The sequence below is a fragment of the Physcomitrium patens genome, chromosome 23, assembly GCF_059467195.1.
Source record: "Physcomitrium patens ecotype Gransden chromosome 23, ASM5946719v1, whole genome shotgun sequence".
Classification (NCBI taxonomy): Eukaryota; Viridiplantae; Streptophyta; class Bryopsida; order Funariales; family Funariaceae; genus Physcomitrium; species Physcomitrium patens.
Genome location: NC_143432.1, coordinates 5,723,173 through 5,780,369, shown reverse-complemented (window position 1 = coordinate 5,780,369; position 57,197 = coordinate 5,723,173). Strand labels below are relative to the sequence as shown.

Sequence of the window (57,197 nt, the reverse complement as noted above, 5' to 3'; positions counted from 1 at the left end):
TAATTTTTCTAAATTTAATAATATTTTAAATTTTAAATTAAAAAATAATATTTTATATTTTTTAAAAAACTTATATATTCCAAAAGATGAACCATATCTATGTGATGTTTAGGCTCGTTACAATTTTTTAACTAAAAAACATTTAGATACAATAAGATATTAGATTTTTAATGGATTTAAATATGTAAATAAATTAAAGACTTGTACAATTATGTAAAGATTGTTATAGATTAAAAGCTCCTTGTCATTGACCTTATAAACTTTTTCAACCACTACATATACTAGAACAATCATAGTTCTTTATTTTCATAGATTTTATGACAAATCTTTTAATCTCAAGTACATATGATTCTATATTTATGATAATAGATTTTTTTTTACTAAGATGAGATATTTTGTACATAGTACAAAAACTATCATATATAAAAAAATAACTAAATATTTTTTTAACAATATTTATTGCTATCATAGATTATCAAATAATATTATATCAAATAGATTAAATCTATTTCTATAAAAGTTTTAAAGAATTTTCATCAAGATATTGAAGATAGAAATAAAACTATCTTTAGCTTTTTATTCTTAAACTAATAAATAAACAAAACAAATGAATCAAATTTTGAAGCAATATTTAAGATATACTATCAAGATGGTTGGATAATATTTTTATTATTAGTAGAATTTGCCTATAATAATACAATATATTTTTCTACTTAATCAAAATATTGGTCTGATAATTATAATTATCATCCACAACTTAATACTTTTGACTTTTTAAAAGTTGATAACTTTGCAATAGAAGTTTTAGCAAATTGTTTGATAGAGTTACATGTCATAATATAGGTACAATTAAAAGAAGCATAATAACAACAAAAGATGAATGCAAATATCTATTGCAAAGAATAACCTTAATTCCACATTGGCAAGAAGATATGATCACTTTGTTTTATTATTAAGACTAGTTGTCTTTTTGACAAGTTCAATTATTATAGATTTAGATCTTTTTATATTTATAAAAAAATTAATCTAATTGAATTTTGAATACACATTTTGGAATCTATTAAGATCCATTCCATCTTCCATTTGTCCTTTTTTGAACCATTCAAGACAATGGATATATTGAAAAGAAAACAAATACCACATATTTCTATAAAAATAGATAATAATCAATAATTTGAAGTCAAAGAAGTCTTAGACTAAAGGTGGCACTTCAATAGGTTGAAATATCTTGTACATTGGCATGAAATTGATATAAATGAATACAAATGTGAGCCAACAAAGAAGATTAATACTTTTATTAATAAGACCTATTAAGATAAAAATGAAGAATCAAGATGTGATCGTCACTTCTTATAGAACTTGTCCTTAGAATGGAAGATAATATCACAAACATAATTGACACTTGTAATTATTTAAATAAAAAGGATTAAATAGAATTAAGAAAAAATAAGTAAATTTAATGATATTTTGTGGAAAAGCTTCTTAGAAGCAAATAGATGTGAATTTGACTTTATATGTATTTGTAGGCAATTAATAGGTTGCAAACTTGGCCAACAAGTTAGCTACATATTGCACATGTTGAAAACTTATGGTACAAACTAGCCATATGGTGTACTTATAGAAAACTTATCTTAGAAATTAGACATGTATTCTATAAGTTTGACATGTGTTGGAGATCCTATAGAAAGTTGCTACATAGCTTCTAGTTAGATAGTATATAAATGGTGGCAAGAATAAAGCCTTCTTTACTCTAGTCAATATCTTTCATATTTTTTGTCTTATTTTAGGTATCTCTATTCTTCTTGTCTTTGAAAATAGCCATTCCAATTTTAATATTATACCACATTTGAGTAATAATATATTCTTTCCTAGTGACATAAGAATATGTTGATTCTTTGATTCTCTATAATTCATGTCTTTGACAAGTTTTCATTATTTTTATGTAATATTATAATAATATAAGAATAAATTTTAATTTTTTTTATTTATGAATAATAATAGAAATGACAAATAAAAATATTACAAATTAAGTAAAAAATTAAACTTGAAATATTATAATTTAAATAAAATAAGATATAATAATATTATATATATATATATATATATATTTGTATTAGTATTTAATATTTTGTTACTAATTAATTTTAAAAAATTATTATAATTTTTATTTTAAAATTATTTATAGTTTACATGAATTTAAATTAAATTCTTTCAAAAAATATTTTAAATTATTTATAAAAATAAATTTATATAAATTAGATAGTAGTAAGATTTTTTTATTTATAATTTACTTTATTATTAGTTTAAAATAATGTTAAAGCATTCTTCATTTATTTAGAGCTTACTCAAATATTAAATAAATGCATTGAACATGAAATTAAAAAACTAAACAAACACATGCACACACACACACAAATGTACAATAAGAATTTCAACATGAAACTATGAAAACAAGTGGAGATGTTTCCTTGAAATTGAAACGTTGCATTACGAAAGAATATTGCGTGGATAACTGTACGGATTAATGAGGATTTCCAAAAGCTTCAACCGAGCTTCGCCGCCAAGCGAGAAGGCGGACCTGTCGCCGCGATTGGGTACGTGGGGGGATACTGTAGACGGCAGCAGACGCTAACGCGAACGCAGAATGACGCAAACACAGACTATCTCGGACGACAAGAAACGCAGACTAACCCTACCGAACGCGGACGCGAACGCCCGCAGACGTAGCACAAACAGAAGTCGATAGATGTAGAGAGGAAGCGGGATCGATGGCGAATCACTTCGCCTCGCCTCAACCTTGCTTGGCTTTGCCTGCGCTGCTGACGCACTCCCGCACACGACGACGAATGAAGACCAGGAAGGGCAAGGAAGGAAAGGAAGAAAGGAAAGGAAATGAAAGGGAAGCGAAGGGAAGGAAAGGGGGGATGCGTTGGTAGAGAAGGCGTCACGAATACCAGTGTCGCAGCATTGGTGAAGTTATTGGAGGAGTACCACCCACCTCCCCCCCTCCCACCCCTCCCCACCTGGGAGAACGAGAGAGAGAGAGAGAAAAAGAGAGACAGCTTGCCTGCTGTTGCTGCTGCTCGCACTCCTCGCAGCAACCCCTCTCTGCTCGCCCCAGCGCCACTTTGGCACTCAGGGCCCAACACTTTGAAGCCCCAACCCCCTACAGTGCTGCTTTCTCCAGATTCGTTGTTGCTACTCTACTCATCCACACTAACTCATGGACTCCATTCCTCGTGGAGGTCCTTGCTGCCATTCCGCTGCGGTGCGTTTTTCTGTTTGTGGGTCCTCCCTCGTCTTGCTGTATCTGACCATATTGCTTTGCTTGCTTTCGTGGCCTTGTTCGTCCTCCCGCCTTCTCCTAGATACCCTTCGTAGGAGACGACGGTTTGGTTTTTGATTCGTGAGCGTCCGTGCGGAGATTGTGGCATACGTGACGGTACTGTACATCGCTGCAGTGGGAATGTTTCACCGAGTGGGTTTCTAGGGAGGAGAAGTGGTTTAGAACGATTGGTTTAGAAGGGGAAGAAGAGATTGACCTCTCGTGGGGTTGCCCTAGAATCAGTACAAGAGTTAATCCGAGTTGGGGGTGTATGTTGTTGTTTTAGGTGCACGACCCATTTTTGAGTTGCTGGGTATGTAGTTTTGTGTAATGTTGAAGTGATGCGCACACCAGATGGTCGTCTTTGTTGGCATTGGTTAGTGTTGAGGAGGGCCGCTTGCGAATGACGGGGTTCCGTGGACTTACCCCTTGCAGTTTTGTTCATTGCATTCAAGGGTTACTCATCTTTTATGCCTGATCTGCTTCCGTGTCTCAAAATAGGGTTGTAGTTGAGAAGCTTGAATACTCCAGGCTTGGTGCCCGGGTATCCGCCGCTTATCTTCTGGGAGTCTGTATGTTTGTGAACATTAGCACTCCGCATTGCAATCTGCAATATGGATTTGCTTCTTCGTTCCCGCCTTGTGTGTTCTTTGCGATTGTTTGTTATAGTGTAGTTATCATTAGCATTATGATGCGTGTAGTTTCGCGGTTGTTTCCTGCACTTACATGGTACCAAGGTATGGACCACTTAGATGCAGACAACCTACATTGCGATTTTCTCTTAATTTGTAGTTCCGTGGCAATCTTGATAGATTTGGCTTCTGCAGCGACGTCTGTTCCGTAACATTTAGTTCCTCATTCAGCCAATTCCGACTGCGGGAAGCTTCATCACCATCAGCTCGGTGGAGCTTAGCGTATGTAGCTCATGCTATTGATGTTTGCTACCCTTGGAAAATTCTAGATTGTTCGAGATTTTTGACCTTCTAAACTTCAAATTTCTGGTTGCAATGTATTTTGCAAGAACACGCAGTGAGTGTTACTTTTGATGGTCAGTAACATATGAAGTATCACTTCAGTCGTGGAGAAGATGTTTTAGGTTGTTTCAGAAGATTGAACTATGCGTTTGATTTTTATTATATCTTTTCTTTAAGTTACTCGTCATCAACATGAGGTGCAAGAGGATGAAGTGACTTTGGTGGCTTATGAAGTTGCGGGGGCAGTTTTCCTCAGTTACTGTTTAATCAATTTACGAATTCTGAAAGAAACAGGTCGAATAGTGGCACTTGAGGACCGAAATATGTTGTACAGAATCGTGAAAGAAAGAGAGAGGTGACTAAATATTTGCGGTGTTATTTCCGTGTGCAGATCGTTCATCTATGGTGTTTCAACTTGGTTGGAACCGTGCTGAATGAAATGGAGTCAGGTAGCTACCAATTCACGTGATTGAAGAGCAACAGCTTTAAAACATGCGGATGAAGTTTTTGTTCCCGGTTGCTGTTTATTTATGTCTTCTGCATCCGAGTAGTGGAGCCTAGTATGCACGAGCTGGTGTTAAACTTCTGGAGTGATTGTCGACTATGGCATGCTTTCTTTTGAGGCCATGCACCGACCTACTTGCACTGGAGGAGTTTGTTTCTTGGGGAAGGCCATTGCAGCAGTTTTGAGCTGGTTACTAGTGTATGGCTTCCGCATCTACTCAAATATACGTGTATGTGGCTGGTTTTTGTGGAGCATTACAAGGTCAATTCCCCTTCAACATTCGGGCAGAGTTGCGTGATTCCCAGCATCTGAATTCGTGAACTGCATATGAGAGTCGGGGTCGAGACTGTTGGGGGCGCTCTTCTGTTTAGGCTCGTGACCCGGAGGTGCCGGACTTGTTACTGGTTAGAGAAATCCTGAACTGGATTTTGAATCCAATCTATTTCCTCCGCTGATTTTTTTTTGTGTGCCATTTCGAAATGTGGGCTCGTTATTTTGATAAAGAAGTTATAATATCTCTACGATGCACCTGTGGCCAGACTCTGTTACACCTATTTAAGAAAGACTAGAAGAGGGCATAACCAACATTGATATTCTTTGCTCAATCACAGCATGTAGTGGAGGTGAGAGATTTTGAACGTCTAGATTAAGCTGAGCCTTCTCACTTAGCAATCACTGCGGCTTTTAAGATGCCCTGGTGGCCCATGTCCAAGGATGGTAAGAAGGGGAAGAAATCAACCACTAGTGGTTCATCTGATGGAGGTTCGGGACAGTCCCAGAGGCCTAGGCCACGCGCGAGGGAAGACAACGGAAGTAGTAAGTACAGTTCCCGCCACAGTTTAGATTTGGTTTCGGAGGCAGGCTCTGGATCTGGTGTGGGATCGCGGTCGCCGTCTCCCTCATCACCTAGGAACAACAGCAGAAGACGGCATTCCTATGGACAGCCTCTTCCGTTACCATGTGCACCTCCCATTAAATCCGTGGAACGGACGTACTCAGAGGGACAGTTGTCTAATGCCCAAAATCAGTCGACCCCTGGGTTGCATCATGCAACGTCCATGCCTTTGCCCTCACCAGCTCAGGTCGGACGGATGGAGCCTACCACTGAAGGGGATTATCCATCCGGGTCGGTCTCTAGTACAAGCTCGTTGGGGAGTGTTGAAGTAGATCCTCGTCAACAAGGACGAGTCTCGCATCTCCGACCGTTGCAGGAGCCCGAACCCACTGACCTGCTTCGACCAATTACGCAGTAAGTGCTAGTTTTGTCAAATTTTGTATGTAAGCAATGGAGTTCATTGAGCGCTTCCCGCGCTTCTTGATGAATCAGCATACTACTGCATTCTTATTGCTTGGCTTCCGATTTCTATTTTTGCCAGATTCATTCAAGCCTCAACAGCACTGCGTGGTAGAATGTCTAGGGCTGAGCCAGTGCGTCTAGAGACCCCCCGTTCTATGAGTCCTCTTCCTGGCAATCACCCGCCTGTCATCTCTCCCACATCACGGGTTTGGTCTCCAATGTGGCCTTCACCTCTGAAGATTCCTCAATCTCAACCTGACAGTTCAATGTCGAGTCCTGCCCCGAGCCCCCACTCCGTTTCGCAGAACCAGCCGGCAGTGTCAGGATCTGTCACTGGCAGTCCTCACTCAGGCAACACATCTGGGTATAATTCTTGGCAAGGAGATCCCGCGCCCTTATGGGCACCGCAGCACCACGAAGACAGGTCCCCAAGTCCAAGATTACGAAGTCCTGGACCTAGTCGTACTGCAAGTGCTACTGTTTCTCCTAGGCATCCACGGGCTATCACTCGCACTTGTGGTGGACCTGACTCGCCCAAAACTTGGCACGAAGATGGTCAAGGTCGCTCTCAGTACGCACCGAAGCCCTTGCCGTTGCCGTTGCCTCCTTCGACCACGGGCAATAGTAGCCCTTACACTTCTCCCCCTATTACCTCAGGACCGAGCACGCCTACAATGTCTCGTCATACGTCCGCTAGTATGGAACGTTCCAGGTCTGTAGAACCACCTGTATCTGGGACCTCAACGAAATGGCGGAAGGGAAAGCTTCTTGGAAGCGGAACATTTGGAAATGTATACGTGGGTTTCAACAGGTAATTCTCTCCTCTGACAATAATTCCTTGCAACAGAATGGTTCTTGTGTGCTCTTCTTATTATGGTGATCTCAAGTTTTAATTGGTGATTTTTTTATGTCAAGTCGTAGCTCTTGCAAAATCAAAGCCAGTGTGAAGTTTATGTGTTGAATGACAGACCTTTTGTGTATTTTGCAGTGATAATGGGGGTTTTTGTGCCATGAAAGAAGTTCTCTTGGTTTTGGATGATCACAAATCAAAGGAAAGTGTCAAGCAGTTAGGACAGGTGTGTTCAGACATTCTTTTTACGACAGATAAACTCTTGTATGCAGCTGATTTGTTCTTTCGACATTAAATCCGGTTGTTGGACTTCTTTGTCGTTTGTGTTAGTATGTCTCAACGGTTGTTTCAACCGATTTTAATAGTTCTTACTAGTGGTATGCTATCATTGCTATTCTCTTTCTTTCCTTGACTACTCTTTATCAGCTCTGACTAGCTGAGATTATCAAGAATCGCATGACTTTGTGTTCTATATTTTACTGGAGATCTCTGATGAATGACACCTTGTGATCCCACCTCCGTAGCCCCTAGGTGAACGTACAGAAAGCAATGTGTCCTGGTGATGTCGTGAGTTTTGATGAACTTATGCTGTGGTTGTGAACCAGGAAATAAGTTTGTTGAGTAAATTGAGACATGAGAACATTGTACAGTACATTGGCACCGAAACGGTACGATACAAACCTTTCACGGCTTTTAATTTTCACCATGAAGTGTGACACATCTTAATGCCATCATTCTTCCTGGTGTGTGGGTGACATGTCCAGGTCTAATCACATGGTTGCGAACTTTGCAGTTGGAGGACAGGTTGTATATATATTTAGAGTATGTTTCAGGTGGGTCAATCCATAAACTACTCCAAGAGTACGGTGCTTTCAAAGAGCCTGTCGTACGCAACTACACTCGTCAGATCCTTTCTGGGTTAGCATACCTGCATAATCAAAATACTGTGCATAGGTACGTTTTTACTAATCCATCTTCTGAAGCTTTGAATTTTGGATGGCTTCTGTTGCTTATACCAGTAATTATTGTATGAGCTTAAATTATTTGGTTTTTGTACAGTTTCCACTGATCAAAGTTGATATTGTTTTTTTCAGAGATATTAAAGGAGCGAACATTCTTGTAGACACTAACGGAATGGTGAAACTTGCTGACTTCGGCATGGCTAAGCATGTACGTATCGTCAATTGTTTCAGTACCACATCTGTACTCGGTTTTGTGCACCATTTTGCAGCTAGAGATTAGAAATTCTTAGTTCATAAGCGCTTTTGTTCCTGGTTGCTTTAAACAAAAAGTGTAAGGTATTTTTCCAGTCCTTGGTTTTTGAAATGCTGCTTTTCGATTCTCTCTTGTTAGAAGGTACTCTTTGTTCCTCATGTATCCTGAGACATTGTGATGCAGATTTCTGCTCAATCCTTTCTCCAGTCTTTCAAGGGAAGCCCTTACTGGATGGCTCCTGAGGTATGTGTCAAACGTATAATTGATTATGCTGACTGTTTACATCTTACAAACATACTCATCCAAATCGTCTGCATTTAGCCGGTATTACTTAAATGCAGTGATGGAGCTGTTAGAGATTCCCCTCCTCAATTACGATTTAACATGATTCTTAATTGGCAGGTAATCAAGAATTCAGGAGGGTATGATTTGGCTGTGGATATATGGAGTCTAGGTTGTACTGTGCTTGAGATGTTGACTACCAAACCTCCATGGAACCAATATGAAGGAGTGAGCAACCCGCACTCTGATTCCTTTCTTTTGCAACCCTCTATATTTTATGCCATTCTCTATAAAACCTTGCATTACAATCCTAGAGAAGTATTGCTGGGCCTATTCGTTTTTGAAATAGAGTAAACTTGACTTTATTGTGATGAAGTTGAGTATTAAATGTTCGATTGTGTGGCAGGTTGCAGCAATGTTTAAAATCGGGAACAGCAAAGAATTGCCCTCCATACCAGACACATTGTCCAGAGAGGGTAAAGCGTTTGTACGTTTGTGCTTGCAACGTGACCCTGCACAACGGCCAACAGCTGCTCAGTTGCTGGAACACCCTTTTGTTCAGGACGTCCCTCGCATCTGCAGGCCAGATGACAACCTTACTGGAGCTGATTTACAACCCAGTACCATTCCTGCAATCAGACCTGTGGTCAGCTTTGTCATTTAACCTTCCCGGGCTGATTCTTGCATTCAATCTGAATTATAGTTTGTCCACGTTCTTCTTGGATCCGATTGAGGTTTTTAGCTCATTCTTCTTACTTGGTTTGTGCGAACTGCCATGGTGCTTTACCTTTGAAAGATAAATGTGGTGCTTGAGTCACGACTCTGTTCTTAGTTTCCATCTAGACTCACCCACGTTAACAGTCTGCCAAGTGTTCTTCGTTTTGGTCTGGATTGCTGTAGTCTCCATCATGATGTTATCTTATATGCCTTTTTCATGGTGGTGCTTGTAGAATGTGACGCCGCACGTGGGGCACAGGCACGCTACTGCGCAAGAGAATGACGGAGCGTATCGTCCGCTAACCAGAGGAAGGCTACCTCATTCTCCAACAAGGTTCCACGCCCATCCTAGTCATCAGCTGTTTATGTTTTATCTATAATTCTACCAGTCTTTGGATGCATTACTTTTGCAAGTCATTTTCTTTAAAGTGCAGAATGTGCATGAAGGTGCTGCTGTATCAGATTCCCGAAGATCGTTATCTCTAATATAGCTCTTTTATGTTCTTTACTTTTTTGCAGTGACCTTTCACCACGAGGCCATGGACCGTTTGTACTTCCGTCTATCAGGTCTCCACGAGCAGTCCATCAGGTCTACAGTGGAATGTCCACTCCAGGGATGATGAGCTCAGGATCATCAACTCCGCCTGGTGGAGGCTATGGCTGCTCACCTTTACTTCCAAATCAGTTGTGTGGCGCCTTCTCTGCCTATCCCAACGAGGGGTATGAGAACAGCTCAAGGACACAGAGTGGACGATACGCAAGCCCGTCCATGATAAATGGAGGAGCTTACTTTGAACCTCGCAGAGACTCCCATTGGAATACACCTCCCCAACGTACACCAGATGGTAGCCCAACTAGAAGAAACCATTTAAATGTAGATAATAACATATTAGACTTTGCATTGAGAAGAATGACCCTAGAAGATGATCTCCAAATGCAGTATCATGGCAACGGAACTTTTGGCGAGCGTTTGACTCAGCAACTTCACTATAGGCCAGGGTCTCCTTTCGCTTAGTCTCATCAACAGCCATGAATTTGGACGCCAGTGGCGACCATGCGTGCCGGCGCTACAGTGGGGCCGGAGGTCGCCATGCAGGTGTTGTGATGAAATCGAAACCACAATTGTAGATCGTAATGGTATTAACCTTAGATGATCCTAGTTTGACATCATACATTTATGAGGTCTAAAGCAAGTCCTCATCACCTAACATTACATGCCCTGAATCATTTCTGACTTTGCTTCTACAGTTCAAATACGTTCTTAAACAGTATCATCTCATATTTGAGTGGCATTGTTTGTTGGATGGCAGGCATGATCGTTTCAGGCTCTCACTTCATTCCAGAAGCCTGCTCATTCTCAGTGCTGAATCTATCGTTTCTGGATGAGAGTGGTGTATTGTAGCTTCAGGATCAGTTTGTTGGGAAGAGTTTCATATTTGATACGATAAAGTCGATACAAATTTTAAACTGCACATGGCTATTGGTTAAGTCACTTTGCTGGGCAGCCAATTTCTATTTATGATGTAGCTATTGCTTGTATTTCTACCTGCATAATATAGCTCTTCAATCCTTCTTTTTTATTGCACTAAAGTGCTCAAAGATTGAATTTGCAAGCTCGATGAAATATTTGAGGCGATTTTCAATTTTGTTCTGGAATATGATTTGTGATGAATGATTGTAGTGAGTCTGCAGATTTTCATTTGGATTTCAGAGTTAGTGGTTCTCACATAACAATGGAGGTGTTGAAAATCGTCCTCATTGTTATTTTTATGGAAAATGCAACATTAATGACTACTTCAAATAAACTCCCACACTTGATACTTATTGCATAGTTCCCAATCCAACTCACATCCTAAAACGGAGGAGCACAATACACAAGACGGCAGCTACATCTGTCACTTCTAATTGATGAGTGGTGCATCAAATGACCTGACTTTGCAAAAACAATTAAACGAAAAGTAGATATGGAGAGGAAACTGTTGCAAATTTCATTGTGATGTTGTATTAGTGAGCAAAGGTGTCGATACAGTTGATAGTGTTATTTGTGTTTGGAATAGGAACGTGGGATTGTGAAGTAAATTTCATTGGTGACGTCAAAAATGTATCTTTTAAGACTAAAGAATCTGAATTATAGCAATAAATAAGATATTTGAAGATAATCCAAAGGTCTAAATGTGTTTTTATGATAAATGTGTCATATAAATGTAGGAGTTAAAGTGATATTTTTAATAAGTTGTATTATTAATCCATAATTGTTGTGAAAATTCAAAGGTGATGTAAGATACGGAATAAGTAATAGTTATATTGTATTTTTTGTTTTTCTTCTTCATCTTCTATTTATTTATAAATGATAATTTAGATGAAAAATAAAATAAAAATGTTACTAAAAAGTTGCATTGAATCAAAAACATAAATCAAAGTAAGATTCAATTCTGCGCTCAATTTTTTAATTTTTTGATTTGATTTTTTTCCTAAATTATAAAACTTAATGGAGTATATGCAAATACCATCTGTAATTTATTGTTATAAATTATGAAAAATATCGTACAAATATCGAATTAACAACACAAGCTAAAAGCAATGTATGTTGGAAAATAAATTATTTAATATTAGTATTAAATCAACTAAAATTTATAAAATACATGTTATGTTTTTAGAAATTAAAATTAAAATATTTGGTTGGTATGAGAAATAAAACAAACTATTAAGAGGTAGTCAAGAGGAAATTAAATTATGAGACATAGATTCAAAAGTAACACTTTTCTATTTCAGTCTTATTTAGCAATATTAGATGCTTAATTTGTTTTCAAGGACTAGAAAAAATGTATTATTTTACAATAATTACAATTATGAGATTTTTTTTCCAAATCAATTATTTTTTCTTCTTCCAAGTGTTTTTAATAAAGTGTATTGGTAGTAAGATTAATTTAATCTTACAATTTTTTTATTTTTTTATAATACAATTTTATGTATTTTTTAATTTTCACTTGGATGATGTAATCCATAAATTCTACATATTTTGTGTCTGTACACTTATATAAAAATCAAAACATTTTTCTAAATAAACACCTAAAAAAAATAAAATTTAATAACATTCTATAGAAATAATCATTTAAAATAAAACATCAATTGTAAGGATCTTACAAATGTTGTAAAGTTTTATGTTTTCTTAATTTTTCTTTTTGATGAGATGTTTTCAAATAATAAATATAGTTTGTAATTTTTTGAATGTTATCATCCATACACGATTGTAATTTTTTGAATGTTATCATCCATACACGATTGTAATATAGATGAATGTTATCATCCATACACGATCCGTCAGTCATCCACCCGTCATCCTTCCACCATCCATCCACCCATCCACCCATCCACTCCACTTACCGTACATCCATCCATCTACCACCCGTCGGTGCCACGTCGGAGCGACAGCGATTGGCGCAAACCCCTAAAAAAGGACGCGGCAGCTGGCAGGCTGGAGGGAAGGGAGTGAGAGTGGTAAATATGAAGAGGAGGGACATGTCAACAGCATCCTTCAACGCTGGCCAAGACCAGAGGAGAGCGAGACAGAGAGACAGAGAGAGAGTGAGAGCCAGAGGTGGATCTCGTGACCCTTGCTTGCTTGCTTGCTTCTCCAGGCCTTCACATCGCCGCCGCGTTGTGCTCCTCCTCCTCGGCTGCTTCCTGGGGCCACATTTCCCCTCGCCTTGCACCAGATCCCACTCTGCTCCGCTCCCGCACTGCCCTAGGGCTTCGCCACCATGCCTGCCATCAATGGCGACCGTCTCTTCACCTTCGAAGAAGGTGAACAGGAGAGCGAGTATGGATACGTTCGCAAGGTCATCCTCCTTCACCGATCCCTCAATTTCGCATGTCTGGTGTTCTTTCCCTCATTGTATTGCTGCGTGCGCGATGAGTGCCCGGATCGATTGAGATTTTCTGCACTTTTTCGTGGCGTGATCGAGGAGAGTGGAATGTTGGAGTGGAGGGAATGGGCGGGGTAGTGCTAGAGGTCAGGACGTGGTACAGTGTCCGCCTGCGCTTATTTTGCTGTGATGGAGATTTTTTTTGGTTTGATGTGTCACTCTTAGTAGTGAATCCAGTTTGGGTATGGTTTTGTATTTAGCACTGTCAATGTGATGTGTCCGAGCCATTTTATCGGACTGCCGATCTTGAATCGGTATTAAATGCATCTCGATTTTGAACCCGTGCTCCACACTCTTGGTTCGTGTTGCATTAGAAGCACGGAGGTTGCTGGTTAGGATGTAATACGGTGATTTTACAGTATTGCGAGCACTAGATTCTAGTTGAGAGATTGTAAGATCCAGTCCACAAGTTGAGATAAAATGTATAGTTTACTGAGATTGAATTTGGGATTTCGGCAGGTGTTGGTCTCGGATTTCAAAATTAGGTTTTAGGCGTGCAGTGCCCGAGTTCACCTTTTTCTTTGTCTTGTCCGTGGAAACGATTGAGATCCTATTCTTGCGATACTACTTGATTTATCACTTCACAATCAGTTACCTGGCTGAACAATTGCAACGCGGATCGTTCTCTTGATTGAAATGTATTGCGCTATTTATGGTACCAGCTGAAATGAAACTCACTTAGAATTATTGTTTCGCTTCAATTAAAAACCTGCAATATTATTCCTATTTTTCTATGTTCGAGAATCCTTGTCTTGCGTCGCAAAGATATAGAGAAACCTTGTAATCAATACCTCATGGTTGTACCTGGTTCCTTCACCTCTGTTATCCTGAGGGAAAGAGGGGTTATGGTAATGTAGAGACGTAACTGATGCGTTGGAATACTTAAGGCTCTTCATTTGTGCCGCTCTATGACCTGGGCTGTTTTCTACAGAGTCACTTCACAGAATTAGGGCTTAGTACATGATTCCTCTGATGTTAAGTAAACATCATCTTTATGGTTACTGATTGATGTATTTAATTCTTGTCAGGTCTCCGGGCCAGTGGTGGTAGCTGATGGAATGGGAGGAGCAGCTATGTATGAGTTAGTTCGTGTGGGACATGATAAGTTGATTGGAGAGATAATTCGACTTGAGGGTGATTCAGCCACTATCCAAGGTATGCGAGTTCTTTTGGTAAAGGGATTTGTGAAATTAGCTAGTCTGTCTGAGCACATATGCCTTATTTTCCCTCTCACTAACTTTTTAACAGGGTGCTTATGTGTTGTCTGCAATTGATATGATCGTTTCAGGCTTAGAGCTACCGAAGTGAGGCATCGAAAGTTATGTAAGTTGTTGTTGAAAAAGCTTAAGTTTGTAATTTGTGCAGTTTATGAAGAGACAGCGGGATTGATGGTCAACGATCCTGTTCTGCGGACACACAAGGTAACTTGTTTGATCAAATTTGTTGAACTGTTCATCATCCACCTCTTTGCTTCGGGAATGCGAATCTTCTTACGATTTCGTCCTGAGCATGACATCGCACCACTCATGCTCATTATGTTTAACATGTCGGGTATCGTTACGGAACCTTTTAATTCGAGATAATGTGATGTCTGTATCGCAGCCCCTGTCAGTCGAGCTTGGTCCTGGTATTCTGGAGAATATCTTTGATGGTATTCAGGTATAGTTTCAGCCCTAATGCGAAGTGACGCTTTTTTAGTTGCTTCACTAACGACATGTCTTTGGAATAAATTGTGTTTCTTTAGTGAAATTCTATGTTTACTTATGTGATCCGAGCAAGTTCTGTACTCTTCTTGAAATTGTTAACTCATCGCTTGGACTCAGGATTGTTCAATGCAGCACCCGTCTGCTTGCTTTAGTATTGTTAATATAGGAATTACAAGTTACATATTTTCTTGACATTGTTTCGCTATTGTGCGCTTCTCTGTATCAGCGACCTTTGAAGGCCATTGCGCTTCAGTGTCAAGATGTGTATATCCCCCGTGGAGTTGCAGTCCCTGCTCTTGATAGGAAGAGGCAGTGGGAATTCAAACCTAAAGGCTTGAGTGAGTTCTGTACTTATGTGTCCCTCTTTGTTATATCCGTATATCTGGTCCAAGTACATTTAGAACTTTCCCTAGTCTTCTGTGAAAGCAAATTGCATCAGTGTTACACATCAGAATTTTTCTGACAGTGTTAGCCTATTATTAGATTCTAGCTTCAGTACCATGCTACGAACTTAAAACTTACTAACCACCCTTTGTCTTTTGCGTGTTGTTTTGTAAACGTGTTAGGTATTGGTGATGCTATTACGGGAGGTGATTTATACGGAGTAAGTACTTTTTTTTCATGAACTGATTGCTGCTGGAGTGAACAATCATGTGTTGTGATAGGTTAACAAAGCTAGGAGGATAACCTTTGTTCATTGTAAAGAGTGTCAGCATTCTGCTAGAACTGAGTATATGTTCTGGTATGTGATCTTACCTTCAATTGATAGCTAACGAATGTGGTCCACATGATTCAGTCAGTGATGTTTTTGCTGGGTCTTTATGGGATGTGCAGACTGTCTATGAAAACAGTTTGATTGAACATCATCTCGGATTGCCACCTGGTGCTATGGGGAAAGTCACTTACATCGCCCCTGATGGAGAGTACTCGATTGAGGTAGGTCTTTTGTGGGGTTGATTAATATCTTTGTGGTGCTAAACCAGTTTTCTCACGGAAAAATTTGTACAGGGACCTAGTTGGCATAACTTATTGAGGACTAAACGTGCAACGTTGGTACATGGATAGGATGAAGTAATTGAACTTGAGTTTCAAGGAGAGAAGAAAAGGTTTACCATGCTTCAGGTAAAACTTTATATTTCTCCATATGTACTTTTCGAGTTTATTGAAAAAATGTTCTCATAATTCTCAGTACTTCTAATTATTTTTTCCTTGTGGAGATTATTCTTAATTTCTTCTGTCGATTATTCTTTTCTATTGTCTCTTATTTGTTTACTTCTCAGTCACTGATAATGTTGCCTCTGTCCTGGAAATAGGCATGGCCTGTCCGAACACCAAGACCTGTTGCCGAGAAGCTTGCTGCTGATACTCCTCTGCTCACTGGTCAGGTATTTGCTCTCTTATCCTTTCAGATATTCTGCTCACATTTTGGTATAGTACATGTAATCTATTGATGATATTTTTAGGTGATTCACATAGAATACCACTTTGTATAGTTGTGTTGGGAATCCATGAACCGATTATGTTTTCGTGCTTTTTATATTGCACTGCCAACGTTAAATTCCTTTGCTTCTATTTTGAATTGCCCCTTTTGCAGCGAATACTGGATGCTCTGTTTCCGTCTGTCCTTGGAGGTACCTGCGCCATTCCTGGTGCATTTGGTTGTGGGAAGACCGTCATCAGTCAAGCACTTTCTAAGGTAGTTGGTTGCAACTGATTGAATTTTTTGCATTTCATTTCATTTCATGGGATCTTAGTTCTGTGGTTTTTACTTATGTTTTTCCTGCAAAAGTGGTGTTGGTAATGACACTCGACTCATTTAATTGTTTTTGCGCAGTATTCCAACTCCAATGCTGTTGTTTACGTTGGTTGTGGAGAGCGTGGGAATGAAATGGCTGAGGTGTGATATTATGACCTTCTGGGCCAGCAATTAAATTACTTGAGCTTTTTGGACGTTTATAAAGCTACTTGCGCGTTCTTGTTCGTCAAGTGGAGTATTGTATGAAGTGCTTCTCTAGGGGCGTATACTGAACATCCTTGGGTTGCTGTATGTAGGTGCTCATGGATTTTCCGCAATTGACGATGACCTTGCCTGACGGACGAGAGGAGTCTGTTATGAAGCGGACCACTCTCGTGGCCAATACATCAAATATGCCTGTGGCTGCTCGTGAAGCTTCCATCTATACAGGTTCCCATCTTGAGTTATTCTGAAGCTTAACTTTTGATCGCAATGTGACCTTAAAGTTTGAAATCTTGAAGGATTTTACGTTCATCACATTTTGTTATCTGTTGCAGGTATTACCTTGGCGGAGTACTTCAGGGATATGGGGTATAATGTCAGTATGATGGCGGACTCAACATCTCGCTGGGCAGAGGCTCTTAGAGAAATTTCCGGAAGGCTTGTATGTTCTTATACCATATTCATTTAATAGATTTAGATACGTGTTCTAGTCATTGTTGTTCTGACCATCCAGTATGTCTTAGCATTGTTGGATTTTCATTTTGGCTGATCTACTAACATTTATCATAATATTTAAAAATATTTGCTCAGGGCATAGCCAGACAATTCAGAAATGCTACTTTCCAGATATTTTGCTAATATGTGATCACTTGTGGGGCTTCAGGCTGAGATGCCTGCTGACAGTGGTTATCCAGCTTACCTTGCTGCAAGATTAGCTTCTTTCTATGAAAGAGCCGGGAAAGTGAAGTGTCTGGGAAGCCCGAATCGTACTGGAAGTGTTACCATTGTTGGAGCAGTGTCCCCTCCTGGTGGAGATTTTTCAGACCCTGTCACAGCAGCTACCCTTGGTATTGTTCAGGTTGGTATTTGTACCTCCTCTCATCCAGTGCACCACATTCTACCAGATATTCTCTAAGCCAAAGCCCATGAGAAGTTGGCTATGATGTTGCATGTCTTCCAAGCGAAGGAACTAAAGCATATTGTAAATGCATGTTGATTAGGTGTTTTGGGGGCTCGACAAGAAACTTGCTCAGCGGAAACATTTTCCAGCAGTGAACTGGCTCATTTCCTACTCCAAGTACACGCAGGTGCGATTTTTCTCTAACTGATTCAATCCCATTACTTTGGTACTAGATTGTTTGAGTTTTGTTTGTTTTTCATATCTATATGACTCTGTCTTATCGAATGTTGCAGGCTCTGGAGGGTTTCTATGAAAACTTCGACTCTGATTTTATTGGTATTAGAACAAAGGCCAGAGAGGTCTTGCAGCGAGAGGATGATTTGAATGAGATTGTTCAGGTGTAGTACCTGCAGCCCTTGGTGTCTTTGTCTCGTCAGAGATGTTTCCTTTTTTGATTTTCATGTACGTTCCTTGAAACCTCGGAAGTTTTCTTACCAGTTCTCGATTTGGTTACCAACTTATACTCACTGACAAGCTTGTTTGGTTACAGCTTGTTGGTAAAGATGCTTTGGCCGAAACGGACAAGATTACTTTGGAAGTTGCTAAACTCTTGCGTGAGGACTACTTGGCACAGAACGCCTTTAGCAGGTGAGTCTTACTTTGTTGACTCTACTCAAAGCTTAAGTGTTCTTGAATTGATGAAAAATGGCCGATGAAACGTGAACACATGTTAGCTGCAGATACAGGGCATTGGCACTGAGTGTTATGCATTTCGTTATAATAGATTGCAGTTGTGGATGACAGCTTGCCTAATCTATGGATGTTTCTATCCAAGTCTGATGTGGGTTCCTCATGGGTGGCAGTTATGATAAGTTCTGCCCATTCTATAAATCAGTATGGATGATGCGCAATATTGTCCACTTTAACACTCTTGCCAATCAGGTCTTTCTCTCACTCGATTCTTACTGTACAGTTGGCATCAAGTTTTTCCGGTCATTACTGCTCTTCAATTAGTTGTTCATATCTTGATCAACATGTTTACTTGTTGGTTATTGTCACAGTTTTAGGTCATCTTGATATCCTTCTTCAGAGCATGACTTTGTCAGAGGCACGTCTATAACTTTGAGGCCATAGTAAGCTGCTTGGATTGGTAGTTTCCATTCTAAAACCTTGATCAAAGTTGTTCCCAGGCTGTTGAGCGAGCTACCGGTTCAGAAGGACAGAAAATCACCTACAACATCATCAAGCAGCGTTTAAGTGATATCATCTATCGGCTTGTGTAAGTGATGCTATCTATTGCTTTATGATTTCGCTGTCACGACTCTTTCAATCATTTCTTTGGTTCTTCGGCCATGCTGTGAGTTGGTTTGCTCTTTTCGTTTTTCTTATTCCCACACTTGTGCCGCATGCGATTGATTATTTTCGTTTGGCTGTGCAGGTCTATGAAGTTTGAGGATCCAGCTGATGGCGAGGATGAGCTGACTCAGAGATACAAGAAACTGTATGATGATTTGACTGCCGGATTCAGGAACTTAGAGGACGAGTACCGTTAATTTATGACTAAACATCTCTTTCAGTCTCAGCTAGATGAGTCATTTCACACATCGGTGTAAAGCAAATGATAGTGATGCAATGTTAGAATAATCTCTCTGCCTCAACGTTTTTGACAGAGTTGTGAAGGGGTCACTTGGTTATCCTAGTTTGTGGTATACATTGTATTTTACATGCATTGTTGTTCTTGTTTATGGATCTGTGGTCTAAGAAAACACATGTTAGGGAGACTTTGCATGATACGATTCACTCGAATATATGCGATAAATTGAGTTGATGTATTGTAAGCATCAATTCTCTCAATTGTTCTTGCATTTGTGCCATTACATTCTTTATTTTAAGAAGCTTTATTATAATAATACTTAGAAAAAAAATGTTTAATATCACTCATAACAAGCAAAAAAAAAGACTTAAGAACAAAGAAAATAATAAGAACAATATTAGTTTAGAAGAAGATAATCCTCAACTTCTAATACACTCATGTCTTATCAAGAAAATGGGATAATATGTCACTTCCAATACACTCATGTCTTATCAAGAGAAAAGAATGATCTACTTTTAATCAAGACAAGACAAAGCTCTAATATTATAAGTGTACTCTTGTCAATCTATCAACGACATGAACTGAAAGAAGATGCATAAACCTAGGAAATTTGTATCAAAAGAAAAGTGACAAAATAGAAATAAAGAAGTGTGTATATTAAAAAGAAATTATAATAGCTATTATCAAAAGACAAATAAACTAAAGACTGTTGAAACTAGATTAGAAACAAAAAAAGAATTGACAAGAGTAAATAAAGCCTCATTCTTGTTTATATATATATATATATATATATATATATAGAATCTATGTAGCAACATTTTATAGGACCTCTAAAAATGTCTTGACTTTGTATGACATGTATCTTAACTTGCAAGGCAAGTTTTCTATATAGGTGCCACATAGTTACCTTGTTCCACAAGCTACCAATACATGTGGCCTATGGATAGCTTGTTGACTAAGTTTCTAATCTATTAATCAACTACAAATATATTTAAAGTCAAAACAACATCTAAAAAGCTTTTATTAATAATTCTAAATAATATGATTTTTTGTATATTAGTAGCTATTTCACATGTTGAAATATGTATACAAAAAAAATATAGTAAATAAAAGTTATTCTAAAATTAAGCAAAAATAAATAATATTGCTAATGCCACCATATTTTTTACTACTATTGCCACAATTCCTCATCAACCACATGCCATGTTTCTTCAATACCTTTCAACCTATATAATTGGATATAATTTTTTATTGGAATAAAAAAACTAAAAAAATATGTTTTGTAGATGGAAAAATAATGGTGGAATTTGTAAAAAATTCAATAATATTAATAATATCCTAAATAACTAAATAAATATAAAATATATATTTCTTAATATTTTAATATTTTAATAATTAAATACTAAGTATAAAAAATATATAAATTAAAATTAAAATATTAAAATATGCAAATAATAATAATTTAGTTTATAACATTTTTAAAATAAAAGATTAAAAATATATATTAAAATTGATTTTAATATAACATATCAAAAGTAAATGCAAGAATGCTTATGCAAATAGCCTTCTATACTTAGATTGTAAATGATCACTGCTCAACAAAATTTCATGTGCAAGTTGAGATTCTTGAGTTTAAGGCAAAATATTAGACTTGTTATGAAATTTGTATATATGTGATTTCTTATTCTATAAATAGAAAAGGATTCTAAACTAAACAAATTTGCTAACATGGTAGCAAATGATCTAGAACAAAAGCATTGAACAAATAAAAAAATGATGAGAAAAGTAACCAATGAAAATAAGATTACAGCTTACACAAAAAAATGAGTCTGCAAGTATAAAGATGAGCATAGACAAGGAGTTGAAAAGGCTCAATATGTTCATTATCTATACACAAAGATTATTCACTTTATTTAATACTAATATATATATATATATATATATATATATATATACACACCAATAAATACAAAACATGTTTTTAAACAATGACCAAGACTTGAAAATCAAAAAATATAATAGAATTCAAAAATTAATTACAAATCTAGTGACTTACTATGATTCATAGAAATCAATAATTATTATTTTGGAGGTACTTTTGATTTAATATACATTGACTTTTAAGATATCTAGTTTGAATGGTGTTAAAAATTAAGATATCATTTCTTTCAAATAATGTAGATTTATAGTTAATTAGAAGACAAAAACAATGGATCTATCTCTATTTTAAAGTCTATAATAATTCATCAAATCTATACACTTTATCTCTCTTTCTACTACCAATTGCAAATCCTTGTAGCTCAATTCATTGAGTTTTATTTCTGCTGCTCTTCAATTTATTGTTGTAAATTGTAATTTTATCAATTTTTAGACTAGATTCATATTAATTTATTGACATCAAGCTTTTAATACTTATAATCTTAAGATTCGATTTTTCAAATGCAAGCAATAAGTTACACATTCCTTGTCACTAAGTATCTTTCAAAGTTTGTAACTCAATTGACTCGTTTGAGCCATTCCAACTATTAAATCTTAAGATTTAATCTTAGATGTTGCAAAGTCATTAGTAATATAAGGTAGCATCACTTAAGATATCCTTGTACTTTCTAAAATATGCTAAGGTAAGTTTGATGTTATCAAGGTAATCTAACATCTCAATGTTTTTGTCTCTCAATTATATATATATATATATATGAATTCTTTGTATTTATATATCACATACAATTGTACTTATTTCAAACTTGGTATCAAGCTACCGATCAACTATTCTCTTATAACCACATCTCTTGTTGTAATGTATATATACAAAGGTACGTGATATTGTTGTACTTGAATTGAATAGTTGATTACTTTAGTAGCATTTTTTAAGTTCTTAACCAATAATTTGCATTGCATGTTATTCAACTTTTGGTCTATGTGCTTATTAATTTTATCTACAACTTCATTTTTTTTTAACTTATTAGGTGCATCATTTTTAAATTTGATTTTTTAATTTCATTCAATAATATGTCCACCTCTAATTGTCCAACTTGATTGAATGTAGTTTTTATGAGTTATTTGTTTTTAAAGCTAATTACCTTGTGAGTTGCTTCTTTAGACATTTCATCATTTTTATTTGAGCTTCTACTATTTTCAATCTTATATACTTTATCTTGTTCTTTAAGCTTCAAAGCTATCAATAGGATTTCTACATTTATATGGCATCTATTCACAATCTTTGTATTCTACACCACATCATCCAATAAAGTTGTTGCTTTACTTCCATGATGATCAAAATGATTCCTTGGATTTACATTCCAATAGTAGAAATAAACTTTAAATGTATACTTCAAAAATATTTCCTTAATCAATTCATCTTCAGTAATAGGTTAGACTTGTTGGTACTTGTAGAACTAGAGTTCAACTATACATGCAAGCCTTAATATGTTTTCACATAATATTACACCTTGACAACTAAAAGTTTGTAAAGTACAAAAATCATGGAAAAGCTTAATCAAAACATTCTTCATGAATTGGAAGTTTCTAATAGAATCTTTGTTGATTGCATTATAATATTAATATAGCCATTAACAAGATCAGTATATATTACATATAATCTACTAAAAGATTTGTGAAATAATAAAAGATTTATATTTTAGAACTTTATATCAAATCTATAAGTAAAAAATTTGAATTTATATATATATATTAAATGTATGTTAAAAACTTAAATTTGATTAGATGGCTAGATTAAAGATTATTTAAATTCAATTGGATTAAGGACTTAGTATTTGGATTTTTAATTCAAATAAAGATTTTTAACACTTGCAACAATCAACTAATTGGATCAAAGAAAAATTGAGCAAACTAATATCAAATTTGGTTTTTTAATAATTATGTAAAATTTGAAAGCAATTGAATAGTAGAAAAGAGAGAATTTGGTATTAGGAGATTGGCATCAAGATTGGAGAAGGAGGCCTACCAACACCTCAACAGATTATAAGATGTTTCTTCCAATTTGTAAGTTCAATCCCCTTTAAATTTATTTTCTTTATTTTCAACTAAGAAATTAAAAAATATACAAATTTTAACTCAAGATTATTAATTAAATTATTAATTATTGAAGTTTTGAATTATCTATAGGATTTTATAAGAATTTTTTAGGATTTAATTAATATTTATTTAAAATTTTATTAAATTTTGGTTATATTTACTTTAGATTAATTAGGAATTGATCAAGATTTGATAAGATTTTATTTAGATTTGAATAGGATTTGATTAAAATTTGTTAAATTTTTATTAGGATTTTTTGAGATTTAATTAAGATTCAATTAGGGTTTAATTAGAATTTGATTCAAGTTTGTTAAGGATTGTTTAAGATTTATTTGGAATTGATTTTAGTATAATAAGACTTATTTAGGATTTTTCTAAGGTTAATAGGATATACTTAGGATAATTAGGAGCTTATTTAGGTTATTCAAGTTACTTAAAGGGTGTTTCTAAACGCCTTGTGCATTTTTTTGGATTGTAAATCAAACTTTAAAGAAAGATCAAACCATTAATCAACTAAATGGCTAATATATTCTTGGTTTGACTTTCACATAATACGACACCAATTCATCCATATTAAAATATTTTCATGATCAAATCTCTCAACTTAAATAAATATTCTATTATTGTCATTGCATCTACACTTTTGCTCTTTCTATACAAGGAGAAAAGATAATTTTTATTTATTTATTTATTTATTTATTTTTGCAATGAACCATCTAACCATTTGAAAACTTGGATTTTTTTCTCTTCAAAAATGTTGAACATTTTGCACAATTTTTCTTCTTTCTTACAAATGACAATACAATTGATATTAATCTGTCTATCTTTATAATGCTAAATCTACTCCTAAAACATGAAGCATGCATTTGCAACAATTGGCTAATTCTTCACTATTCATTTTCTTATATTCTTCATGATGTAAAAAAGTATTCAAAATTATTGGTTGTAAGAGGGCTTTGACAAGACTAAATTCTTTTTTTGCTTACTTTGCAAGGTCAAATTAAAGTATGCATCTAATTTAATTTTTTGTAATTTTTTGATATTGAACATTTTTCAAATTTTGACATGAAAAAGAGTGAAAAAAAAAAAGTTGTACATTTTTATTAGTTATATTTTGTTAATTTTGTGTGTCTAGTTATAAAACCAAAAAACAATGAGATCTTATAATTTGTACAATGTGCTTGCATTTTTTCCAACTTTTGCTACTAACTATCTCTATATTTGCTTTCTTCGTCTTTTGGCATATCATTATAGTTGCATACTATATCAAAGAAACAAAATTTTATTAGTGCCTTTTAAAAATTACTTAACCTTCATTAGGTTAGATTTTTCTTTGCTACAAAACAAGGAGAAGATGAAAAGAAGAAGATGATGATGAAACCAAAGAATAGTTCATTGTATGTGTTAATAATGAGAAGTTTATTGAAGCCAATTAAACTATAATTAATATACACATTTTTGCATAATTAATAGCACAACATTGATTATATATTCTTTTATAGCTCAAATCACCTTAAAATGTTGAAATTATACAATTCGACATAATCTATAAACCATGTATAATTTATTAAATTTTCATCTACCAACATTATAAATTATGCAAGGTACAATTATACATCTCTATGATAAATTGATAAATTAAAATCATTTCATTAAAAATTATATTTTATTGTAAATTTAATAAAATGATTGTATATTCAAAATATAAATACTACCATACTTCTTTTGATATATAAAAACTAAAAAACTAAAAAAATATATATATTTTCACAATTTAATTTGAATAGTATAGAAATTTTAATTCATATGTCCACTACTTGTTTGATAATTAAACATTCACTTTGAAGTATTTGATGATTAAACAAATATATATATATATATATATATATATATATAAGTATTTTCTTATGACATTACTTAGAATTTATTGACTGAATGTTCAATGTGATTTTTTACACTTACATCAATGCTCTAAAATATTCAAGCAAACAAGTGAGACTACCTATTGCAAAAATAATACACAAAAAAAAAAAAAAAAAAAAAAAAAAAAAAAAAACATTTATGCAAAATACTTTATATTTAGCATTTTTAGTATATATGGAACATTTTTAGTAACTTATTTTGAAATGTAAGAAAATAGTTAGCATTTGATGTTTCAGCTTGACTTCTGGTAAGCTTTGGTGCTGGAACAAATGTTATTGTGTTGTTTGTCCTTTACATTCACTTCAAAACTCTGAATGTAATACCTCGGCGCAACTGTAAAAAAGTTGCATGCCAGCTTCTCCAATTCACTACATTTAAAGAGTGCCGCGTGTGACAAGTGCAACATTCTTGTGACAACACCGTGCATGGATTCCACGACGACATGATTCAACACGATGCAAATGTTTTATTAAATCAAGACATCACCGTACATGTAGACAGAAGATACTATCTCATCTTGGAAGAAGAGGAATAGCTGTTGAATCTCGAACCGGAGGCTCTACTTTACTAGAGCAAGAGCAAAAATCTAAGTCACGATGTGAACAAGCAATGCCTTCCAATTGCCAAATGAATTCAGTTCTGTAGCATCGAATTGCAATCTTGAACACTGATGATCGATGAATCTGCAACGAACTGAATTTTCATGCACTGGTAGTTACCATCACCTTGCTTAGGATTCGAATATGGCAGGCTTAACTAAATTGCATATGAAGCTGGATCACTGTATACATCTCAGCATTTAGTTCGTACTCACACAACCCTCGTTTGAACTGAATGCTGATAACTAATTATGTACACTTATGCATTTAGTTGGAATCGCTAATATATCCTTGAGAGATGTATCGCATAGGAAGTATTTACTAGGATTGGGGTTAAGCTTGCGGATGTCTTAAGGCTCCCCGCGAGCAGAATGCGGTCGTACTAAACACGCCAAGGCTCTACGTCCCATTGTCAGCGACGGTTACGTTCGTGTAGGAGAACCAAAAGGTTTACAAAACTGAGGAGTCATACTGCTGGATGTGCAGCGCCAGCGCTGGTGTCGGCATCCTTGGCAGTGTCGCTCACAGGAACTCCTGCGTCATTGTCGGCCTCTTCTTCTTCAGGGTCCACGTAGTTGGGATCGTTCTTGTCCATCGCAACGGGAACAGGATTGGCGTAGTCTTCCTCTCGGTACGGCCCGTCGACCGTAAACTTACCACCGTGGCCGTGTTTCTTCACAGCGCCCTTGTTCGGGTGCTCCGAACGCCGATCTAGACGCTCAATGCCCTTCTTAAGGTTCTGCTGATGCACATGGTCTACCCAACCCTTCCCAGGGTTCCTGAAAAGCTCAGGGTTCTCCTCCTTGATAATCTTTGTGTCTGCCATGACGAAATCGAACAGACTTCTGCAATGTAGCACAAATAGAAAACGGGTGAAATCAGAGTGCAGCAGAAAAACAAAAAACAAAAAAACATCCACTTTCACATTAAACCAAAACGCGACTCGCAGAACACTCCAAAAACTCGAAACAAAGATCAGCTTTCGAACCCTACAACAGGTCATAGAAGACAAATTAGACAACGAAACTCCTCAGGGTGAGAATCGCACAGGAAGCGGCGTCAGGACCGAGGTATGCGCTAGCACTGGTGTCAATCGTGGTTTGAAAAGACAAAACCAACGGGATCGAAATCGGTGCAAAAGCTTGGCAGCACGCGGAGGAGGAGGAGGGAGCTTCGAAAATGGAGACTAGAACAGAGCGAGATGGAAACTGGAAGCTGCGAGAAGCTTGCTTCTATAGGGGGTTGCCACTTGGCCTCTGTCGACTTGGCATGCTTATCTGACTCGGATAATTTCAGGGTCAGTACTGGGCGCCGATGGATGGCGTGGATACGGGGACCGATGCTCGATACCCCTCGCACGTGGGACTGTCGTGGAACTTGAATCGGGGGTCCATGACCGCCCCTTCTCTCCACGTAGTCAGACTAATGGGTTCATATTTAATATTTTAATTTATTTGTTTTTATTAATATGGATCCTCGTAGATATTTGAAGGAGAATATTTTCTAATCTAGACGACTCTTGTTCCCACTATGGATTTGTAGATTATTTCATTGGAGGTCCATATCCTATCACATTTTTGTGGTGAATTAAGATTTTTTCTTTTCTTTTTCTTTTTTTTCTTTTAGGAGAATTTTAAATAGACCCAAGCTTTTACTAAATTTACCCACCCATCATGGAAAAAAAATGACCTCGAAATTCATTTCTCTACTATTGGATCTAAAACCAATGAATACCAACCACATTCACCATGATTATTGTATTCTTTATTGTGGATAAGTGAATTTACTAAACACTTAAATATATTTAACATTCTCCTTTTTTTATGGCTTATATAGTTATAAACTAGTATCTTTTACCATATTCCACCAAGATGACTTTTTTTAATGACCATTAATAATAGTGGAAAACTAAATATAAATAGTCTTGAAGCATAAAACATTGTGAACTATAGATTTTTTTACCAGATTGTAAACTTATGGTAGGTACTTATCAAATATTGTGTATTGGAAATAAAAAGAATTCTAGTCTTTGAGTTGGTTGACAAAGACTTAATATGTGAATAAGATGACATTCCAAAACCAACAAAAAATAGTTTTTTATTTGTTATGTGGGAAATTTAATGATAAAAATTAATTTTAATAAAAGTAGAAATAGTCTTAGACCAAATGTTGATAGCAATTCTTACATCTTACATTAATAATATGAGTACTAATTTTAATTTCTATTTTTATTTTTTTTCAAAAACATTATATTTGAAGTTGTAAATTTAATGTTTTATTTATTTGTTTATTTATTTCTTGGAAATGAAACTTGTATGAGGGTATGTTTCTACATGATATTGACTAATTTTAGTTTGTAAATCAAAAATAGTTTTTATCATTCTATACAAAAAATTTCGGATGAAGTTATAAATTTGTAAATGCCTCTTGATATAATCTAAAATGTAATATAAATGTGTCACATATATTTTTTATTTTATTATTTTTATTCAATAATCTATATTTTAAATTTTAAATTTTAATATATATATATATATATATATATATATATATATATATATAACAATATCTATTCTTTATTTTATTTCATACTTTTTAGTGCCATATAAATGTATTGTCATTTTAGAAGCTTGTTTAAAATCACTCCCTTCACAATTTGAAAAGTCATACAAAAAATATGAAAATTCTATTTCTTTTTATTGAAATTGGACTATCTTTTGCTTAAAAAGCATCAATATGCATTAATAACTATTATTCTTGTACAAACTACTATTGTTTGTTAGACACTATGTTTAATTATTTTTTCCTCTATAGAAATTTTATATTTTTATATTTATATGACAATGGTGAATATAAAGCAAGTACTATTACATACATTTAAGATTAAAAAAATTTAAGATTTAAAAAAATAAAATAAAATAAAACTTTGATTTGAAAAAATATTCAAATAAATTAGAATAAATATGTACTTAGTGAGTGTATATGAGACCTATCTAAAAAGATTGAATATAAGCCAAAATGTATTTTTACTACCATTAATAGTATTTTCCTGAATCAATTATCATTTGTTTATAGGTATATAATTTAAATTTATAAAAAACAAAAAACAAAAAATAAAACAAATATATATATATATATATATATATATATTAATTTTTAGATATTTATGTAAGTTGAAAAACCAAGAGAAAGTAAATTTATCATAAGAGCTATTATTTGCAAAATTACTAAATAAAAAACTTGAAATTGCATCAAATTTTACAATACTAAAATTAAAATGAAGATCTTTAAAAAAGACATAGCCTTCTTCAAATAGATAATGAGATTCAACATGTGTAGTACCATGACCTTATAAGCGAGTCTTTATACTTAGAGATATTATTAGAGATAGACACTATCTTTGATGGCATTTGAAGTGTCTTATTTAAAGATGCTTATGGATGCAATAATAATAATTAAATATATAGATGTTCTTATTTTTTAAATATATAAGATTATATGTAGTTTAAAATAATTATCTATTATCTTTATATAGAGTATAAATTAAAAATAAAACATTATTTACTAAATCTTGCTCCTCATCAATCCATAAAGTAACTCCACAATTTCTTGTAGAAAATTTATTTATAAAAGAAGTTAATCTAAAAGATGCCCATACAAGTTAAGAAAAGAAAAATATGTAAGAGATAAACATAAATAAATTGAAGAAAGTAGAAGTAGTTTTAAACATATTAAATAAATAACATCTATTTCAAAATATAACAAAGAAATTTTATTAATGTATATTAGATCTACTTATTTTCATGGATATATTACATGGTTATGAAAACCTCTCCAAAATTTTATTTAACTTTCAGATGCTACTGTAGAAATAATCTACAAGTTGGATACATAAGCAACAAGTTTTAGGATTCCCAAAAAGTTATCACATTACATTCTTAATATGTAGTTTGTATAGACGTAATAATAAGACTATATTTAATCTTTTTAATAAATTTCTTCTATTTTGATCTTAATTCAAGACTCTTTAATTCCTCTATCTGTGCCAATATTTATTCTAACTTGTTTCTATTTTGTAACTATACATCTTTTATTTTATTTTATTTTATTTATAGTTTATTATTACATTATGATATTATCTTTCCTATAGCTTATTATAATTTTTATTTTTATTTTTTAAATATAAAAGTTCAATATCATTTATTTGACACTTGCTGATCTTCTCTAAAATGTCCCAAAAGGAATTGCAAAGTGCAATCTTAAATATGATTGTGATATATACAATGACAATACCTTTTTGAGTGAGACTTTAATAATATAGAATATTGTTTTAGCAATTTCCTATATATATATATAAAAAATACTTGTATGTAATTAAAATAAATTTAATTGATTAAACAAAAAACAAAAGATGTTTATATATTTATATGCATATGCTTGCACATATTCTTATATATTATATATGTTCATATATATTTTTTCTATTATTTTTATTTACCATAAAAGAATTGGATGCTAAAAATTAGTTAATTAATTATTTAATTTAATTATGGTTAGATTGAAAATGTATACATTAAGATAAATTCTATAATATTTTGCTACAAGTTCGACATTTTGTGGCATTGTATACCAACTATCAGATGATATATAAAAATTAAAAAAATAAAATTATATATATATATATATATATATAGTCAAACTAGTACCTACATCTCATTATTATCAATAAATTATCTTTTTGTTTCTTTTTTATTTTATTTTATCATTATTTACATCAAATCGCATATTTTTTTCCACTAAACATTTAAATATCAAATCTGTATAGTTGATGTGTACACTTCAATAAAACAACATCTGGCATTGCACAACTGACAATCACTGTAAACAAAGATTGTAAATCTATCTCAACAAATATAGTTACACCAATTTTAATTTTGTTGTAATTTTTTCCATTCCCATGAATAGAGATGTTAGCAATAAATTAAAAATATATATCTTCTTCATTACCAATCACATCTAGAGTTTCATCATCATCTTATCCAATTGCCTATTAAACTATTATTAATGTATCAATCATAAAGGTTACAAATTATATTTAATTATGTGACATGTTCTTCAAATTTTGTTGATGAAAAAATAAACTGTCTTCTTTCAGTTCATCTCTTACTGCATTTTAAAGCACTCAAAATATCCTCAAAGAAATTAATATAATATTTGTGAAAGTCATGCATTGTTATTTTACATGTATGTTGATTTGTTGCATATGCCAAGGCAATATAATGTAGATGTCAGTTTTATGGCGAAGAAATGCATTATCGACATTTAGGTTTGTATTAGAACTTTAAAATTTTATAAAAAACTTAAAGTCAAAAGCTTCAAGTACTCAACTGGATAATCTACTGGACGATCAGATTAAAAATGTAGAGCAATGTTTTATTATTATGCAAAAGTTACTTACAAATTTGTAAATAACAATCTCTTCTAATAACAGAAAAAATGATATTTTTCGTATTAATTTAATTATTACCACTGAAGTACAAAATGAATAGAAAAAGTTTTTGTAATGAATTAGTACAATATGGAATGAGCACAATTTATTTTTGGCTATATGCAAACAATGATAAATATCACTCTCTAAAATATAAAGTTTTGTAGAACAGAAGATGCATTAAATCAAACATAATGATTGGAACCAAATCATCACTCATAAGAGAAGATTAGTTGAAAAATCTTTATATGAGTTTTGTTGATGTGAAAAGAGTCTATTTGAAAAGAAAAATAATTGAGACAAGTAGCATTTAATAGTTGAACAGTAACAGTAACATCATCTACAGCTACCAACTAAAAGAAATCTCTAAAACAACAATTAGCCCGGACATATTTAGAAAGCATTCACACGAAATGCAACAGTTGTAAAATTTGGCAATAATTGATATCATCTCATCAAGGTACCGATTAACTGCATGTACAACATGAAGTTGAAACCTACTGGAAGAGTGTAACGAAAAAGCTTTTACACAACCTTGATTTGGCCTTGGAGGGGTGTTTCTTAATAAAGGAGATATGATAATGGTAACATTGGACAATTGCTTCACTCATTCAAGGATTTGTTACAAATACATCGGGCGTACACAGTCAGAGTAGAAAGTGTTTCCATGGAACAGAACGTTCAAGTAAGATAAACTTTCATCACTACTATAATTGTCTATAACAACGGCTACAAGTACATTTTCGGGGTTTCCTTCTTTTCGAAACATGTAATAAATGTCTGAAATACATTCGTCAAAACAGTTACAAAGCATACGTAGAAGTAGCTATATTACTTAGCCTATTTTACTTTCCAATCATGTCGAATCGATGGATACAGGCATGTTCGGTTCAACAAGATTGAATGTTCAACTAGTTACCAAATAAATTAATTGTTTTTAAGCCTTAAAGACAAAAACAGTTTTCAAAAATGATGAATGTAAACCCAACCTCCCATCTCTATGTTAGTCAAGTTTTCGAACCATGTCTTCCAGTCAGTTACCAACATCAGTACCAACATTGCACAAAACATATCATTCAGCTGTGTTCACTTCTCTTCGAACCAACTTTCAATCGTGTACATTGTTGAATCGATAAACAGCTCAGTACCCAAGACACTGAACACTCTCAGGACTTTTCCACTCAGCAGTTTTACATATCAGCATGGTAAGATAAACATGGAGTTGTCCAACAATAATTTTTCTTAAAGCTGGCACAGAAGCACAGCCGTATCTTCGAATTCATTTCACCGGAATTATCCAAATCAGCTGCCGTATAAGGGTAACAAGATCGTCTCACTTGATGTTTCCTCCTTCAACAAAACCTTCGCCTCTAATCAAGTTGAGTGCAGTGATGAAAGAAACGAAGGGCAAGAGGAGCTCTCGAAGGGAACTGAGACCCACCTCAATTATATTTAACCTACAATAAAATGCTTTCCTCAATAACGACCGTCCATTATCCTCATCTACCCAGGATTAGAGAATGTCGTGAACTGCCTACAAATACGCCTTCATTACACCCTCATCACGCCCAGCGATCAACCACACATAAAGCACCACCAGCCACAGCCTAGCAGCACAAGCTTCGAGAATCTAGCTGTCAAAGGCGTCATCGTCGTCGTCGGGAAGAGGCAACGCTTGTGCTTGGGCGATCTCTGCCTCTAGCGCCGCCTGTGTCGCAATGTCGATTTGTACCTCCGGAGGAGCTAGCGCTGGCGACTCCACGAAGTGCAGATTCGGGTCACTGCCATCACCACCCACACCACGTCAGAAATCTCCAATTCCCACCCCCGCACATTTATCCCCCTGCATCCATCATCAGTACCTCCACCACCACCGCACTCTACTACTACCATCTCCCACACCCTCCTTACCCGGCAAGCTTCCTCGCCAAATACAAGTACGGCTTCTCAAAGTTGTAGTTCGACTTCGCTGATATCTCGTAGTACTGCAGGTTCTTCTTCCTGTGGAAAGTCACCTGCTTCGCCTTCACCTGCCTGTTCTTCACGTCCACCTTGTTCCCGCACAGCACGATCGGAATGTTCTCGCACACCCTGCACAGGTCGCGATGCCAAGTTGGGACGTTCTTGTACGTCAGCCTTGCAGTCACGTCAAACATGATGATGGCGCATTGTCCGTGGATGCTGCGCAACACAATGAGGATTAGCCTGCGGACTCGGTTCACCCAACACAACAATCTCGGTGCCCCCAAAACTCAACAATAATGCATTATACCCACGAGAAACTCACTAGTATCCATCACGAAGTCCTCCGAATTTCTCCTGCCCGGCGGTATCCCAGCAGTAGAATCGGATGCGCCCACAATTGGTGAAGAAGTCGAGCGGGTGCACCTCTACGCCGATGGTTGCTGCACATACCAATGTCAAGTAAAGCTGATTCAGATATGGAGCAAATGGCGTCAGGTATGCATATCAAGCTGCTTACGGACACAATAGGTCTCCAGTGAATGAGACTATGAAGGATCAGGTGAGATGGCAGTTTGTCAGTTAGTGCTGTACTCACGTTCGTATTTTTTTTCAAATTCACCGGTCAAATGGCGCTTAACAAATGTAGTCTTTCCTGAATCAACAAAAACCACGCGAACTCTTAGCATCTTTACCTAAGCTTTTCCATACAGAGATATTTTTCGAAGACCATCACTCAGGAGTTCTTAACTCAGAGACAAAACAAATAGATGACTCCACTCAAGCTACAAAAGGTAGACACTACCTGTGCCTCCATCTCCAACGATGACAAGTTTGAAGTGCGGGCAATTGTCGGGAGTCTGCTGCCCGGGCAATGCCTGAAAAAACAGAACACCAATCGATTGAGATAAATCAACAGATCAATACTTCACACGAGAGCTTAATACCTTCAAAGCGTATCAAAGTCGCAACCACCGTGTAGATGACTGCGACACAACAGCGCAACCACTAGAGCCACTACTAACCAATCTCCAGCACGGAGCAGTTAATATCTATCAACAAACGACCACGCTTGCATAAACTGCTAAAACAACGTCTCTGAGATTAGACAATCGTATCGTAGAACACCTCCACTGATGTTAAATCCCAAACCATCAAGCTCCAAATTGTTTCATAATCGCAGTGCGCGTGAAGTAGGCAGCGAGTGCTACGAAAAATAAAAGCACGTAACAAAATCAAAACAAAACAGACATACAAAGCTCGAACTCGAAAAGAAAAAAAAAAAAAAAAAAAAAAAAAAAAAAAAAAGCGAAGAAGCAGAGCTACGTACCATGATTCGAAGCTGAACAAGAGCGAACAAAAGAAATCGAACGCGCTGGCTTCTAAAACAACGCGGGAGGGAAGAGTGCCAAAACCAGCTTCGTCACAACACCGCAAACAGGGAAGCTCATCATGGTTGTGATGGATTTCAACTCTTTCTCATGTCAAGCGGGGAAGCGGGGTTTCCCAGGGGTAGAGACAGCCAGCCTGAGGCGGGATCTGGACCCTTGGATGAGCGCCGTCATCGCCGTTGGATGAGGAGCACACGCGGCCGACGAGGCCTTCATGGCGATCGGTCGCCTCCTCTTTCTCCATCTGTTCCCCGAAACCCTATTGTCGGCAGGCCGGGCTGGAAGGGGCTCCAGCCCGACCCGGTGCCCGTTGACTGGCCTTGGGCTGCGGCCCTGGGTGGTGCGTTATTTGTAAGCTATCTGGGCCAGCCTGCACTCTGTTGTGTAAATCGAGTGTCCTGTGAAACCCAATGGTATGGTAACTAGTTAATTCTGATGAGAATTGGGCTGCGTCGTCGCCAGATGAATGCCACGACGGCGTGACCTTTTTTAGTGTAATTGTCGTCCTCTGGCATATGGGAGAAAGACCCTTGTAAATACGGATTTTGACGCCACGTACACACGAGTTGCGGATTAACTCCGCGCTCATTTTCCATGCAGAACAGTCCTGGACACTGTCAGCTTGTTTAAGCCCCGAGATGTAGAGGTTGTCTGGAGAATACAAGGCCATGCATCTGATGCATTAAAATTTTGTAATTTTTTAAATTATCACCGGATTAATTTGTTTTAAAAAACAAAAATTCAAATTCAAGAAAAAAATCTATGGTTGCTCTGTACAGGCTTTATTTTTTTGTCTTCTGTTGTAAATGTGATTCAAAGTCGTCTTTCTTCACAAATCTAATTCAAAATTATCTTTTGACATGTTGCGAATAATTTGTATCAAACACAGTTTTTTGTTGACAAATGCTATTTTTTAAATAGTGCTTTTAATATACATACAGTAAAACAATCTAAACCTTGATACAATCATAGAACTAAGAAACATGAAACTCCATGATCTATTGTTCTAAACATGAGTATTTTGATTTCAGATGACTGCACATGAAACGACAATCACAACATAAATAAAAATATTTAACATCCACACAAACCATAAGAACTTTAAGCTTTTTTAAAGGTACAAATTGTAAAATAAGGTTCCAGACTTTAATCCAAGCATCCAAGCAACTATATGTATAAACATCCCATGCAAATGATGTCACATACCAATTCAAATGTTCTCACTGGCAAAACCAAATAACCTTTAATTCAGCATACATTAATATTACAGTATCAAAAATACATATTGAATTTTATGTGTGTGTCTCTTAACATGACATTCTTCACAATCAGTTTATTCAGTTCCCATTATGAAGTCTCATACATATACACACACACTGAAGTGAACTGAACTAAAATCAACAAATATTTGGTTTTCACAAACAAACAAACATTAAAAAAAAAGTTATATAGACAAATATTTGAACAAACAGGAGAAAGAAAAAAGGTTCAGCCACCTTTTACCCCTTTCAATTTTTACTACGTACGCACGGAGCAGCTTCAAGCAGTAACTCTTTGGGTGCGTCTCGAAGACACCCAGTTAAGCTGCCACGTAAAAAAGCAGCTGATGGATGTGCAACACTTGGCTGGTTCTCGTGACTCCCGTCCATGTGTACCAAAGTTCCGTTGGGAGGGAACATCGCTGTTCGAAAGATGAGCGAACGATCCTTGACACCTTTTCCTCTGGAGTTTCTAATTGATTGACGTGGACAGCAAAAGATGTACAGCGTGGCGTCGCCACGTGGCGAACCAAAGTATCCTTTTACGCTGGTTGCGAAGGTCAATGTCCGGCCTACGTAGAAGCAGCTCTTGCCCTATTTTGCCCCAAGCTGTCCTGCAATACAAACGGGTGGAATTACACCATGTAATTGAGCTATGAAATACTACTATTAATTACTGCTGCTGTTGTTGTTGTTGATGTTGTTGTTTTCAACAATAAGGTATAAATCCTCTGTTTAACCATTAGAAGTAGGTAAAAAGGTATAGATTGGACTATGTAAATGAGATCATGTGTTTCAAAAGTGAAACAGCTTTAAGATTGTTGAACAACCTACTCTAGGCATTAATGTTACGTGTGAATCAATTGTTTTGTATTTACAAGTCATTATTCTAAAAATCCCAATCATGTTTTAATTATCAAGAATCGAACTTTTATTCCTTTTCTTTCTTTCTTTCTTTCTTTCTTCTCCTTCTTCTTCTTCTTCTCATTGGTCGATGGATTTGTTTGTTTGTTGTTTGCTATTTTGTTTTAAGTGATCTTGACACAGAAATGTTACATATGGAAATTCCATGGAAACAATACAAAGAATCAAGAATGTCGAGCCCTTTGATGGTTTGGTAGGACATATGATGACAGAAAACAATGTAATTTAATCCACACATTTTTATTGTTTTACAAGCCATGCTGGCATGTGAAACAAGGGGCTGAAATTAACTGTCTCTGTGTGCTTGTTTATTGGTTAACTTATTTATTATAGAATGTAATATAATGTAATATACTAATGTGAAAATAGCTGCTTTGATTAAAAAATCAGACTTGTCAATGTTAACACCTTTTCAAACAAGGAGACCTCTGTGTTTAGAAGTCATAGGACACTCAATGAACTGTATCACATAAGTGTCTTGAACATGTATTAAAATAAAAATCATGATTGACACTGTTTTTAAAATAATTCAGCTGCCCTAGGATATGGAACTCACTGGCAAACATTATAAATAACTAGATTTTGTGTACACACACACATACATAAATAACACAATACACATACAAAGTTAAGGAATTTTTGGATCATGTTTCATTGCGATTGAAAATATTTACCTTTATAAAAATACCCTTATTCACCAGTTGTATGAACATGCAATCAAAAGTTGGAATCAATATAACTAGTCAATGAAATGAAATTAAAACATTTGGGTTCGTAGTGTGTATTCCAAACTTTATATTTGCAACCCACTAAAGAGTTACGATTATTCATCATTCAGTTCAAAACAATAGCGAAGGGAAAAAAAACAATGTGTATGCTCTCTCATGAACCCTCAACACACAAACAAGCAAACAGTAAAGAAGTGAAATGACGGCTCAAGTCATATCGTGATCAGAATTCCACAACAAGCCTTGCAAATGCGCCATGAACTAGTCGGAGATCGGGCAGAACAGCTGCCCGAGGAATAAATTAATTAGGCTCTAACCTGCTCATCAGGCCCCTTTGCTGCGTGTCCAGAACGCGGACTCCGCACCCGTAACTCGGACACCTCCCTTCCGTCCCCTTTGGTTCCCATGGAGTTCCCGCTCCATCCCCTTCCGGTTCCCCTCCCGCTTCCCAAACAACTAACTAACGAACTCCCCGAGGGCGGCAAGCGAACGGGCTGGGCCCGGGTAGCTTACAAACAACGCACCCCCTCCCCCACCTCGGCCTTGCCCCCTGGCAGAGAGAACGATGGCCAAGAATAGGGTTCAGGCCCTCCTCGTCTACAAAAACTCGAACGGCCTTCTTATACCCGCCCATGTCGTTATCAACTCGCCTCATCGACGGTCCTGGCCGTGGCTCATCGAACGGTTTGAAGCGCTCGCTGCGTCTGTGTGAGGCGCCCCTTCTTTTCTCAAGGGACTTCAAATCCTCGCAGCGTTCCACCTTGTTGTGCCTCCGTCTCCTTGTCGTCGTCGCGTGGATTGGCGTTGCAGCCAGCATCGTTGCTGCCCCGCCTTTTTCCCCCCGGATTGTTGTTACCGCCGTTCCGCTCTGAGTATTATCGACGTCCCGGTCTAATTCATGGTACTAATGCTTGATATATATATATATATATATATATTCCTTCTTTCGTCCGCTGTTGATGAAGATTTTGTGGCAGTGCACAGAAGGTTTGATCGAGTTTGTACCTATTTGTTTTTTACATTGTGGAGGATCCTTGAGAGAGAATTCTTGATTGAACGTTACTTGTTTTGTTATTACCAGAGCGTGATTTTACACCGCCTGCGTGTAGATTTTGTGGAATATCTATGGTGGTGTCAGGGTTCCATTTGTTTTGTTTTGTTTTTTTTCGTTTGATCTGTCAGTGTTGTGAGCATGGTCAGTGATTCTGGATATTTTCATTCGGCCTGGGAGGGCTGATAGCGACATATTGATTGCCTTCGTATTTATATTCTTCAATATTTTCGATCCCTCCCCTGTTGTGATGTCACGTTTTCGCGTTTGTATGTCGATCGGCCCTGTTTTTTCTCGCTAGGAGATGGTGTGGAATGCAGAAATTATCAGCGTTTAATCGGTGCTCTGGTCGTGCAGGCTCTGCCAGGTCAGAAAACTCCCGACAACTGCCCAAGCTTCAAGCTCGTCATTGTTGGAGATGGAGGGACAGGTACAATTTTGGCACAATAATGTAGATTTTGTGAATCGTTGCCGCTTGTACTTTCCATGCACGTTGAACCGGAGGGGCTTTGTAGGGTTCAAGTGATATTTGAGTAAGGTCGTGCTCGATCTCTGGGCATTTACGGAATGGAGTGGAGTGATGATGCAGGAAAGACCACGTTCGTAAAACGTCACTTGACCGGTGAATTCGAAAAGAAGTATGAACGTAAGTGAACTCATTCCACAAGTGGCTTTCGTTTGTGAAATCATGGCGTTTTTTTTGTTTTTTTGTATGTTTTCGTTAAGGCGCTCGTAGTTGTCTACTATCAGATCTGAGCTTCTAGCAGCCACGCATATTGATGTAACTTTTGCGTTGGTATGTGCAGCAACCATCGGCGTAGAGGTGCACCCGCTCGACTTCTTCACCAATTGTGGGCGCATCCGATTCTACTGCTGGGATACCGCCGGGCAGGAGAAATTCGGAGGACTTCGTGATGGATACTAGTGAGTTTCTCGTGGGTATAATGCATTATTGTTGAGTTTTGGGGGCACCGAGATTGTTGTGTTGGGTGAACCGAGTCCGCAGGCTAATCCTCATTGTGTTGCGCAGCATCCACGGACAATGCGCCATCATCATGTTTGACGTGACTGCAAGGCTGACGTACAAGAACGTCCCAACTTGGCATCGCGACCTGTGCAGGGTGTGCGAGAACATTCCGATCGTGCTGTGCGGGAACAAGGTGGACGTGAAGAACAGGCAGGTGAAGGCGAAGCAGGTGACTTTCCACAGGAAGAAGAACCTGCAGTACTACGAGATATCAGCGAAGTCGAACTACAACTTTGAGAAGCCGTACTTGTATTTGGCGAGGAAGCTTGCCGGGTAAGGAGGGTTTGGGAGATGGTAGTAGTAGAGTGCGGTGGTGGTGGAGGTACTGATGATGGATGCAGGGGGATAAATGTGCGGGGGTGGAAATTGGAGATTTCTGACGTGGTGTGGGTGGTGATGGCAGTGACCCGAATCTGCACTTCGTGGAGTCGCCAGCGCTAGCTCCTCCGGAGGTACAAATCGACATTGCGACACAGGCGGCGCTAGAGGCAGAGATCGCCCAAGCACAAGCGTTGCCTCTTCCCGACGACGACGATGACGCCTTTGACAGCTAGGTCTTCGGAGGTGGCTATTCAGCTTTGAGTTGGCGTAGGTAACAAAACTGGAAATACTGTTCTATTCTGCGTACCGTGGTCTGGAGAGTTTCAATTGTAGTTGATGGCTAGGCTGACTGGTTCGGCCGGTTAGGAAAATGAAGTCGGTTTAGATGATTCAGAACAATCTCTATTTCAGAGCATTTGTGACCGGCGCCGGCATTGATGAGATTAGTACACAAAGCACGAGAGAAAAGGGGTGTACATGCCCTAGTTCCGATCTGGCACTCTACGTGCCCTAGAGTGTTTTTTTATTTTTCTTATCCAGTAGGATTCATTTGTTAAATTAGTATTACTGTCTTACATTGTCTGCCGTTCTGCCGCGGATGAGAAATAGTTGAAGGAATTGTTGCCTTGATTATTCACGTTTATGTTCCTGAAATTCGAGCGTGAATTTAGCTGGTTCACATTCCAACTTATTTACCTTGGCGAAATAGTTCCTTTGTGTCTAGAAGCTTATATGATAGAGATGGTTTGAGTGCGAACATGAATGTCCGCAGCTTTCCTCCACCCTGCTCCCCTCGTAATTTCTTTGAAGTTTATCATGCCATTACCTGACACACTAATGGACCAACAGAAGTAATGAAAAAATTGTAGACTCTGTCTGCCGGACTTGTGCATTGATTTCTATTTAACCAGCTGGAATGGACAATGTCTCTAACAAGTCCTCCCAATAATACCTGTGCATCGAATATGTATTATATGTACCCTCCTGTCGTGTGCAGACACTCTGGACATGGGCTCAACCATTTGAGGCCTACTTGCATATTTACTTTGGATTGAAGTTAAACAAAAGCGGACCTTCATCCACATGGAAAATCCAGTCCTTGCTGTCTCCATTTTCTCAGTTTTCATTCATGTTCTTGTATAGTTGAGCACCTCTTACAGGTGGTGATACTCTTGTATATTTCTGGTTTGAGATCATGTACTAGTTTTTAGATAGCTCGGTGAAGTGGATCCCCAGCCCTGCATTGTTTGAAACTGTGATATTTCATTGTGTTATTAAGTTAATTCAACTAATCTGCTACACTTTCAAGGATTTGCAATCGGGTTGTGAGCATGCCGAATTTTTTGACCTTTTCTAAGTACTGCAATTAGGATATCCTCTGCCCCTGTGAGCGTGTCAAATTACGTGAGTTAAGCAATTCATGCAATTCATTGAAGATAATATTGTGGGTACACACAGTGTCGAAGCCTACATACATTAAGCCATGCTGATGTGAATTAAAGTTTAAATTTAGCTCTTCGGCCATAATATATTTTTATGAAAAACGGCAGAGTTCGATGCACACAAAGTCAAGATGATGCTAAATAACAAATCATGTCATATAATTTTAAGTAAAATCAAAACCTAATGTTTTTTTTGAGTTGATAGATCAAACTTGGAATACAACAGTAAATCAATCACACACACATATATATATATATATATATATATATACATATTCTAGTGCAATGTTACTTGATATTACATACAATTATTTTACTTCATCACAACAAATCACGATTATTTTTTATTTATTTATTTTCATTTATTATATATGATTCTTTATATAGTTTTCTATTATAATTTATATTATTAATATAAATTCTTTTATATAGATTCTTTTCTATATGATTTTTATAGAAAACTATATAAAGAATCATATTATAAAGAATCTATAAAAATATAGAAAACTATATAAAGAATCTATAAAAATAATAAATTTAATTATAAGATCAATGCAATTATTATATATATACACACATGTAAATATATTTTTATTTAAAATTAATAATAACTATAAAATTTAATTATTTTATACATTATTTTTCATTAAATTATAAAAAATAATTAAAATTTATATTAAATTTAATTATTAACAAAATATTGTTTTTTAATTTTTTTTATTGATTTAAATATTCTTATGATTTTTATAACATGGTCAATTAATTAAGAATATATATATATATATATATATGCACATACATACATACATACATAAAAAGCTTTTATCTTAGATTTATTATTAAAGGCTTTTCTTTATTATTTTTATTATAATTTTAAAAGTTTTTCTTTTTATTTTTAGTTCAAATTAGATAATAGCTTGAAATACTTATTGATATTAATAGTGGTAGTTTATGTGCTTTATTAAATTATTATTTATGTATTTAATATCAATTCAAATAAGAATATTTCTACAAATCTAGTGATTGTAAGATGTAGCAACAAACTCATTAGACTATGATAGAATATTAGATCACATTCTTTTTCTTCCATATCCTCAATTGATTTGTAATGCTCATCCATTAATACAAGTGTTGGTTGGCAGTCTTTTATGTCATAGTTTTGAAGAATATGTTTAGCATAGCTTCTTTGAGAGAGAAAAATTCTTCTTTACACCTAAATACAATCAGCTTTTAGGTAAATCATGATGTCTTTATTTACAAGCTTTGTCATAGAGAACCTAATGTTTAGTTGTGTCTTCATATCTTTTATTGTAGAAGTGGAATTTTCAACCATGAGTAGCTATGACAATGACAATTTAATTTTTTATTTGGTAATAAAAGTTGTAATCTTCCATATTAGATTTAAAACCAATGTTTTTGAAGAATTGATCTATCTCATTGGACTATGATTTAGAAGCTTGCCATAATCTATAGAGAGCTTTCCTAAGCCTATACATTAATTGCTCTTTGCTTCATATTTAGAATCCTTAGGACTATGTAACATAAACTTCTTCTTTGCATGGGTGGTGAAAAAAATGTATTATGATATCTATATGAATAATGACCTAATCATTTTGTGTAATAATGGCTAAGAGAGATTATATTGTTTTCTATGCAATGATATAGATAAAGATTTCTTCAACATCTATTCCTTCTTGTTGTTTGAAATTACAAATTCTCAATTTATTTTTGTGCTTCTGGAATTTTTCTTTAGAATTAGTTTTAGCTTTGAATATCTACTAGGTTGATATTGCAATTTTTCCAAAAGAGAGATTTGTGAGATACCATATAACATTTTTTAAAAAGAAATTGTACTTATTTAGTATTAATCTCTTTCAATTTAGGCAATTCTATGCTTTGCAAAAGTTGATAGGCTTTTGATAGGATGCTAAAACAATTGTGGTATAGTAATCATTAAGCCACTTTAGAAGATATATAGTTTCTCACAATCTAGTTGTTTGCTAAGAAGTCCAATCAAATATGGATAATGCTATACTTGATTGTTGTAGCAATAGATTATTACAAAAAGAATGGAATCCTATGAACATAAGATAGAAAACCAAAGATTTTGAGGTGTTTGAAACTTAGATGTTTTTTGAAAAAGAATTGTTTAAGTGATGAACTAATCTCATGAATTCTAGTAGGAGTTTTATTTAACAAATAAATTGTAGTTTTAGCTATCTCAAGCCATAGAGAGTTTGGAAAGTGACTTGATAGAAGCATTGTTCTAAACCTTTCTAAAATGATTCTATTTTGTCTTTCTATAATACTATTTTGATAGAGGGTATGATCTTGGTTTAATTAAAAAAATATTCTATGTGATCTATAATATTATAAGAAAATAGTGGAGAAGAATTTTCCACCTATATATATTTACAAAACTATTAGAAACAATCATGTTTGTTTTTCTATCATTGTTCTAAAATTGTAATTTTTTCAAAAGCTTGTCTCTTTAGATTTAAGAAATAAATCTACATATTTTTGCTATAGTTATTAATGAATAATAGAAAATATCTATTTTCTACAATTGAAGAAATTTAAAAGGATTTACAAATGTCTGAGTAAATTTAAGTGATCAGAATAATTAAATAGATTATTGATTTCTCCAATATTGGTTCCCTCATCTACTTTTCTTCAAGACAATATCTACAAACTATGGAATTTTTTGTAAAATTTGGTATGCCATAGATATTACCTTTAGAAGCTATATTTATTTAGGATAGTAAATCCTACATGCCATAGTTGGTAGTATCAAAGATAAGTAATGTTGTTCAAATTGCTTTTGTTTTGAGATTCAAAATTACCTACTCCATTGCACAATACTAAGATTGTAAGATTGATGTTCTTATTGCCAAATTGATTATTTTAGAATTCCATAACTAACTAACTATCTTTTTAAGTAAGCTTGTAGAGTTGAGATTTGTTGTTCCAATATCCTACAGTAATGAATTTTAGCAATTGTATTCTTATAAAAACTACACAAGTCTCTTTTCCAAAAACCAAATTAATATCATTGTGTCTAACAAACTCTTTTAATGACATTAGATTGTACTTCAATCTTAAAACATGATAAATATTACGAAATTTATTGGTATTTGAATTATTGGGCATGATGACTTTATCCTATCTTTTAACAAAGTGAGTATATCCATTGGCCATAGCTATAGTAACTTGTTGTGAAGATCTTTTTAAGGAGAAAAATAGATTAAAATCCTTCAAAAATATTTCAAAGCTCTATTACAAATGATCCAATTTTTTTTGAAATTAAAGCTAGTACCATGATATTTAATGCATTCTAGATCTCTTTTGGAGTAGGTTTGTACACTTGGTAGGATAGTTTTTGAAGAAGTTTGCATAGAGTCTAAATTTCCTTTTTTTTTATAGCCAAAATTAGGGCTAGTGCTAGACAATCTTAAAAAAGGTGTCTAATTTTAAGACATTGGTGATACTTCAACTCATCAATCCTTGTTTGATGATTGTATTGATTGATTTGTTGAAAGCCAAAAAAATAGACCTATTATATTTTTAATTTAAAAAACAAAGATATTTTTATAAAGATCGAAGCAAAGTTTCATTTTAATTTCTTCTATCTACAACCTACTAGTCAGTTATACAAGAGTGGATAGTGTATGCTTGTTTCAAATGTTTTACACCAACATCTCCAACTTAAGCGATCTGATCTTTAAAATCTTATAAATGACAACAAATTTAGAAAAGAGCTTGTTTGTTTTTCTAAGATTATTGATAATTTCATGAATAATTTATATAAATGATGCAATAGTCATGTTGTCGACCATTCTTAGGTTGTCCCACCTATCCAATATAATCATTACATCTATAATAATTTAGGTGGCTTATAGATTGAACAAAGTCTACAAGCCTTTGACAAATTAGAAATCTAAGATATATACAACTTGACCATGTCAGTGAGTGAGAATTGTAAGTAGCCCATAGCCTTAGTTTTCTTTCTATAAGTTTTTTCTTTGTCAAGTAAAACAAATCAAGAAGTCATTGGGGAGCCCATTTGCTCTTTGCTATCCAAAATTTGACTACTCTTTGGTTTTGGAAGACTCTCCTCTCATCATGTTCAATGGTTGTGGATCCACTACATCCCAAAGTCCTTTCTCTCTATAACACTCTAAATGGTACTCTTCTATGTTTTGTAATTTTTGGGACTAGCTAACATCTTGTTTGCTGCCACAACTGAGTCCATTTTTCATTCATTGCTCGCCTAGACTCAACACTCAGTATGTCTCAACTATTTTATTCAGGAATCTGGCCACCTCTTCTACTCACTCAATCCTTGCTCTGATACCATGAAAAACACAAAACAGACACCAAGTCAAGTCAGTACATGCCCGATAAACAACCACAATGTTCAACACCTCCGCCTGATGTACGCATCGCATCTGCTCACTGCACGCAGTCAGGCTTCTCGCGCTACTCGTGGTATAAATGCCCTAGTTACCGTGTACTCGTTCGATGTTTTCCGACTTTTATTTCTCTCGACTCTACTGCTGAGAAGCTATGTCACTTGATGCTCTGTGAAGAAAAACGTCCTTAGGTGGCCCCCCAATTACCCGTAATTTTTTTGCCTTCGATCCATGCACTCACCCTACAATCTCGCGTTACTTAGTTCTTTCTGTAATGAGAAACTCTTATGCAGCATGCATGAGAGAAGCGACATGAAGGATGACGTTTCTAGCTTTGTTGCTACTTGCCAGCTCACATCGAATACCCAAAAGCCTACTTAGCCGGAGGAATCCCATACCGGATACGGATTATGATCCACAATACATCAAAGGCTATCGGATTAGCTTAGTGGTTTTTTTCATTTACCATCCATATGCAATTGGTAAGGCCATAAAGTCGAAAGATCTTTGGAAACATGTAAGAAATTGGCTTCGGAAGAACTAAATGATGTGTTACAGTCAAATATGCATGGAGCGGTAGTGAACGAACTGGCGAAAACCAAACCTGAAGTTGCAGGATGTGTGAATTGCTTCCATGGACATCTCCGTATCTAGAGCTGTTTCTTGAAGGAAAAGCCAACAGATTTCGGAAGCACTTTCGGATCGGACTATTGGAACTATAATATTCAGCTCAGAATCGCGAACGCTTGTGGTTTGTTTTAGGATTTGGTAAGGTCACTCAGAGCTAGTTGACCATGGTCGAGTGTCGAGTATTTACATTGCAGATCACAGAATCGGATTGTTTGAAAGCACACAATGGTCCTCCAGCTACATAAAAAGTCTGTTGTGCGTTCCGAAACACGTTTGCTTCCTACTCATCTATTTCCGTCGTTTACAACTCAACATCCCATCGGACTCCGATTACAACTTTCAGGAGATCCAGTCCCTGTCTAGCTTTACTCAAGTCTGAAATATCTCCCATGTAAGGAAGCTTCATGTTAATCATCTGACTCAAAGTCTCTACTTCTTTCCACAGAGAGTATTGAGGCGGGATTTTCTGGCCAATTACCATTTGAATAGTGTTGAGGTCCTGCCGTATCTTGTGCGCAACCTCTGCAGGCGACGTTGCAGTTGGCGAATCTCTCGGGGATGAAGCTACCGAGTGAGTGGTTTTGTCTCTCTTCCGCCATAGACCTAACAATCCTTCGAATTCTCCAGAATAAGGCTCCATGTTCTCCATGAATGAAGCTGAGTAAGATCGATTATGGCGTCTCGAAGTTGATGCCGAATCAATGACTTCACTATCACGACGTTCAGTATACTTGCTACTCTTGCATTTTCGAAGCCTTTGTTGATGTTGAGAGGGTGTCTGGAATGAAGAAGAATCGGATAGGTAACTCTTACCTCGTACATTGAGCTTTCTGAGAGGCGGTGATGGTGTTGAAAATTCGAACAATGGATTGCACATGGACCGCGCTTCAACAGGACGAGCTTCCACAAATGGCACGAAGGGCACCAAGCTTCCTGGCGTCGACTCCTCTTCCCATCTTTTTCGTCGGGTCTCCCAATCCTCCGCCAATTGATCAGAGGTTGGAGAAAAACTTGGACATGTAGAAGAAGATGGATCAAGAACGCCGCCAGATTCTGGAACAAACTTGGTCTCATATTGGGCTGTGCTTGAAGCAGTATCTACGCATACTTCTTCATGTGCAGTTCCTCGAGTTGACAGCAGCTCAGAATCCTGTTCAGAAGATTCTGATGGCCAAGTGTAGTCTGAGGAGAAAGTAGTACTAACAGAACGTTGTTTACGATCATTGCTGAAAACAAGCCGCTTCTGATGTGTGCGAGGTGATATAGCAAACGGTTGAGTTGAACCAGTTCTTCCGTTCTCACCAGCAACTAATATCTCCTTGCATCTTATCAAATTGGGCACTTGCGATGCTGAGAATGCATCTGCTGTAGCGCACCCCAGCAGACACATATCATCCTGGTCGTTCATTCTCATAATCTTTTTGGATTCGTTTTTAAATGAATTGAGACATGCCACATCTCTTAAAGCTTCTGAATTCCGATTTCCCATGTGATGTGTTACCTTCGCAAACGAGTAAAAGGACGAGACAGAGTCCTCGACTTCTTCTCTCCAATACCTTGCATGACCTGTGTCATAATCTGCACAATGTACGAACTGTATACATAACTGATTCTACATCTGTAAAAGATACATTTTCAAGTCTTTCAAAATAAAGTTGCAAAGATAAATGCACAGAAAATTAATTGCAACAATTCTTCATCAATTTCCTTCAGATACATAGAGTTGTGAAGTGATTCCAACATGGCATCCTTACCTCGCCCCTCGAAAGTCTCGCAGCCGAGTACTTTTGAATTGCCACCATTCCTTCCTTCAGAAAACCGTGATACTACTGGATGGGAATTAGCCCTTACTGAAAAGCTCTTGGGTTCCTCCCCTGGTGCAAGCAAACTTGAGCATGAAGCTCGTTCAATGTCCATCCCAAAATTTTCTATTGTTATTTCCCCTGCTTCGCCCCTATGAGCTTCATCCGTAAAGTCATTCTGGACTCTACCAAAACAAGTGCGGTCCTCGTTTTTGAACTTGGGCAATGAGAGATACAATAAGCGTTCTCGAAGTCTGATATCTGGATGAGTATGACAATTTGCAGAAGGTCTCGGTTCAGCACCAAATCCACTGATCTTGCCATTAACTTCAGAGGGGATGTTCATTTTGAACACATTTCGAAACTCAAGATTGTCAGCTTCGTCTCTCTCATTCACAAGAAGTTCGCAATCGAGATGCAATGTTGTTCTAGCGCTGGACGCTCTGTCTTTGACTTGCGCATCTTCTACGACAATTGCGGAAGACTTCAACACAGCTTCGTGTTGCCTACTTTCGACCTGTTTAATGACATGCTCTTTACGCGGCACACGAGCCTCAGTAGATTGTGAATCTGAACTGAGACCTTCAAGCAGGTATTTGAAAGGACTAAACAATCCTGTGATGCTGAAAGAACGATAAAAACCGCAGAAGAGGGTGTAACAAATAGCGGCTCCGCAGAGAAGAGGAATCGAGTAAATGAATCCCACGAAGCTTGAGAACAAAGCCAACGGGAACAGAACTGGCATAAGCGCCAACACCAGTATAAACAATGCGCCACGTTTCCAAGATTGCTGCAAGAAATTGGCAACCTTCTTTGTCTCTGTAAAGATTGACCTGAGTCTTGGCTGTTTTTGAGTCCGCCAGCTACGTAACTCCCAGCGTAAAAAATCCATTGCTCGTATTATTAGCAGACTTCACCTCGGCTTCTCTTGAAGACAGCCACTGTCACCATGTCAGTGAGGGAGAAACTGCTAACGACGTCAACATATAACTAAGCGTTCCCAATCTGCTCAAAGAAAGCCACGTGGTTAAGCACCCGAATCCCTCATAATTCTTTGGTGTGCATGCTTCTTCTGATTCAAATGTCATTTGCGCCGACTTGCATTACAATCTTGATCATTTCGGTTTCTGCTTCTGTGAGATCCTTGTAGCACTCACACTTGCACTTGCTCCTTCAAGTAAATCCAAAACCTCTTTGAGCATCTAATTAACACGTGGAAGTGAGGAAAGAGATATGCAACCTTCCTCACAAATCTATTCAGAAATGCCTAAAGCTCTTAACCCTTTACATCAGTTTATGTTTGCCGAAAGACCCTTCACACTGCAATTCTCGAAAATTTCTACAATTGAGGACCGTCTACGGTACAATCCATTACTCTATGCAATGAAAAGCTTCCAGAGAAGCAGAGCAGGAATGTATCCTGCCAACGATCTCCAGTGGTTTATTTGCTCATCAGAATACAACTGAACTTTGTGGTCATGCAAGGGCCTATTGCCCAACATTCAAGAAACTTTACAAGTAAAAGATAAGCAGGATCGTCCCGTATGTCGAGCAGGCTTTCGGCTAGTCATCTCTGCTCTAATGACCTCATATTCTTCTGAAAAATTTCTTAATACAACTGACACTCGCTCTCTCGAACCCCTGATTCTCCTCAATCACACATTTTGCGAACTTCTCGACATGCCTCTCCCTTATATCTTTTTCTCGTCATGATACCACTCACAAACGTCCCGCGCGTCAGCATTTCAGCGCGAGCATCCTACATCTCTCCTCGCTCTGCACCAATGTTATCCGACAAGATGATCGCCCGCTCTAACTTTTCTTATCGATTATCACTACACACTCACACGGCCACAAAGACTTCAAAGAAAACATCGTAAATGCGAAGCACAACTAAACGCACAAAGCTCCTAAGGCACACCCAACGCCATCCTAACTCCTTCCACTGTCGCGAACCTCGTCAATAATCATCACCTCCTCCCTCTCTAATCCTTGCGTCACAAAACGCCAACACTCACAACCGCTTCATGCTTCCAGGCTCACCTACCTGCACCACCGCTACCTCATCCCCTACTCCCCGGATCATTAGCCAATCGCAATTTTCTCGTCTTCAGCGTGCTCCCCCGCAATTCACAACAAGAAATTAAGACACGCAGTCCGACTATGAAGCTCTCCCCTTTTTTTGTCTCCCTTTAGTTCCTGCTGCTATAGGAATCCCAGAATCTGCCGCATTGACAACCGTTTTCGCTCGTATTTCCGAGTTCCGGTTCCCTTGCCGAAAGGAACTGTCAACCAGTTTACTAAATATGGTGATTTATGTATAAATCCTTCGGCAGTGCTTCGTGGAAAATTTCACCCGCCACCAAACGGTACCGAAAGGAAAAGTAATGGAGAAACAGAATAAAAAAGAAGAAAACCAGGGATAGTATCAGTTCCTACACAAGCATGGAAGAACATTGAGGTGCAGCAGCCTTGGTGGAATTTATTTGCAAAACTTATACTAGTTGTCACTACCATGAATGGTAAGCATGTCACATCTCATTTTGAGATTAAAGCGTTTGAATTGTTTAGGAGCAAATTTAAAACCACTATACACCAGAATTTGAAATAAGTTTTTTCGTGTATAATTTCTTATGATTATATGCAATCTTGTCAAAGAATGTTTTACAGTTTCAATAAGATGTGGTTTGAATTTGAAACTAAAGCATACGATTTAGTGATGGTTTTAAAGTCACTAAACAACATCTTCTCGAAGCATAAAAATCTGCTTCCAAACCAACTGACCTGGTTCGAACGCACTAGTTGAATGTTCTGAGATTGGTGTCACCATTGAACCGTAGCTTCGCCACAAATCTGCACTAACTGATGAAACAAATCTCTGGAGATGAGAGACTATTTCACGAATGCACCACAAGCACGGAGGTTCCTAAAATTCACTCGAGCAATTCTCAGAAGCAAATTTTTTGTCCATGATAGACTGTGAGCTCGCGTGTTTGATATGCTCTCTGCACGCAGGGCAGGCTCCCGCTACTATGATGTAGTCGAAGTTGCCATTGTTTCTACATCGCAGTCTATGAAGTAAATGTTCAGGTTTATTCTAATTGAGGAAAATCGCCGTCGTTGAGAAATGTAGGTACTGTGGTAACCCGGGACAAGACGAATCGAGTGTTGTGACTATCAGCCAAAATGCTAGGAGAGCATGAACTGTTGGAAAGATGAGTTCAATCTTTGTCGTGTTTATCATTCATTCATAGACAAAGAGTACAATTGGTGCACATCATACCATTGTCGTTGAGGTCCGGAAGTATCAGATCTCAATTCGTGTATTTATATCTTGTGTTATCACAGTGGTTTTATATTGTATATATATATACATATATATATGCATTTGTTATTCCTTGGTTCTTTGTATTGCTATTTTGATTTCTTTTAGTCTGTTCATCTTGTGTTTATTTCCTCTATGCACAACTTGCTTGTAAAACATTGAGTTTTTTTTTTTTTTTTTTTTTTTTTAAATTTTTTTAAAAAAATTTATTTATTAATTAATTAATTTTTTAATTACTAAAATTTTACTAAATTATCCATCTAGCTCTTATTTTATGATAAATTAGCATCTAAAGACACTATTTTCTTCTTTCTTGTAAATTATATACTCTTATGATACAATAATATTTCATCTTTTTTCTTCTACTTACTTGTCTCCTTTGCATATCACATACTATGCATTAATACGTATAAAAATAATATACACCATGAATACTTACAAAAGTATTTTTTTTAAAGAAACAATATTAATAAGATCCAAAAACTACAAATATTGGATTATGACAATATATAGCATTTAAAAAAAAAAAATCTATGAAACCTCATTGAACCTAAAGTTAATTCTTCTATGGACTAAGACAAGAAGGACAAAGGAATGGCAATAGAAGACATCATTGCAACATCTAGAACCTTTAACATCAACCACAAATATAAGTTATGCATTAAGGCTCTTCTTCAATTTTCACTTGTTCCAAATATGTGCTACACCATTGTTGACATTTAAGATCCTTGAGTTGCTTAAAATCACCTCAAGAATATATTTTTTACTAATAACATATCCGATATTATGGTTGTAATTAATTACTAGAATTACTTGCAAATGAGTGAATACTAAGATGTTATTTCTTTCATGCAACATGTAAATAATGTTATTAGAGATTTAAAAATTATCAATTTGAAACAACTTTTAGAAGTTATAATTTACAAAATATTTAAATTATTTAAGTATTTTAAAAAACTTGTGATATATATGTAAAATAAAAAAAACTTACTATCTTTAAATGAATTGTGGAATTGACTACATATAGAAGAAACTAATACAATCCTCAAAAAATCTTAAAAAACTATTGATGAAGCTTTTTTTTTATATGGATTTAAAATATCTATTACAACAAATTTCACAAAGGCTCTTTACATTATCAAGGGTCGAATTTCATTATAGCAAATGAATTTTAAGGACCTTGTCATTATTATCAAGGACCACTATAAGGTCTACTTATTTTTTAATAATTTGATAAATAAAAATATATATTATGTATTTTTTATTTATTTTCTAATATAATTCTTTATCAAGGCTATACCAACAATCACCCAACTATTAGAAACTTAAGTAGATTCTTCTCCACATTACTAAAATACATTAATTATGGAGTGTCAAGGACATAAATTTCAAAGAAAGAAATCCTCAATATACTCTTGTATCACTAAAAAGAACTAAAAAGTCATTCAAAAATGATATAGTATTGAACTAGAATGGCTATTGCCAAAAAAAAGAAGACTAGAAAATCTTAAAACAAGACTAAGAACTAAAATGGTGTTGACAAGAATGAAGAAGACTTCACTCTTATCTCCATATATACTCTTAACTAAGAGCTACATGGTGATGTCCTATAGAACCTCTAAAATGTATTGGCTTTACAAAACATGTATTTTAACTTACAAGGCGATTTTTTTATATATTTGCCACATAATTAGCTTATTTCGTAAGCTATCAATATGTAGTTAACTTGCTGACCAAGTTTCTAATGTACCAATCAACTACAAATACATGTAAAGTCAAAGCAATATCTATGAAGCTTTTAGGAAGCTTCTCTAGAAGATATTATGCAATTAATTTATTTTTATCTATTTTAAATTATTTTTACTTAATCATATAGATATCTATAAGAGTACGTATGTATATCCATGACATTGTCTTCCCTTCTAAGGACAAGTTCCATGATGAGCGATCATTATGTATTGATAAAATTTAACATGTGGCAAATTATATTTGTCACATACTTTGATCTTTATTGTCTTCAAAGATGGTTGATAGGTCTTCTCAACCATTGATAGTATCGTATATCAGGGTGAAAAGACCACCATGTAATTTGATTGTTGTTGAGGCCTTTGTAACTTCCTTCAAATAAAATATTTAGAATACTATTAGGAGTTTTTCCTATCTTTAATAAAATTACTAAACATTGGGAGTTTCTTCCAAGGTCATGATATCAAACATGTTATATCTTGCCATCTATTTGAAAAAAGACATGTTGCTCTTAAGGATCTTCATCTCAACTATGTCATCTTAAAGATTTTGATAATTACAATGTATCATCCAGTAAGTCAGTAAGTGAAAGCTCTTGGATTGAATCTACTAATTGTTGGTTCTCCATCTTTCTAGCATTACAAATACACAAAAGCTATAAAGAAGGATAGAAGGTAGAATGTTATTTTTTTTGAATCTTGTTTCTTTTATAGCAAAGATTTATTATCCTTCATCTTAATTTTGATGGATGTTGTCAATGAAAAATATCAACTTTCTTTGACGTATTTTTAAGATTTGTTATTGGCTTTGGTACGCATTGACTAATATCATATCCATACCAATAAACAAGATATTTCAACCTATTTTGGCACTGCCTTGAATGTAAGACTTCTTCTACCTCAAATTTTGATTATTATCCATTTCTTTAGGAAGAAGTGGCATTTGTCTTCTTTCTAAGATATTCACTATCTTATATAGCTTAAAAAAAAAAAAGTGAAATATATGGTAGATCTCCATAGACTCTAGTAGATATAATCAATAAGCAATAAAATTGACTTATTCACTAATAGAAAAATGTCCAAGCCTATAATAGTCCAACTTGTCACAAAGATGAGTAGTCTTGATATTGCAACAAAGTAATCATATCTTGTCACATATATTGGATTTTTGTTGTTCCTTGCAATGAGCATCTACATTAATCTTTTATTGTTCTTGAGCTTCTTTTAACTGAGAATTAGAATCTTGTTGCAATACTCCTTCTACCTTCCACAAGCAAGTCTTCTGTGCATTCTCAAGCAAGGCTTGATGTAATATGACATAAGTAATAAATCCAACGTAAAGGCTTGAGGTAGAAGATATTGAATTGTATTTGTGGTATTTAGAATTGATGGCGCAAGAAGGCAAGAAGGTCAAATTTGGAATTTTTGATGGAACTTTGGATGGAACTTCAAGTAGATCTTTAAGTAAAGCTTCAAGTAGATTTTCTATTAATAGATAAGGTATGTATTTTAATCCAAATATTACAAATATATTTCAAGTATTTATATTATTTATGTAATAACAATAGGATAATAATTGCAAAGAAGCTTTAGTAACTAAAGCATTGTAAGAAGAGATTAACAAAGTTGATCAATTTGATGGAAGGAATATTTCAAAATATTTGAGATGTTATATACAAGAAATAGAATTGAATCGAATTTCCAAAATAAAGATGATTGAGCTATTTGAACTTACTACAATATCAAAAATAAAAAAATATATTAAATTGATAATGGAGCATTTTGAAGATTCATAGGAGACATTTTCACATGTATTAAAAGATAAATATTTTTTAGAGGATATTAATTGGGTTACGAAGAAATCATTTTTGAAATGGGTTGAGTAGCCCAAAAAGAATTTATAAGCTATGGAGCTTATAAAGGAGTTTAAGAAGCAATATTTTCAATTATCAAAGATGAAAAAATTAACTATAGAGCCAAATAAGGTTGAATTTTTTCTTTGAAAAATTGATAGAAAATTATAAGAGAAGTTGGAAATTCTTCTTGAAGATAAAGAATAAGATGAAGGATTGACAATAAAATAGAAAGAAGTTGAAGATGCTGTGGAATTACTTACAAAGAAAAAAAAGAAAAAATATAGGATTGGAATTCAAGGAGTTAGACAAGTATCTAAAATTCAAGTACCTACTTCATAATCGATAGTATCTAATATTGAAGCAGCAATAGATTTAAAAGGGGTGCTTGAAGAATATGTAGTCAATACTAAGATTGAGTTTACATTGAAGGAGATTTTGGATATTGCCAAATTTTTTTTTCATAATGTCATTATTAACAATATTAAGCAGAAGAGGTAATTAATGGATGAAGCTAGATTGAATCATTCTGTTGATGTAGGGATATGTGAAGATGAAGAAGATGAATTTTGTAATTATTACAAACAATCAACAAGTGAAAAAAGGAGTCATAATCAAAGGATATGTTTTAATAATCAAAGTGATAAAAAAAAAGTTTTAAGCTATTATATTTGAAAGTATTGAGCAAAGACAACTACAAAAGTATTAATGAAGGTAGAAGATATAGAAGAACTACTTTTTACTTTAATTGATCATGGTTCTGAAATAAATCTTATATCTAAGGAACTTTATAAGCAGTAAAGGTGGCTAATTGATGTAGACCATGGATAGGTAATATGAACAATTAATAACACATGAGGTGAATTATATGGAGCTTTTCCAAATGTTAAAATCCGGATTGGAGATGTAGCAATATTTTTTTGTTTAAGATACAACATTGTCGTGTTGTGATACAATTATATGTTAAAAATATGACTAAAAATAAAATTTTAATTAATATTTTATTATATTAATTCAACAAGAATTCAAAATATTTTAATAAGGCTTTTATGAAATTCTCTTAGACTATTTTCTTGTCTTAATAGCAAAAAAGATAAAAGTTAGTTAGTATTTTTACTTTCTCGGATATAGAAACTCTTTTACTTCCTTAAAAAGGCCATAAATTGATAAAAACAAGGTAGAAGAGATAAATGGTTGATATAGTTGATACTAGAGTTAAGTTAAAGATAGGATTAGGCTAAAAAATCCTTAGGATAGGTTAGATTGATACCCGCGGGTCAACCGTTTGTGAGACATGGTCAAAACCAGACCTTTGGTTACTAAAATGACTACCTGGGACAAATTAGAGATTAGAGTTTGAGAGCTAGCTTGAAGCTCTTTCTAAAAGAATAAGGATTGTTTTGGTAAGATTTTTGAAGTTTTGACAATTATTGTTTAAGATTAGGATTTGTGTTGGTGATTTGAATTTTATATAAAATAATTAGGGCTAGCAATTTTTTCTAGTTTGTATAATTGGTATAACATCTATAGTTCAAAATTTGATACTGTTTGGATTATTAGGTGTGCTAAGTGTATAATTTTTTTTGTAATAATCTAACAGTGTAGTTTAGAGATATTTGGTTTTCAGTACAAGAGGATTTTGGAAGTTGGCAATTTGGGGTTGGATAGGATTTCTATAATATCTAGAGATCTACTAGTTGGATCAAGGTGAAATTTGTCATCGTGTTGAAGGACTTGAAGATCAAGATGCACACCAATTTTGAACCAAAGTTAATAGTTGGAGAAAGGGAAATCACTGCTAGGATTTTTGCTTTTCTTTTCAAGTTGGTAGCCAAGTGATATCAAAGTAATTTTTGGAGGTTTTATCACAATCTATAAGTTGGATTGGGCTGAAAATTCTTATGCATATATAAGACTTACATTGAAAATTTTATGCAAAATTTTACATTAAACAGACAGTTAGATTAGAAATTACAACTTGTTAAAGCTCATTGATTAGAATTGGGGCTTATATGAAAAATCTAAATTACTTAA

At 35.4% G+C, this 57,197-nt stretch overlaps 6 protein-coding genes across 10 annotated transcripts; 3 read left to right on the top strand and 3 right to left on the bottom strand.

Annotated features, from left to right (window-relative positions):
- Positions 1-2,963: 2,963 nt before the first annotated feature.
- On the top strand, positions 2,964-10,789 carry LOC112275511 (mitogen-activated protein kinase kinase kinase YODA). Of its 4 annotated transcripts, XR_012216563.2 has the most exons (14): positions 2,964-3,268; positions 4,691-5,208; positions 5,416-6,053; positions 6,181-6,912; positions 7,090-7,177; positions 7,557-7,619; positions 7,745-7,905; positions 8,046-8,121; positions 8,350-8,409; positions 8,569-8,676; positions 8,855-9,094; positions 9,399-9,499; positions 9,685-10,261; positions 10,476-10,789. XR_012216563.2 is itself a non-coding variant. In XM_090246506.1 (13 exons), exons 3-13 carry the CDS (start codon positions 5,494-5,496, stop codon positions 10,178-10,180), a joined length of 2,685 nt encoding a protein of 894 aa, XP_090102632.1. In that variant the 5' UTR covers positions 2,964-3,268; positions 4,691-5,208; positions 5,416-5,493; the 3' UTR covers positions 10,181-10,444. The 4 variants fall into 4 exon arrangements, 2 of the variants coding, with proteins under 2 accessions (XP_090102632.1, XP_024361686.1); XR_002967755.3 differs by having other exon boundaries at positions 4,691-6,053; XM_090246506.1 differs by lacking the exon at positions 10,476-10,789 and having other exon boundaries at positions 9,685-10,444.
- Positions 10,790-12,707: 1,918 nt separating this feature from the next.
- On the top strand, positions 12,708-19,509 carry LOC112275512 (V-type proton ATPase catalytic subunit A). The gene is made up of 20 exons (XM_024505925.3): positions 12,708-13,004; positions 14,120-14,246; positions 14,457-14,512; positions 14,694-14,750; positions 15,024-15,135; positions 15,364-15,401; positions 15,632-15,733; positions 15,863-15,919; positions 16,111-16,182; positions 16,392-16,493; positions 16,632-16,694; positions 16,850-16,982; positions 17,090-17,196; positions 17,419-17,613; positions 17,756-17,842; positions 17,949-18,053; positions 18,206-18,303; positions 18,519-18,597; positions 18,846-18,934; positions 19,094-19,509. Exons 1-20 carry the CDS (start codon positions 12,927-12,929, stop codon positions 19,206-19,208), a joined length of 1,872 nt encoding a protein of 623 aa, XP_024361693.1. The 5' UTR covers positions 12,708-12,926; the 3' UTR covers positions 19,209-19,509.
- Positions 19,510-25,647: 6,138 nt separating this feature from the next.
- Positions 25,648-26,994, bottom strand: LOC112276177 (uncharacterized). Of its 2 annotated transcripts, none has more exons than XM_024507266.3 (2): positions 26,852-26,994; positions 25,648-26,648 (listed from the first exon to the last, which is right to left on the bottom strand). In XM_024507266.3, exon 2 carries the CDS (start codon positions 26,627-26,629, stop codon positions 26,270-26,272), a length of 360 nt encoding a protein of 119 aa, XP_024363034.1. In that variant the 5' UTR covers positions 26,630-26,648; positions 26,852-26,994; the 3' UTR covers positions 25,648-26,269. The 2 variants fall into 2 exon arrangements, with proteins under 2 accessions (XP_024363034.1, XP_024363035.1); XM_024507267.3 differs by having other exon boundaries at positions 25,648-26,645.
- A 5,519-nt stretch (positions 26,995-32,513) lies between these two features.
- LOC112276192 (GTP-binding nuclear protein Ran1A) lies at positions 32,514-34,681 on the bottom strand. The gene is made up of 6 exons (XM_024507292.3): positions 34,584-34,681; positions 34,059-34,131; positions 33,852-33,908; positions 33,579-33,696; positions 33,203-33,472; positions 32,514-33,072 (listed from the first exon to the last, which is right to left on the bottom strand). The coding sequence occupies exons 1-6, from the start codon at positions 34,584-34,586 to the stop codon at positions 32,922-32,924; spliced, it is 672 nt and encodes a 223-aa protein (XP_024363060.1). The 5' UTR covers positions 34,587-34,681; the 3' UTR covers positions 32,514-32,921.
- Positions 34,682-38,302: 3,621 nt separating this feature from the next.
- Positions 38,303-40,645, top strand: LOC112276126 (GTP-binding nuclear protein Ran1A). The gene is made up of 6 exons (XM_024507172.3): positions 38,303-38,456; positions 38,964-39,036; positions 39,196-39,252; positions 39,413-39,530; positions 39,637-39,906; positions 40,037-40,645. Exons 1-6 carry the CDS (start codon positions 38,454-38,456, stop codon positions 40,185-40,187), a joined length of 672 nt encoding a protein of 223 aa, XP_024362940.1. The 5' UTR covers positions 38,303-38,453; the 3' UTR covers positions 40,188-40,645.
- A 5,891-nt stretch (positions 40,646-46,536) lies between these two features.
- Positions 46,537-52,772, bottom strand: LOC112275655 (uncharacterized). Its single transcript, XM_024506199.3, has 2 exons — positions 48,193-52,772; positions 46,537-48,016 (listed from the first exon to the last, which is right to left on the bottom strand). Exons 1-2 carry the CDS (start codon positions 49,130-49,132, stop codon positions 46,740-46,742), a joined length of 2,217 nt encoding a protein of 738 aa, XP_024361967.1. The 5' UTR covers positions 49,133-52,772; the 3' UTR covers positions 46,537-46,739.
- Between the last annotated feature and the right edge of the window lie 4,425 nt (positions 52,773-57,197).

Excerpts from the sequence above, each read along its gene's own strand:
- LOC112275511 (XM_090246506.1), top strand. The coding sequence starts at position 5,494 with ATGCCCTGGTGGCCCATGTCCAAGGATGGTAAGAAGGGGAAGAAATCA. Across the intron at positions 8,677-8,854 it reads CATGGAACCAATATGAAGGA|GTTGCAGCAATGTTTAAAAT; the intron begins GTGAGCAACCCG and ends ATTGTGTGGCAG. Across the intron at positions 9,095-9,398 it reads TTCCTGCAATCAGACCTGTG|AATGTGACGCCGCACGTGGG; the intron begins GTCAGCTTTGTC and ends TGGTGCTTGTAG.
- LOC112275512 (XM_024505925.3), top strand. The coding sequence starts at position 12,927 with ATGCCTGCCATCAATGGCGACCGTCTCTTCACCTTCGAAGAAGGTGAA. Across the intron at positions 14,751-15,023 it reads ATATCTTTGATGGTATTCAG|CGACCTTTGAAGGCCATTGC; the intron begins GTATAGTTTCAG and ends TCTCTGTATCAG. Across the intron at positions 15,734-15,862 it reads ATGGAGAGTACTCGATTGAG|GATGAAGTAATTGAACTTGA; the intron begins GTAGGTCTTTTG and ends GTACATGGATAG.
- LOC112276177 (XM_024507266.3), bottom strand. The coding sequence starts at position 26,629 with ATGGCAGACACAAAGATTATCAAGGAGGAGAACCCTGAGCTTTTCAGG.
- LOC112276192 (XM_024507292.3), bottom strand. Across the intron at positions 33,909-34,058 it reads CGTTGGAGATGGAGGCACAG|GAAAGACTACATTTGTTAAG; the intron begins GTAGTGTCTACC and ends TTGTTGATTCAG. Across the intron at positions 33,473-33,578 it reads GGACTTCGTGATGGATACTA|CATCCACGGACAATGCGCCA; the intron begins GTGAGTTTCTCG and ends TGTGTTGCGCAG.
- LOC112276126 (XM_024507172.3), top strand. Across the intron at positions 39,037-39,195 it reads TGTTGGAGATGGAGGGACAG|GAAAGACCACGTTCGTAAAA; the intron begins GTACAATTTTGG and ends GTGATGATGCAG. Across the intron at positions 39,531-39,636 it reads GGACTTCGTGATGGATACTA|CATCCACGGACAATGCGCCA; the intron begins GTGAGTTTCTCG and ends TGTGTTGCGCAG.
- LOC112275655 (XM_024506199.3), bottom strand. The coding sequence starts at position 49,132 with ATGGATTTTTTACGCTGGGAGTTACGTAGCTGGCGGACTCAAAAACAG. Across the intron at positions 48,017-48,192 it reads CGAGACTTTCGAGGGGCGAG|ATTATGACACAGGTCATGCA; the intron begins GTAAGGATGCCA and ends TACATTGTGCAG.